This window comes from Micromesistius poutassou, assembly GCF_964030765.1.
Source record: "Micromesistius poutassou genome assembly, chromosome: 2".
In the NCBI taxonomy this organism is placed as follows: domain Eukaryota; kingdom Metazoa; phylum Chordata; class Actinopteri; order Gadiformes; family Gadidae; genus Micromesistius; species Micromesistius poutassou.
In genome coordinates, this window is record NC_140272.1 from 10,894,193 (window position 1) to 10,959,668 (window position 65,476).

At 44.7% G+C, this 65,476-nt stretch overlaps 1 protein-coding gene and 1 long non-coding RNA gene across 2 annotated transcripts; both read right to left on the reverse strand.

Annotated features, from left to right (window-relative positions):
* Positions 1-49,895: 49,895 nt before the first annotated feature.
* Positions 49,896-52,448, reverse strand: LOC311338545. The gene is made up of 3 exons (XR_014633162.1): positions 52,379-52,448; positions 51,178-51,254; positions 49,896-50,073 (listed from the first exon to the last, which is right to left on the reverse strand). It is a non-coding gene; the product is annotated as an uncharacterized lncRNA (long non-coding RNA).
* A 4,101-nt stretch (positions 52,449-56,549) lies between these two features.
* lsm3 (LSM3 homolog, U6 small nuclear RNA and mRNA degradation associated) lies at positions 56,550-60,567 on the reverse strand. The gene is made up of 4 exons (XM_084464887.1): positions 60,530-60,567; positions 59,597-59,707; positions 59,089-59,184; positions 56,550-57,164 (listed from the first exon to the last, which is right to left on the reverse strand). The coding sequence occupies exons 1-4, from the start codon at positions 60,548-60,550 to the stop codon at positions 57,084-57,086; spliced, it is 309 nt and encodes a 102-aa protein (XP_084321013.1). The 5' UTR covers positions 60,551-60,567; the 3' UTR covers positions 56,550-57,083.
* Between the last annotated feature and the right edge of the window lie 4,909 nt (positions 60,568-65,476).

Below are 65,476 nucleotides of genomic sequence, written 5' to 3' on the forward strand. Positions count from 1 at the left end.
CTCACCCACTGGCTGATTCCTCCCTCTCATATCTACCATCTCTTACAGCTTAAACAACTCAACGCTCTGGAGAACAGATACGGCCCACTACAGACGACCAGACATGGATGTATAGACAAACAGACGGAGATGGGTGGATGAATGGATGGGTGGAGATGGAAATGGCTGGATGGATAGATGGCTGAATGATTGGATGGACAGACAGTCAGACAGACAGAGATGGATGGATGGATGGATGGAGAGACAGACAGACAGAGATGGGTGGATGGACAGGCAGACAGACAGACAGACAGACAGACGGACAGACAGACAGAGATGGGTGGATGGACAGACAGACAGACAGACAGACAGACGGACGGACAGACAGACAGAGATGGGTGGATGGACAGACAGACAGACAGACAGATGGCTAGATAGATGGATGAATAGATAGACAGAGATGGGTGGATGGACAGATGGAAGGACAGACCTTAGACAGGTCGTGTTTGACAGGCATATCTTGAGATTGAGTTGAGAGACAAGCTACCACGACAACAGCAGTGTCCAGGTATGACTACAGGTGACAGGCCGGCTGGGTGTGCAAAACTGGCGAGCGATCCTGAACATGTGACATGGTTAATAGCATGTACCTGACACAATGGAAAGGGTGTTGTACTTACATTCACCTCTTCTGGGCTCAGACATAAGTCAAACCCCCCGTCGGCACGTGGGCCCCACATTTTCCATAGAAACTGTAGCTTAGTTTTGATTAGCAAAGCTCTAGACACAATTCCTGAAGGTAACAACCTGGCATCCAAAACCACCAGAGGATAAACTCAGCGGCTGCCCCCCTGCTTATGAGAAGTTATTTGACGCTACAAATGTTTATATATATATATTCATATCAAGGGTCACGGCCACACATTTCTGTTGCTGGGAATTCCAACCGACAATGACACGTGTGAATTTAGATGACTTTGTCTTGCCGGGTAAACGTCCATGCATTGGGCTCGGAATGAGCCTCATGCTACCCAACAATGAGACTGTTTATCGTTAAGCCTTGGGGTGGGGTTGGGGGGGGGGGATGGGGGCGTTCAAGAAGCAGGGCCAATCAGCCTCTCCTTAACGAAGTATTAGCTGTCCCGTTGAAAGTATTAGCTGTCCCGTTGAACTCCTGCTTGGCTTGTTAAACTGCTTAACTCACATATTTCTTTTCTCCTTAGAAAAACTAAAATGTCCTTTTGCTTCAATTGACGGATAATCACATTCTCTCTCGCTCTCTCTCTCTCTCTCTCACTCCCCCCTCTCTCTCCATCTCTCGCAGAGAAAAACACATTCCTGCATGGTCAGAAGGTTGAGTCACTCTGCTTGACTGCCCAATTTCTCTCTTCCCTTTCGCCTCCCTCCATTCCTCTGACCTCTCCTCCTTGTTTCCTCCCCCCAACACCTCAACACCTCTTTATCCTGTGCGCTCTCTCTCACTCTCTTCCTCATTCTCCCTCTTTCTCTCTCCACTCCAATCACCTCTTGCCTTTTTCCTTAGATAAAACTCAATCATGTTATCATTCTAAAAGTAATCAGACGATATGAGCAGAGACACTAGCTCCCTTGAGTTCAATGAAGGAATGCAGGTGTTGTTCTACTGACTGCGAGGTTGAGTCTTTATAAACCCTATTAGGGAAATTATTCATAAAAATTCATGACAATTGCCAACTCATATTCATACACTACCAGTAAAATGTGAATCAATTATTGCTCACCAACTCTTCTCATCCAGATATCACGTTAGTTAGTAACAATTATAGTTCATCCTCATTGAATTCCCAATCTTAACACGCAATATGGAAAGACCCAAAAGCAAAGGCAAGTTTTCATACTGGTATGTGGGCCGGGTCCAGAAATGAATCATTAAACCATTTGCAAGAAACGTTTTTTGTGATGCCCATTTATTATACCCTGGTAGGATAAAAGACCATCTAAGGATAATATTCATGCTTTGATCATGCAATGATTTGTCACTGGACTCATCCCGCAGGAGGATAAAATCTTATATATTTTTATGTTATTTTTATGTTGCTTCATGACCTCATGTATAATTGTTGGGAGCTTGTACTGCAAGAAAATTTTCTGTGCAAACGGACAATAAAGTATTATCTTATCTTATCTTATCTTATATAACGGGACTTTCAAGAACTGACAGGTCTTGCAAGAACTGACAGCTTGAAATGCAAAATACGGTCTGTTCTATAGGGAGCTAGGGTTTATAGGGTTTACAACAGAATCACAAAACTAGGCACCAAAGTTTGGCTTGTTTGGTGCCTCTCTGTCTGTAACCTTAGGGTATCTCTAGTCTGATAGAACTAGCACCCTTTTAATTTTAATTATTTACATTTTCTAGTACTATAAATACTATATTTAGTCAACGTATTTCCGTTCTGCTTGAATTCTAGTTGTCGCTGCTACTCCATCATGCTATGCTACCATCTTTACCATCAGTCTAGCACCTTACTTCTAGCACCCTGCTCCTAGCACGCTGCTCCTATACCACAATTACCAACAATGATTACGGAGCTGATTGCAATGTTTCAACCATCACCATGGCTACTTGCCTAGAAATGTGGGCTTCTCTGGGAGGAAAGCAGGGCTGGTCCTGGTCCGTCCTTGGATGGGAGACCAGTTGGTGCTGGTAGAGGTGTTGGAGGGCTAGTAGGGGGGGCTCATTCCTCTGAGACTATGTAAAGCCACAATACCACAGGATGGAGACGGGGACTCTGTCCTGTCGAAGATTCTCATTGATCTATGCCTGGGTTCTATATTACCATGCTGCCATTGCAGGTCTCTCCACCAATCGGGATGATCCATGTATTAAACAGGAGTACAATTGTGCACCAACACGCAGTGTTTATGTACAGCTCTCGTTCATGATCATCTCTGTTGTATTCATTGTGAGTGGTAACATATAATTCAATCCAAACGACATTCCTAACAAACAGAGAAGCCTACTGTACATCTCATACGCAAACCCAACATGTGTCAGCCTTTGTGGCACGTGTTGTAGCATTTGAAATTTATGTGTTAATTATGTTCAGAATGAAGACTGAAGAATTTGCTGATTTAAAAGCATTTCACAGCCTATGCGAACACTGCAATTCCAATCTTGGTTTTAAGTATATCCTGGCCTTTTTTGCCCTCCTGGCTACGTAGCGAAGCGGGTAGCCTCAATGTCAAGACTCTCTTGGCTAGACACTTTCGTTGTACAACAGAGCCCTGAGGAAGACCATAACAATGAGTGCAGGCCAATAGGGTGGTGCTTGAGTTGTGATGCGGCGGATTGGTCTTGAAAAGAGTCGGGCTGTAGAGGGCTACACGAGCAGCTCAATGGACCAATGGCTGGCTGATGGCAAACGGAAGGGAGGGACACATTAGGACAAATGACCAAGTGGGTGACCAATAGCCGTGCACTCACAGGGCCAAGCCAGGCACTCACATTAGGCAATGGTGCAGCTGAATAAGGCAACAATGTTTCAGACTTTGTGGAAGTACAAGCTATACAAAACAGCAAGGGAAGGTGGGGGGGTGGATTCAGAACACGCTCCTACAATCATTACTATCTTGAGAACTTTAAGTATATTGTGGCCTTCAGGGTGTATTGCTTAAGAGCTATTTACCAGCAGAAAACCTCCATCTCTGATGCCACCACCTCCAGGCTACTGTAAGTTGAACAGTGTGTGAGGGAGAAAAAGATAGAGACAGATGAAAAATGATGTCAATGTACTTTTTTCCATGTCAATGAAGTCCTTTGAATCTTGAGTAAGATATAGTTTATGTCAACAACATAAAGTATCTCTTGCTCAAGTGATACTTTGTCAACCGCCATAAAGTATCTCTTGACCAAAAGAAACGTTTTGTGGTTGACACACATGCTCACGCACGCACGCACGCACACACACACACACACACACACACACACACACACACACACACACACACACACACACACACACACACACACACACACACACACACACACACACACACACACACACACACACTCACACTCACACAAACACATGCCCACACACACATATACACACACAATACCTCCAAAATCATGTGACCAGCGAAGATGACATAACTTCCTCAGCAGCTGATTGCAGTTAAACTTGCAGACACAAACACAGACCCAAACACGCACATCACACATGGATTCAGATACACTCACTCTCACACACATCTGAACCCCTATAGACATTTGAACTCCACACATGACACACACATGACATACACATACACTTACATGTGAAGTTAAAATGTGCTGTGCTGCACTCTAGTTATCATGCAAACATATATCCATATACATACACACAAAACACACATATATACATATATTTATACTGATAGCTATTCGTGAGTGATGTATTTTCTATTGATGTACATGTGACGATAAACAAGAGCTGAGATGACATTGAGGCACGTGACATTGTGAAGGATGTCTAAAGGCGGTTATTCATTTGAATAACATTCACATGATGGAATGCAGGGCAGCTCTTTGACAACCACAGTGAAATGTAAGAAGCCTATTTCTCATTATGACTATGACTTATGAACATATAATCCATGCATGTTTGACCCCACACATACACACACAGATTACAAATCACCTACACACACACACACAGAAATGCTGCTAATCATCGTATATAAAAACCATTTCCATGTGGTACAAGTGTTTGTTTTCACCACCACTTCGACCAAGAGCTGGTCACAACGACCTTGGGTGAAGCGGAAGGCCACTGAGAATGGGTCTATTCCGCATAGCAACAACCAGTCACTTAATTATTGCATGAATGCCTGGTCCAATCAGCTATTAGCATACCAACGTTAAACGTTAAGAGATATTCCGATCAAAAATAATATTGTGCTCTAAACGAGGCTAGCGCTCCACACTAATTAAGAATCCAAGATGATTCTACCTCAAAAAATAATCTAGCCTCGAAAATAATCAGGCGCCGCAAAAAACCTGTCTGACACAAACCCAGCATACAGTGGAGCCAGGAGAGGAAGCGAGTTGTTCTTATAAAAGAGGAAACAGTTGATAGAGTGCCCTGTAACTTGTTTTTCTTGCTGCAGATCGAATGTATGTCAATAACTATATGTCTGTAGACTAAAAGCATCCATCCACGACTGCTTCGACCCAGGGAATCCAGCTCGACAACTTAATTTGGTTTGTGACAAACAATAGAGGTAAAATACAATGAGATGTAGAATACAAGGTAGAATACAAAGTGATGGCAGAATTCCACTCCCATTTAGTCAAGCGAAAAACCTCTACGCCCTCAACGTCTTTTTGTTTTTCTTAGTGAGAAAGCAAACAAAAGAGATGCGATTGTAGAGGGATGCCAGTTAGCTAGCCACGCCCCCCTTACAGACGATATCACTTTGGGAGATTGAACCCTCGTAACCGTCTCTCCCAGCTCCAAAAAAAGCTACCAATATAATTGGGGGTCAAGCAGCGAAGCTGCGAGACAACCATTGTTTTCCTACTGTTTCCTATTATTATTATTATCCTGTCATTGGAGTCTATGGCAGCCCATAGAACCCCATGGTAAAAAGTTGTGAAATTTGGCACACTGATTCAGGACAGTCCCATAAGCCCTCACAGCAAATTTGAGGTTGCTAGCCCATAAGCTCTAGCGCCACCAACAGGTCAAACATTATTTTCATTCAATGGGAGTCTATGGCAGCCCATAGAACCCAATGGCAAAAGGTTGTGAAATTTGGCACACTGATTCAGGACAGTCCCATAAGCCCTCACAGCAAATTTGAGGTCGCTATCCCATGAGCTCTAGCGCCACCAACAGGTCAAAGTTGGACATGCATTCATGTTTATAACTTTTGACCCATTCATCCAATATTCACAACCAAGGTATCATTGGAATCCTTGGGCCAAGCCGAGTTCAACGCACCCTATGACGTCATATTGCGTCATGATAAATTGTCCGCCATCTTGGTTTATGTCAAAAACCTTCAAAATGTTTCACACATCACATATTTTGTCCAATCATCTCGAAACTTGGCACATATGTTGATCAGACTATGCCTCACAAAAGTTATCGAACAGATTGTTCAAATTCAAAACCGTTTGGCCGCAACAGCCAATCAAATTTGACCACGAAGCCGCCAAACAGGAAGTAAGCCTGTTTCTCAGCAGCCCTTTGACATATCATAACCAAACTTGGTACATAGACCCATGACATCATCATGGGGACGCTCATTAGGTTTGGTGACCTTTGACCTCTAGGGGGCGCTATAATTAATAACAATGTGTTTTAACTCCTCTCTCTTCACATGAGTATATTTCAAACACATTACCAATGTCTGGTGATACTATGAGACCTCCCCATATATCTAGTAAATGATTTCTCACGGAAATATCTGCGACAGCCAATCAAATTCGACCTCAAAACCGCCAAACAGGAAATAAGCCAATTTCTCAGCAACCCTATGACATATCATAACCAAACTTGGTACATAGACCCATGACATCATCATGGAGATACTCAATGAATTTGGTGACCTTTGACCTATAAGGGGGTGAGTGTTATCATATCTCAGTCGATCCTTTATTTTTTGACGTGCAACTTGTCGAAAGTGCTGAAGGCCGTGTGTCTGACATAGATCTATCTTGTTCATGTGGCTACTCTGGTCTATTCTGCTAATTTGTTTATAGAGTCCCATTCAGCTTGACCCCCACATTACTGCATGCAGTTATATTTTGTCTTGTAATTTGTTTCAAAAGCATAAAGCATATAGCGTGCACACGCCAGCCACAATTGTTAACAACATTAATGCAGCACTTTGGGATTGATAAGACAATGGTCGAAATTACTTAATTTACCGAATTTCTCAAGAATGATGGTTGTCCTTTAACTCACCCCATTAACGTGTGCTTTTGTGCTGTGAGGGGCCGTTGTCCACGCAGACCCTGACTGCTTGTCGAGATGAGATAACCTGGCCAGTGAGAGGGCAGGTGGGCAAGGCTAGTCAGGCTCCTTTGTTTTGCTATTTGTCACACAGTCAGTATTTAACTAATTTACTCAGTGGAGAAGGAGTCTTGCTCAAGGATGCCTACAGGAACACGGCGGGCGAACCTGTACAGTTTGTAAACCGTACCCAGTGAATACTGAGCCCCATCTTACCACGACTCGCGTCATTAAAAAAGGTTACAATATTGTACCCTATCTAAACTGCAGTGTTTGACAGCAGTTGACCCGGCTGTTCAATATTTGTTTTGATTAACATGGCCTTGAGGCGGCATATCTTGAGAGCTATGTATGACATATATCAGTAGATAAATGCCATCTCTCTAATCCCTTCATTAAATGTAACTACTTTTATTTCACTTCATTTAAATTGCATGTGTGTATACTTGTATACAAAAAGTGTACATGTACAGACTAATTGAATGTGTATTCTCTCACTGACTCACACACTGTCTCACACACACACACACACACACACACACACACACACACACACACACTATCTTTCTCATGCATGTGCGCACACACACACACACACACACACACACAGTCACTATCTCTCTCATGCATGCGCGCACACACACACCACCGGCATAACATGCATACATTGCATGCATGAGAGAGGGAGCGACAGAGAGAGAGAGAGCCAGAGAGAGGACCAGGGAGAGATAGATAGAGACAGAGGGAGAGTCATATGACCCTTTCCAACAGAGCCAGAATGTGGACCTAGCCCTACGGAATGCGGAACCGACCCCTCTCTCGGACTTCAGCGGTTCCCTTGGCGGTAGCGCTTGATGTTTCACTCCTGAGAGGAACAGGATACCAGGTTGAGGGCAAGCGGTCCAATCCTCGGGTCAAACTAACAAACTGGTGGTGACGTTGTCTAGGGATGTCCACGTAGAGGCCTCGGTGGTTCAGCGAGCGCACAGGAAGCCTTTCTGCCTGAACCTCTCTTTGGGTGTCCATGAAGAGCTATATCCTGTCTAAACATCATCTTATCGTCCCTTATCTTCTAGGGTACGTTAAGATAAGATAGCAAAAAAGTAGGAACAGGACTGTAGTTGAATTTTTGCATTTTCCTTTTTCTTCACTTCTATACCACATGTGAGAGGATAATCCTTCCAGAGGTTCACTTTCTCTTAATTTATTATATATTCTCTTATAAATGAATGTATGGCTATATTCTTTTGTTTTGAGCATGCACGGCAAACTTAGACATAAGACTGACAGACATTACTTGAATCTAGAACTACGTCTTGCATTTGGAAGACTAATCTGTGTCTTTATCAAATCACATACCAGTTACAATCAGAGATATAAGGCACATGATGAGATGACCACTATCTTATCTTGGGCGGATGGGAGCTTGCCAGTGTGCGAAATACAATTCAATATTCGGGGGGGTCCCCATCTCCCGATTGTTGCGCAATATCGATCTAAATTTTTCTCATGCAGTAAGCCTATAGCATACTTAGCAGACGTCAAGGCGCAAAGTCAAAGTACTTTGTGGGCGGTTCTATGGCGCTGTTGCTATTATGACGGCGAGATAAATGAGCTTTGCGCCTGGCGCAAATCTAAAATGGGTTGGGCTGTGTTTTGGGTGTAACATGCAATAAACCAATGAGAGTGGCATCTCCCATCCCCTTTAAGAGCCAGCGCATTTTGACTTGACGAGTTGATTTTTGACAGCGCGTTTGCAGTCTCAGCTGAGACAGATGCGTGACCACATGAATTTCAAACTTCAAATGGCTCAGTTTATGACCAAATAATAGGAATAATTAACACATGGAATAGCGTTTTCTTCTCCAACTTCAGAAACACTGATTCTTCATGTAAATTGCGGCAAAGACAACTTAAAACATATGCGGACGCGGTCCTCGATGGCCGCAACTGTGGGTCTATTTAATGATATGCGGCAATACATTAACAAACATCGTTTGTTACCAGTATTGAACACATTATCGTTGTCGACTTGTGTTCATAATATGCATGTGTCCCCCTGTTAATATACATCTCCATGGACTGCATTATGCGCCCCCACCTAATTTGCATACGTGCACAGGACTGGCTGGCTCCGCTTGGCAAAAAATAGAACATATTCGTGAATAAATGTTTAAAATTCTGAATACTGGACATGGTGAGCTTAAACACATTTAAATGACTATTAGTGACAATAAAATATATATATAGGCCTATATACGAAATTTGAGACCCCCTTCAAATTTTGCTTTTGAGGCTTTCAGGGGGTCTCATGGGTTAATCGGGGGGGCCCAGCCCCTCAGGTGGATCCACCCGTGTATATTTGGGGGTCAAGCAGCGAAGCTGCTGGACAACCTATTGTTTTCGTAAGTATTCCTATTATTATTATGCTGCCATTGGAGTCTATGGCAGCCCATAGAACCCCATGGTAAAAAGTTGTGAAATTTGGCACACTGATTCAGGACAGTCCCATAAGCCCTCACAGCAAATCTGAGGCCGCTAGCCCATGAGCTCTAGCGCCACCAACAGGTCAAAGTTGGACATGCATTCAAGTTCATAACTTTTGACCCATTCATCCAATATTCACAAACAAGGCATCATTGGAATCCTTGGGCCAAGCCGAGTTCAACGCACCCTATGACGTCATTTTGCGTCAGGATCGATTTTCCGCCATCTTGGTTTATGTCAAAAACCTTCAAAATGTTTCACACATCACAAATTTTGTCCAATCATCTCGAAACTTGGCACAGATCATGTTCAGACCATGCTTCACAAAAGTTATCCAACAGATTTTTGAATTTCAAAACCGTTTGGCCGTGACAGCCAATCAAATTCGACCGCAAAGCCACCAAACAGGAAGTAAGCCAATTTCTCAGCAGCCCTTTGACATATCATAACCAAACTTGGTAAATAGACCCATGACATCATCACGGAGACGCTCATTAGGTTTGGTGACCTTTGACATCTAGGGGGCGCTATAATTAATGAATATGTGTTTTAACTCCTCTCTCTTCACATGAGTATATTTCAAACAAATTTCCCATGTCTGGTGATACTATCAGACCTCCCCATAGAGCTGGTAAATAAATTGTCACGAAAATATCCACGACAGCCAATCAACCACGACCACGAAGCTGCCAAACAGGAAATAAGCCAATTTCTCAGCAGCCCTTTGACATATCATAACCAATCTTGGTACATAGATCCATGACATCATCATGGGTACACTCAATGAATTTGGTGACATTTGACCTCTAGGGGGCGCTGTTATTAATGAATATGTGTTTTAACTCTTCTCTCTTCACATGAGTATATTTCAAACAAATGTTCAATGTCTGGTGATACTGTCAGACCTTCCCATATAGCTCATGAAGTATTTTTCATGGAAACATCAGAATTTGGCCACCGTGTTGAAAGTTGTCAAAATCAATAGTACATATCCACGGGCCACAAATTCTGTCGAATCTTCATGAAACTTGCCATACATGATCTTCAGACCAAGCTGAACACTTGTGTCAAACAGCTTTTTCAAATTCAAAACCGTTTGGCCGCGACAGCCAATCAAATTTGACCACGAAGCCGCCAAACAGGAAGTAAGCTTGTTTCTCAGCAGCCCTTTGACATATCATAACCAAACTTGGTATTTTATGTTTTAATTTTGTTTAATTAGTTTATCAGCTTGACTCCCTCAACACTGCTCGCAGTTTTAATCATAAAGAAACTTGGAGAAACGTTGCTATGGTCCATAAATCTGTATGACATCATCTGTAATAAGCTAATTCCATATTCAAAAGCAAATAAAAATGCTAATGGCAGTATAATTCGCCTTTTCATTCGTTTTTTTCACCACTTTTTCTATATTCACTGGTAACCCATGGGGAGTATGTGTTAGTGTGTCACCAAACTGCAGCACGTTAGAAATGGGTGAACAAACGTCTATACCAGAGTCACCCACCAGGAAGTGTTTGGCATAGCCAGGAGGAGTGTAGGGTCCTGGCTCTGAGCCCTTAAACGTGCTGGGGTCTCTCAAACCCATGATCAGCAGGGGTCTTGGGGGGCAGCAAGGGGTTCAGATTATCTTCTAATGAGTATATCTTCAGAAGCCATGGGATATTTGGCATTGTGGAGAAAGAGGCGGAGGTAGGAGTATTTTCCCTGGAACCTGGTCTGGACGTTGGCTTTTTGACAATGTCGTTTTGTTTCTTAATTTCTATTGTAGGCACGGCATGTGGTATATCGTTCTGTCCATGGTGAAAACACATGATGACTACTCAGTGTAGGTTTTGCCAAAGTTTTCTAATGGAGTATTAAAGCCCACCCTCTGGAAGCGGAGCCAATGAGATTACAGCTTTCTCTGACATTCTCAATCCAAACCGCAACGGCTTTCGTAATTTCTAAACCTAAATACATGTTTTATGAGTTGTAAGAGCTGACCTATCGTCTGTTGACTGGCTACATTCTGAACGTCCAACCTCGCATCCAAGGCTTTGCTGTTTTCTGGTTGAAATGAGTTTGAGTTTGAATGTGAACTAAGTTCCAAGTTCTGAGTTCCCGATTGGAGCACCAGAGTGTTGGGAGGAAGGAGGGAGGACCCGGTGGCCCGCTCATCGCGCTCATCCATGATGGACCTGACCTCTGACCCCGGCGCAGGTGGAGCAGCAAACGGAGAAGAGATTCCAGACAACCCATGTTGTGTTTGGATGTTGTTGGAATTCACATGCAGAAACAGATTAGATTGGGATCAAATAAAGAACACAAATATGAACTTGCACACAACTTGTGTTGTTGGGCCAAAGTGTGTTCTTGTGTGTGTGTTGGTCTGTGTCTCAGTCCGCTGTCTACCAGTGTGGGTGCTGGAGACAGAATCCGATCATTTAGATGTTCACGTGCACAAAGGAGACACACAGAGATCTGACAGCAATTGGAAGGTGATCTCTCTCCAGTCTTTAAGTACATGAATAAGAGAAGACAGCAGAGAGAGTGAGACCAGTGTTCACCTTACATTCACACAAACACACAGACACAAACACACACGTTCACACAGACATACAAACACACACACACACACACACACACACACACACACACACACACACACACACACACACACACACTAACAAACACACAAATCTGGAGGATAAGTTTGTTCTAACCATTTTGCACGTAAAAGTATAATTTAGAGAGGGGGGGGGGCAGAGAGGCAGTGGGAGATAGAGAGAGAGAGAGAGAGAGAGAGGGAATAGAGATACAGCGAGAGAGAGGATAAGCAAGCAAAATACCTGTGTTCAGAATGTATGCTATGATTGTAACAGGAGTTGCGTCTCTGTGTGTTTCTGTGGTGTTCCAGCTGAGAATAGAGTCCATGAAAACACCAGCGGCCTGGGTCGGAATAACGGGATGTTTGGTTAAATATTAAAGATACCTGCAGCAGGGTTTATGTCCACACACAGCTCTACAGGGAAGTTATGTTTCACTGGCTATTTCACTCTATTGCATGTGTGTGTTTTTGTGTGTGTGTGTGTGTGTGTGTGTGTGTGTGTGTGTGTGTGTCTGTGTGTGTGTGTGTGTCTGTGTGTGTGAGAGAGAGAGCAAGAGAGGAATAGCGAAGCTAACTCCCATTATTACAATGAACAATGAATGTACTCATATAGAATTATTTGTACATGCCAGTTGTGTAATAATTTATAGTCATAAGTCATAATGAAAAATAGGCTATTTACATTTCATTGTTGTTGTCAAAGAGCTGCCATGCATTCCAACGTGTGAATGTTATTCAGATGAATAACATCACTTCATAATGTCACATGCCTAAATGTCATCTCAGCTCATGTTGATGAACACGTGACTCATTGTCACGTGTTCATCAATAGAAAACCCATCACTCACGAATGGCAATTCAATGCTTTAATGCAGGTTTCCTGAAGTAAAACATTGAATAAAAAACAATTACTATTTACAAGGAAAATATATATGTTTATATATATATATAGGCTTACACGTGTGTGTGTGTGTGTGTGTGTGTGTGTGTGTGTGTGTGTGTGTGTGTGTTAAATGCTATTTAAACGTTGGCCCATACATTTGTAGAATAACTCCCTTGAGTCCAGACTCTTCTGATGTGTGCTACCCCAAAGGTGAAACAAGCTACATAGCTACCTAGCTCCCTAGAAAAAATATAATGGTGGCGCCCAAGGAAAGTGTAGACAGCCACTTAGCAATCATGAATGTGGTTATCCAAAATAGACTGAATAACAAGGTTAGAAGATTAACAGAAATCTGAATGGAAGGATTTCCTCAGATCATGATATTATTTGCTTTACTTCCAAACGGATTTAGCGAGAGCAAAGAGAGGCCAACCAAGGCCAGACTGATATTGAGCCTGATATTCACCATTGCTGAATGAAAAGGTTATATAAATATAATATCTAGATTCTAAATGGTCCTTGGGGAAACATCCAGCACATGTTGTAAACTGCCTCTGCTGTACTTTGTATCTGTCTTGTGTTGTGCTAAAAAACATGTGCTTTTGCTCATGTTTTTTTAGCTTTTGTAATTTGTTTTTAATTTCAAAGTTAGAACACATCTCGTTGAGCTGTACGATCTCTGTGTCTCCCCGCTGTATCTCGGACCCTAGATTGAGATCCAAGCTGAGCTTGAATGGGCTCCACGGATTACATTCACTCCCCGCGTGAACTCGAGATGGGGACAACGACTGTGTCATTTGTGTCCTGTCACTGTGTACCCTTACATCACTCACTAAGTCCTTGTACGCTTGCAATCACTCACTAATCCTCAGCTCAATCGTTGCACTTGCACAATGTCTATTGATGTGCATCTCTTTAACAACATTCAGTGATGCTCGTTATTCTATATCAGTCCTGCTTGTTCCGTTATGAATAAAAAGCCAATGTGTCTGTTATATGTGCATCCAAACACAGCAAATCCTCTTTTAAGGGCCACACGGAGAGCACAGATCATCGTCGCCGGGGGAATACAAGCCCTAGATCTGAGCCTGATGTCTTTCCACAGCCCATAATGATCTTGTCCTGGAATTCTGTACTAGCACCATGATGAAAACTAGGAGGACAACATTCCTTCAGCCTCTGGGGAGATGATGAGTCCAAGTCTGTCTCTCTGGGAGCTTATCTGAAGTATTTTCAGAGAGAGTGAGACTGAATTCACAAATACATCACATATACCGGCTATAAACCAACACATCCCATTACGAAAACATAAGCTACTAATCCCTAAAAGGGAAACAAGATTCCACCACCTACACCTGTGACAGGGAGATAAACAGGCACACACCACACACAGGTGCAGAATACATAAAGGGAGTAATCAGCCCTATACAAAACGGTGGTTGTGCTGACTGCGAAAAATATTTACAGGATTTTTTTCTAAATAACTCACCCAACCCCTAATTTTACATACATCAGTTATTAGTTAATTCGAATACAAAGCATCATCAACAGTCAACAGTCAACCGTAGTGCTTGTTGAATTACAGAACATACTGTCGCTAGAACATACTGTATAACCCTTATTGGTTAAATGCAGAGATTTCTAAATTATATACACAGTGCGATACTAATTCTACTTACTCTAGGAATCTGTATTTTCAAAACAATTTATTTAATAATAATTATTAGCTGGGCTAGTATCAAATCATGAAAATACTCATGAAAAAAGGTAGTGAACACCATACAGCATTATTGATGTACGACCACAAAGTGGGAGTAAGAGCTGAAATGTGTGGCCTTGGAATGCCATGACATGACATGAAGACGTAAAACCAAACAGCCACTAACTTGCTAACCTCCAACGTCTGCATGGGACAGCATCCCCGAGCCCACTGATGCTGGGAAACAAATGGGGCCAATCACAACCTCACCGCCCGTTACCGGGCAGAATCTGCTCTTGTCTGTGTGTGAACGATCCTTTGTTTATTGGAGATTATGAAGTGAGATGTTGAGCACATCCTCCTGTCAACTCGCTCTGCCTTTGGTATGATTGGAGCTGTGCACAGAGGTCTCCAATCCTACCCCTCTGGTAGGGTCATACATGGTGGCATTGGGTTGGGAGGTTTCCAACACTGGAGGAAACCGGTGTGGCTCTTATGGCTTCTGTATTCCCTCTTCTCCCTGAGGTCCATGATTGAGGCCCATGGATTCTGTCATGCCGATGATACCCAGAATCTAGCATTCTTTTTCCCCAGACGACACACAATATTTCAGCATGCGGCTCGGAATATCACTGTCTGGGAGAAGGCGTGCCCCCTGAACTACTTCAAATCATCTCAGCACGGGGCGCCCCGGTGGCTCACTGGGTTGAGCGGGAACCATTAAGGCTCAGTACTTACCGTTAGCTAACCCTAACCCTGGACTACTGCAACACTCTACTGGCTAACCCTAACCCTGGACTACTGCAACGCTCTACTGGCTAACCCTAACCCTGGATCACTGCAATGGCCTACGGTGTCCCAGCATGCACTGCCACACAGGATTCCAGAATGCAGCGGCAGCCTTGTGTTCAGTCAACCAAAGTGAGCCCATGTCACGCCACGCTACATCTCCCTGTCGCATCTCCGCATGACCAATCGTCGCTGCCCTCCACTTCCCAAAAAAACATGTTTTCCACGCGGGGATTGCTCACCCATCAGTAATCATGTCAGTTCAATCATCATGGGGACATTGTCCTCATGGGCCTGGGACACAAAGCTTTAAAGGGGACGGTTGGATGGGGCAGGGTAGGTGGAGGACCCAACTTGTGATTCTCATTTCTGGTAGACAATGGGAGCAACGCCCCCCTGTCAGGGGTCACAACTGGGGGGGTCAACAGTATGCTCTTCAGACATGTTTGAGGCAGTGCACGATTCATTGGAATTTTCTTGATGTGTTATTTTTACTTCTTCATTAGGGTTAGCAACTCAACCTTCTCTTTCAGGAGATTAATTTGTTCTGGTGGATGGGGGGGAGGGGGGTCGTTCCTTGTGCAAAGCAAGCAAAGTAATAGTTATAGTTATAGTAATTACATTTATATATATAGTAGTTTTATTTAGTTTTTTTAACTGTGGTTCACAACAATTGGGAATCTGAAATTGACGTTACACCGTGTTGAACGCTAGGGGGCATTAAAGGGGCCCGTTTAAGGGACCCACACACAGCCCAGACTCAAACCAACAGCCAACTGCCTTTATCCGACCACTCTGTTGCCTCTCTTCTGACCCGTTTGGCAGAAAAGTTGCATCGAAACATACATCGAAGACTGCCAACGCTCTCAGACACCGTCCGTGCGGTTCTCAAAGCTTCGAACACAGCTGAACACACCGAACAGATTTATTCGCAAACTCGTCTGAGTCTCCCCAAACCTTTCAGATGCCTAACGGTTGGGCCAGTGTGTTCCGCGCTATAGGTCTTACTGGTTGTCTGTTGGTTCCGTCTCACAAGATGCAACCAGTGTGACGTAACGTCCCTTCTCTGAGACATCACCATAGCAAACTCCTTGTAAGTGAAAGCTAACATGGCAATCAAACTCAGATCGTGATTGCAGGCTTCAGGATGTCCTGTAGAACAGGCTGAAGGTCCTAATAGAGATTGCCAAGACACGTGACCAACTGGGCGGCAACGTCATCAGAAACGCAAAGGATTGTGGGTATCTTTGGCCAATTTCCCCCGATCTACAGCGCGCTAGACATGGACAATGTAAATAATAACAAAAGTACAATGAAAAACAGAATTAACTGGCACAATGCAGCGGGCAAAGGAAAACAACAAAGAACCATACCGCCTAAAACTAAATCCAGCCGCAAAGAAACGATACGAGGACAAAATAAAGACAATCAAAGGGCTGGATCCCTATGAACATAAGGTGTGGTCCGCTGACATTAACCTGCTTCCCAACTTCCAGCACCCATATATATATAATTATATGGTACTAAATGTAAGTGCATACACTCACGAAGTGTACAGTAACTTCAAGTCTGTGCAGCAGGGCCAGGTCTTTTTTACCGATGGATGGGTCCAGGATCTGGAGATAGTGAAAGTTGGCCAGAAAACGGTCATCAGCTCAAAGGTATGCTAATGTTTTTAGCACCATACTCTTTCTTATTTATCTGGTTACAGTATGAAAACAACAAAACAACGTAATTTAGCAAGACAAACACATCATGCCTAAGATAGATTGTAAATTCAGGAAATTGCGACTTGTTTACTGCTCTTACTAAATGCTAGTAAAACACTGTTGTTGGAGCTACTGCTGCACAAGCCTTTTGGCAGTCAGACTGTATGGAATTGAAAGGATGGGTGGGCTAAGGGCTGCATTAGGGGAGGGGGGAGGAGGTGGCAGCATTAAGGGGTGGGGGTGATGTAAAGACGTGGAGTGGGGGTGGTTGAGGGCTGCATTAAAATGGGGGGGGGGGGGGGGGTAATGTAAAGGATGTGGAATGGGGATGGCAAAAGGGGGGGGGCATGACGGGTCAGGTGGCTTAGGGCTGTCTTAGGGGGGGGGTGGGGGGGTGTGATGTAAAGGTGAGGAATGGAGGTACAGTAAGCCCACCCATCCCCCGCCCACTTCCAACCACACTGTACCCTGGATCGGCTACATACATCAAATAGCTCAATGTGTCCTGCTTGTACTGTTTTGTATGTCTCTGCAAGCTATTAATAATGTTTTTATTGTCTTAGGTGAATCACTCCATGCGACTCAGCCAGAAGCCCCTACAGCCATGGGTCATACTCTCAGCATGTGGCGAAGTGGAGAGCGCGCATTGCACTTGCATGGCTGGCGTGGCAGAGAAGTGCTCTCATGTGGCGGCCCTCTTGTACAAGATAGATACAGCTGTGCGTCTGCGGGGACATGTGACTCCAACTGATGTTGAGGCATACTGGGTGATGCCCTCTAATATAACTAAAGTGCAGGGTGTGCCTGGCCATGCTATTGACTTCACAACAAGTTCAGCCCGAAAAAAGGCACTTGAACGATCAATTTGTGGAGACACCAGCACAGCACCCAAGATCAGGACCCGCTTAGGTGGCACATGTTTACCACAGAAGACACTAGAAGATTTAAAACCCCTCACAGACCTCATGCATGCACACAGGTCCGGACTGTGTTCTGTAATGGAGGAATTCTGCCACCACTATGCTGACCCCATTCAGCCGTCTGTCACACCTAAGTCTCTGCTGCGGCTTCGCAACCCTGAAATGGATGGCTGTGACTTGATGGCCTTGCTTAAATACTGTGAGGGCCTGAAACACCTGGTGGCAGTGACAGGCACAGAAGCAGCTGCACTGGAAAAAAACACAAAACAGCAGCACAAGTCTGACCTATGGCACAGCACACGAGCAGGAAGGATAACCGCCTCCATCATACACGCTGTTGTCTCCACTTCCATAACTACACCAGCTAAGTCAACTGTGGAGAAGGTGTGTTATCCACAAAAACCCTCACTGAGACAGACTGACAGTGGCCCAGAGGCCATTCAATGGGGGAGAGAAAAAGAGGATACGGCAAGGGTCTCCTATATCACAGAGACAGAGCTGCGGCACAGGGACATGAAAGTGGAACAATGTGGATTCATAGTCAACCCTTCGTTCCCAGAAATAGGCGCGACTCCTGATGCACTTGTGTACTGTGCATGTTGCGGGAAAGGATGTTTGGAGATTAAATGCCCTTTTAAGCACCGGGACCATAACATTCTGCAAGCATGTACTGACAAGGACTTTTGTGTGCAGTTCACAGAAGGCAGGATGCTGTTGAAGAAGACCCACAAGTACTACAAACAGGTACAAACTCAGATATTTGTCACCGAGTCACAGTTCTGTGACTTTGTTGTTTGGACAACCAAAAGCCTTACAACTGTGCGTGTCATGCCTGATGTAGGACTTTGGGAGACACTTTTGCCAGCTGCACAGGATTTTTTTTACAAGGTTGTCCTACCTGAACTTGTAGCCCATCACTACACTAATCCCCCACTACCTGTGTCTTCAGCTGAGTTACCTGTTCCATCACATGATCCCCATCCCACAGACAAACCAAAAAAGCGAGCACAGAAGAGCACCATCAGAAAAACACCCAAGCACAAGGTTATCCCACCAGCCTCTACCAGCACCCCACCTTCAGATGACCTACCTGTGCCTCCAGCTGACCTACCTGTGCCATTAGTGGACTCACAGGCCAGAGACAAAAACAAAAAAAGAGCACGAAAAAGCACAATCAAAACACCATTGGCCACAGTACAGCCAGGTAACACCGCCCATCCCAAAAGAAGGGCACCTGAAAAGGCTGTGTTGTGGTGCTTTTGCAGACAGCCTGAAGAGCTTGATGACATGGTCGCTTGCGATAACCAGAACTGTCCTATTGAGTGGTTCCATTTAGGTTGCGTGGGACTCAGCAGCGCACCGGCCAGAGAAGAGACATGGCAATGTGATGCTTGCTTGTCGGTGACTTATCAAATCCAGCCTACCTCATACACTTCCAGTGATCTTTTATGTTGATTCCTTATAAAGTGTGAATGTGTTCATCTAAATGTATTTACATGTTAAACATGTAAAGAAACGGAAATTACGTTGGCTGTTATTAGTATGTACTACAAAGTTATGTTATTCTGTTAGCAACCAAAGAAATCTGATTTTGCACTATTTAGGTTGCATGGGACACAGCAGCACACCGGCCAGAGAACGAAGTGTATTGGCAATGTGATGCTTGCTTGTCGGTGACTTATCAACTCCAGCCTACCTCATACACTTCCTGTGATCTTTTATGTTGATTCTTTATAAAGCACTTTTTATAATGTAAATGCATTCATCCAAAGTTATTTACATGTTAAATATGTAAGGAAATTAAGTTGGCTGTTAGTTCTGCTGACTAAGTTATGTACTAGTGACTTATGTAATTGTGTTTGCAACAAAAAAAATGATTTTGCACAATCATTCCTTAATACAGATAAAGGATGCAGAATTTCTTTCAGTCTGTGTGTATTTCATTTACAGGGATGGCAAAAAATCATTACATGTGATATGTGACATTGCATTTGAAAACTATTACCACATTTACAATATTTACAACATTTACATATTTGCTTCTAACACGAGGGCTTCACAACTATACTTGGACACATATTGGTCAACGCACAGCACACAACAACAATTTTGTCCAGCAGAGTCTTTTCCTCTCCCTCACAAGGCACCACAAATCCCAGGCGTATGGTGTCATTTAAGATGTTGAACTTTGACCGCATACACCCTATCACTCGCTCCACGTGGATCCTGACATGTGCCAACTTCCTAGTTTCCTCCACATCTTGTGCATTCAGTTGGCTGTGACCTCTGGTGAAGGCAGGTGTTTTCAGGGTAGCACCCACAAGAGCTACACTTTCTTTGATGTCGAAGCCACGGTCTGCCAACACTACGTCTCCAGGGGACAGCATCTGAATAAAGCCACTGTTCTCAGTGACTTGCTTGTCACTGGCACGTCCCCCCCAACCTTTGGAAATGAAAGAGATAGTACCTTGAGGTGTTATGCCTATGAGATATTTCATTGTGTACCTGCTTTTGTAGTTAGAATATGTCTGTGCCTTTGCACGTAGATTTTGTGCCCTTTCAATGAAAAGCTCAAAACAGTCAATAATAACAGTAACACGATTCCCAAACATCTCTACATACTGATGTGGCATGCTTGCCTGTATACAAAGTCGCTTTGGCCAGTACACCAAAGGGCTGAGGTGTGCATGCAGTACATTGATAGTCTCAATGAAGACATTGGATGCTGTTTGTCGGCTAATGTCAAAGAGGTGTGCAACATGCTCAACAGGAAGATCAAGTCTTAAACGCATGAGGGTCAGGAGGAGCATTTGAAAATGGGAGAGTTTTCTTTCTTTAGATGTTGGTAGACTGGGAATGATTTGCATCAAAACTCCCATCAATAGACTGAAAGATGGGAGGCCAGTGTAGTACTTCACTTTTGAGTCATTGTCTTTGAGAGAATTCTCATCCAAGGCCCTTTTGGAGAGCTCTTCCTTCAGTTTTTGATTCTCCTCCTGCAAACGCATTATTTCTTGGAGTTTGAGGCCACACATGGTGCACTGTTCATCTGCATTCCCCATTACAGCACCCTCCCCTGATGTTTCACTTTCCATATATTCCTCTGTCCCAGGATTGTCTGGAGCTGGTGGTAGGGGATGAGTCGCTTGTCTTTCCTTCTCAGCCATAGGTGCAGAGTAATCTGAAAGTATTAACAAGAAGAAGCATAAACTGTTAATCTTTGTACTTGCCTGATGTTCAGGACACACTTTTTTCTAAATGAGATTTATCAATCTGAATTACTTTGATCGCAATGACACTTTTCAGGAACTGGTCCCAGGGATGAGACTTTCACACCGTTCTTTTGTTACTGATAGCTGCTCCAAGTATTTCAAGACGGTTACATCTGCATTCCAAATGCCTAATGACCTCTATTCCTACGGAATACAGACTAAGTATACACAGGGGGCAACATATATTATATTCTTTTACTAAGATATATAGGTAAATATACTTAATTAATCCTAAAGGAAATGAAGGTGTCCAGTAGCACACATCACGGTGCAAACAAGTGACATCTATACAAATAAGCATAGGCTACACATACTACCCTAAAATACCTTATGACATTCATACAACATACATACATACTACCCTAAAGCAAAGGAAAATTTAGATAATAGATTATGTATCATTGTGATATGTTACATGACGAGTAGTGTGGACATTAAGCAGCCAGGTGGAAGGGAATCATAGTGGAATGGTGTACTGAAAAAAACATAGCCAGTGCAAACTTACCCGGGAATAAGGGGGCTGCATTATCCAGCTCAGCCTCAGGACTAGTGTGGTCCGGTTCTGGTGCTTGTTGTGGTTGTGGTTGTGTTTGTTGTTGTTGTTGTTGTTGTTGTTGTTGTTGTTGTCTTCTCCTAAGCCGCTTGAAACGGTCTGTCGTGGTAGCTTTCACCTCAGTATGGCCGAGGTGGAGAGAAGGGGCCCAGTCAGGATCACACTGCAGCATTTCATAGGCAGGTTTGCCTGCAAACATAGTCACCAAATAAATTGCTATGTAGCCTAGATGTACAACATTTAAAACTGATTAATGTACCCTTCGTACATTGGTAACACTCATGTTAACAGTTAACATTGGCATAACGCCGCCAAACCTAAGTCTGGTTAAGTCCAACAAAATAGGCGGGTTATTAGCAAAGTACATAACATTTACAGAGTTACTTACCTTTGTGAAAGTGCTTCGAACACACCATCATGTGTGGTGGAGTGTAATCAAAGGTGAGCTTTGACCTCCTCACTGCCGCTATCCATGCCATTCTTCTTCTTTTCGTAACCTCAGAGACATGGCTACAACTATTTTTTTTCCATGCTGGTAAACAAAAAAACGAAAGTCCATTGCGGATCTTTTTGCCCTGTCTATCGTGCAAACGACTATTGCAATTCACAACACAGCAGGTTGACGGCATCTTCAAAGTCTGGCGCGTTTGTTTGTGCCATAGATTCCCACAATGCTTTGCGTTCCCCGCCGGGAATACGTCATGATGACGACACGCTGGCAATCTCTATATCCGCTCACCCAGAGCTGAAGACCAGATAGCAGCATCATCCAGGTAGATCAGATGAAAGCCATATGACCGACCCGATCGCAGCGTGCCTCATTTCCTCTTAAGCCCAGTTCAGACCAAAGATTCGCGACGCAACTGCTTGCAACTGCTTGCAACTCGCAACTCCTTGCGACTCCTTGCGACGAGACGGGCTGAGACGTTCTAAAAACGGGGCAGTTCACACTGCTGCACCGGGCGGCGACGGCAGGTGGTCTTCCTAGCAACTGTGAACGCTCTGGCACAGCTGAGAGCCGCATCAGCATCACTTCCATCCTGCTAAAAAGTAGCCTAACTTAGGTTTGCGATTAGTTTTATTTTGGTTGAGAGTAGGCTAGAGTTGCTGTGTTTCGCCATTCTCCACTACGTCTGCATTGTAGTAATTCGCTGGAGCTTAGTTTGTTTAGATCCCGCTAGTTGGATACATTGCATTCTTTCGTAGTGGCGACTTCTCGACTGCAAGGGAAGCTCGGCTTCACCTAAAATTTCGAAAATGAAATGGTCAGATATATACTGTTGTGTTAACATTTCATTGATTAAAAATGCGTTAGAACACGTCCATCTCGAAGACGAGTTCGTTCAGAATCAGCTGCTTATCGCAGGTCGACTGACTCGATTTCCTTCTCATACACTTACGTGTTTAATTTGCGTGTGTTTAGACAGATGGGCGCGCACACACACGCGCACACCAAGCATCACCCGCATTCATTCATTCATTTAAACACTCACTCGCGGTAAAACTATGTTTTCTCACGATCAAATACTCATCAATCCTAAAAGTAATGGGCTTGTACACGATGTCTTTGTCAAGAACATATGTGTTTGCTGTACGGTGTTTGCAGATGCATTGTTTTAAAAGTAGGCCTACAATTTACCGCTGTATCAGCTGTTCTTTCCCCAATCATTTACCCTAAAACTAGATTTTGTTTTGGAAGCCTGGAATATACTTATACTTAATATATATTAATATACTTAATATACTTAATATACTTTCTCGAATGTATTATTGTTATTATTATTATTTCATGGCATAGCCTGCTATACTTCATTTATGTTCATTCATGCAGCCCTATGGAAAAAAATGTTTCCACAATCCACACGCTATATCGGTGTTGTTGTTTTTTTGGTGAAACACAACACTGCTAATGTGGCAGTTCCATGCGCAACGGGGATTTATAAAGGTTACTGTAGGCCTACAGTGGAGGAGAATGCGTCAGGAGCTGAATCACCACTACGGTAGAGCTAAGAAGTTTCTACGAGCGCTTCAGACCAACCTTACCAACAAACGATACAAACAAAACCAACAAAATACATAAAAATGCCAAATAGTGATAACACGTCCATTAAGTCGCCGCCGGTCCAGATGTGTCAGGTGTGCGCGAGAGACAGAACGTTCGCTTACCACTTTTGGAAATGCCATGTATACAGTACGTTCGGATCGCATGACAGGAATAGATCTATTCCGATTAGAAATCTATTCGGAACAGAAGTGTCCATGTAAACGCGGTGTTCACTGTTGTTTATCCATGATTTCAAATAAGAATTCTCCAATGGCTTTTTAGTGCAAACTATTGGCCCATAGGCTATTACGAAAGTAACTAGGCCTACTTGAGCGCTAGTTAAAGCCCAAATTACACAAAAATAACTTATTGAGTTGAAATTATTTGCTGACAGCTTGGTCCCCCCCAGTTCAAAAATCCAATCTGTGCCCCTGGTGGCCTATATGGGTGCGGCTTATTCTGCTTTTTTAAATACATAAATGAAAGGCTTGCGGTGTATCCATGATGCAGCCTGTATGCGGGAAATTACGGTAGGCCCCGACAGGGCGAACCGGACCCCGACTTGAAGCGGCGGTGTCTTCTCCCTTAAGGGTCTTATTTTAGATAATAACCGGCGACGTTCTATAGGCTACATTATTACACGGCTACTTGCCGAAACGAAAAAATAACTTCACACGGTGTGTGAAGTTGTGTGAACCACGTGACTCCTCATTCTCAATTTGAGAATGAGGAGTCACGTGTTTTTTGAGGAGGGGAGGGGTTTGAGCCCATCCGCCATGCTGGTAGCACGGTTGCCAGGAGAAACGTTGTCAGAGCGGCATACAGACAGATGAGGAAACATAGACGCAGAGACGCAGGATAAATTACGATAGAAATAAATGGAGAAGAATAAAGCGAAGGAAAAGGGTCCTTACAGGAACAAACTCACTACCAGCGCCAAGCAGAGGTATGAGGAGAAGCTGTCAGACTTAAACAACGTCGACCCATACGAGCTACCTGCAGCAGAATGGGACAGAGACCTGGACCTTTAACCACCTTGCACATATATGGACATAGTGAACTACTTGGTTTTTGGCATCAGTCAATATACGATGCAAGAATTTAAAAGCCATAAATCGCTAGAAAGCTATGAGACATTCTGCTGTGGTTGGGTGCAAGACCTGGCCATCTACAAGCCTCCAAACGCTCAAAACACTGTTGTACTAGCAAAGGTAAGTTGCTTCACCTTTTGAGTTTTATGCTAATACTAATGTGTTGTGAATACATTGCGTTGACCAAAGTGACAAAGTAATTTACCGCGATTGTTTCGTAAACACTAGATTGTAACGAGGTGTTCCATGCACACAAACGTTAGATTAACTTCCCACATGTTTTGCAGCTTGTTATGCTAATTTGATTTTAGCCCAATGAAACATACTAGGCATTGTGTGTTGGGGGCTTCGAAGTAGACAAACCAGTTCTGGTTAGGCTAGGGTAGTTAATGGTCGTTAACTGGTCGTTAAGGGTAGTTAAAGCAAGCCATTAACGGTGTGAATGAAAGGTCTGTGAGATTCAGGCTGCAGACAAATGTAAATCTGGAAAGCTGCATACAAATGGAAATGGGGGTCTAGACTAGGCTGTAACTTGAAATAAAATGTGTCCCTTGTCTTCAAGGCTTTTTACTGTTTCTCTAATTTATTTACCTCTTGTATCTAACAGGTCATGCATTCACGACGGCTCTGCGAGCCTCCACTCACCCCATGGGTCATCCTCACACCATCGGGGCAAGTGTGTTCGGCCCACTGTACATGCATGGCTGGTGTAGCGGAGTCGTGCACCCATGTCAGAGCCCTGCTGTTTATGGTCGATGCCTGTGTACAGTTAAAGGAGAAGGCCACAGTCACAGACGAACCGGCCTACTGGAAGCTGCCAAGCAGCATCAACAAGGTCCTGCCAGAGGTTGGCCAACGCATCAATTTCATATCTGCTGCAGCTACACGGAGGTCTCTAAACAGACGAATAGACGGTGAGACCCACAATAGTCCTGCGCTGAGAACACGTCCAGCCAAAACAGCCAATGACACACCGACACCAACACCGGAAGAGCTAGCAGTATTCTACCGGGAAATCAGCACGACAGGGACAAGATCAGCAATTTTGAGTGTGCTACCCGAATACTGCGATGAGTTCAGAGACCCTATTCGGCCCATCCGCAGCTTACAGTCTCTGGCTAATGGAAGCGGCCTTGATAGGAGTGACTTGCCTGCGCTGCAGAAGCACTGCCAGACCATAGGGAGCATTGCTGATGTGTCTGAGGAACAGGCAGTGCAGATAGAGAGAAGGACGCGGGGACAGCACAACTCATCACTTTGGTTTGCTGCACGGGCTGGAAGAATCACAGCCTCCTCAATGCATTGTGTTTATGCAACAGACATTAGTTCACCAGCACCCTCCACCATAAAGAGGGTTTGTTATCCTACACGTGGGCCGGGAACAGCAGCCACCAGTTGGGGCATCAAACATGAGGAGACAGCGAGGCAGGCATACACTGCCCAAACAAAGGATCAGCACACCGATCAACAAGTGGAAACTTGTGGGTTTTTTGTCAACCCGGCCTTCCCACAGGTAGGAGCAATGCCAGATGCCATTGTTACTTGCGGGAAAGGCTGCATAGAAGTGAAATGCCCCGCGAAGTACAAGGACAGCACAATCCTTGGTGCGTACTCATCAGATGACCGCAACTTCTGTCTGCATGCTGTTGATGGTCAGGTGCACCTCAAGAAGAACCACCAGTACTACACCCAGGTCCAGACCCAACTGTTTGTAACAGAGAGTGCCTACTGTGACTTTGTAGTGTGGACATTGAAGGACTGTGTGATTCTGCGCATAGCTCCAGACAAAACATTTTGGAATGCACGGCTTCAGAAGGCACAGGACTTCTTTGTGAAGGTGGCTCTCCCTGAACTTGCGGTGCAATATTTCTCGATACCACCTACCTCCCAAGCATCACCTGGCCCCAGTGTGCTTCGTGAACTACAGCCACAGACCGTGGTGAAGAGGCCAAGGAAGCAGTCTGCCCAAAAAGCACCAAAGCGAACAAACGCAGTGTGGTGTCTCTGTGCTGGACCAGAGGAAGGTCAAATGGTGGCCTGTGACAACCAGCACTGTACAATTCAGTGGTATCACTTCCATTGCGTGGGGCTTGTGGACACCCCTTCTGCTGACACTGCATGGTTTTGCCCTTCTTGTGCTGAATAGTGTTGATTGAGTGAGATTGTACATCCATGCACATTTCTTTTTGATTTCTTTATTGCTATTTTTAAATGTTTATTTTTAAATGCACATTGTTCTTTTGCACTGTTTACTGTTTCAACCTTTTGAAATGTTGCACTGACTGGAAGGGTGAGAGTTTCTTCATCCTACCTTGAGGCAGATATGGGGTGAGACTGCATAGAAGTGTCTGAAACATTACATAGCTTGCAAGTCCTGTGTAATACTTCACTATGTTATCATCACCACTCAGAAAGTTCTCATTCATCCGGTACTCATCAAGCTCCTCCTTCAGCTTTCTGTTTTCATCCAAAAGACTGTTGATTACATCTCCTCTAGATGCGCAGAGTCCACATTCCAGGTCCTGTGCTGGGGATGGCGGTCGCTGGTCCTGTGCTGGGGATGGCGGCCGCTGCTACCTCTGTCTGGGATGGAGGCCGCTGCTCCTCTGTCGGGGATGGCGGCCGCTGCTCCTGTGCTGGGGATGGCGGCCGCTGCTCCTCTGTCGGGGATGGAGGCCGCAGCTCCTCTGTCGGGGATGGTGGCCGCTGCTCCTCTGTCGGGGATGGCGGCCGCTGCTCCTGTGCTGGGGATGGAGGCCGCTGCTCCTCTGTCGGGGATGGAGGCCGCTGCTCCTCTGTCGGGGATGGAGGCCGCTGCTCCTCTGTCGGGGATGGAGGCCGCTGCTCCTCTGTCGGGGATGGAGGCCGCTGCTCCTCTGTCGGGGATGGAGGCCGCTGCTCCTCTGTCGGGGATGGAGGCCGCTGCTCCTCTGTCGGGGATGGAGGCTGCTGCTCCTATGCTCTGCCAGCGGTGGCACTTGCTCCTGGCGCTGGGTCCTGCTGCGCATTACATGCCGCTGATATCTCGCTCCATCTGTTGGCTTGACATCACTGTGGCCTAACCGCAAAGATGGTGTCCAGTCAGGGTGGTTCTCCACCATCTCATATGATGGTTTACCTAGAACAAAATAATTAGATTATGAAAACTCAATGTAATCAATGCTTTAATTACAATCAATGCTTTAATGCAATGTACAATGTACAATCAATGCTTCAATCAATGCTTTAATGCAATGTAATCAATGCTTTAAGCTTTTACAGAAAATGTGTTAGTTAAGCTCAAAACAATCATGGGAAACACTAATGTCATGAACTGAATCTCAACTAGTTTTGTTTAAAACAACATTAATGGTTGGGCCATCGAGCATTTTCTAAGAAGCAACAGTTTGTTAGGTAGCTAGCTAGCTGCTAGAAAACAACTTCAGATGCACTTCAGGGTTCGCACCAACATACGGTACACTTCGTGGCTTTAAGAGACGACAACATAAACAAATTTAAAGACATTTTTAGAGAACGTACCTGAGTGAAAATGCAGAGAACACACTCTTATCGACTGGGGAATGTTATCGAAAGTAAGGTCCTTTCTTCTGATTGCAGCCACCCAATAAATCGAAAGTTACGTATGTAACTACGGTTCTATGAATCCCGGATGACCGCCAGAGGCGGTGCTTCAGCACTGGATGTCTCCATCTCGCGCATGCGCAGGTCGAGTGTTTATACCAACAGAGTCACCTGTGACCCCTGATGACACCTGCGAGTCTATATCTTCCGGTGACATCAGAGGATCGGTTCCTGCAGAATCTTCTCGCGAGCCCACAAGGATTCTGAGTGACAGGACGCTCTGGCGGTCATCCGGGATTCATAGAACCGTAGTTACATACGTAACTTTCGTTCTATTTCATCCCTACTGACCGCCAGAGGCGGTGCTTCAGCACTGGATGACCCATAACAGCAAAGTCACGAGGAATGCCAATACATACCTCAGTGAGAGGAAGCAGTAGAGGTAGGCAGCAGGGCCACACCCAGTGGATGGGGAGTGGCCACATTCACCCGGTAGAACCTGGAGAAGGTAGTCGGTGATGCCCACGATGCCGCATCACAGATGTCCTGCAGGGGCACGCCACGCAGGGCCGCCCATGACGTAGCGACAGCTCTAGTAGAGTGGCACCTCACCCCGGATGGCAGGGGGCGACCACTGTGTCTATATGCCTGGGTGATGGCATCCACAACCCAGTGCGACAGTCGCTGTTTGGAGAGAGCACAGCCTTTCTTGGGACCACCGTAGCAGAGGAACAGCTGTTCTGACCGTCTCATGCTTGTGGTCAGACTTACATAGACCCTTAAAAAATCCTCCCCTGCAGGGGGGGTAAACTGAGCCAGGTGGATAGGCCGGTTAAGGTTCGATGGTGAGAGAACCTTAGGAAGGAAAGCCGCATTCGGCCAGAGCCGTCTGAGTTCCACCTCAGGCATGATTCGCTCACAGAGAGAGCATGCAGCTCCCCGACGCGCCTTGCTGAGGTGATGGCGAGGAGAAAGGCAGTCTTAGCAGACACCCACTTCAACTCCGCCTGTGCCAGGGGCTCAAAAGGCGGCAGACACAGGGCATCCAGCACCAGGGGCAGATCCCACACTGGAGCTCGCTGTGCCTGTGGGGGTCGCAACCTCAAGGCTCCCTTAAGGAAAAGGGACACGAGTCTGTGGCCCCCCACGGTGTTGCCATCGACACAAGCATGTCGGGAGGAGATGGCTGCCACGTACACCCTCAGGGTAGCCGGGGATCGTCCTCCCTCCAGAAGGGACTGTAGGAACTCCAGAACCTTTGGAATTGCACAGTGCACGGGGTCCTCACCCCTGTCTGAACACCATACGGCAAACAGCTGCCACCTGTTCGCATACTGCATTCGGGTCGAAGGCGCCCTGGCGTTCAGTATGGTATCCTGGACGGCGTCTGAACACCCTGTCAGCAGCGGGTCGGGCCCTGCAGTGGCCAAACCCAAAGCTGCAGGTGCTGAGGGTCGGGGTGCCAAATCTGGCCCCCCAGTTGGGACAGGAGATCGACCCTGTCGGGGAGACGCCACGGTGCGCTGCGGCAGAGTCTGTGCAGCAGAGGAAACCATGTCCTCCCCGGCCAGAAGGGGGCTACCAGCAGCAGGCTGTGGCCCTGTTGGAGGACCCTCTGCAGTACCTGATGAATGAGAGGGATCGGTGAAAAGGCATAGAGGAGACTCTCTGGCCAATCGTGGGCGAGAGCATCCTGGCCCAGAGGGCTGGTCTCCTCTGCCAAGGAGAACCAGAGGGGGCAATGGGTCGACTCCTCTGTGGCAAAGAGGTCTACCTCTGCCCTGCCGAGGACCTCCCAGATGTTGAGCACCACCTCTGGATGGAGCCGCCACTCCCCCGGTGGAGGCTTGCCACGGGACAGGAAGTCTGCAGCCTGGTTCCGTCCCCCCGGCAAATATATTGCCCTCATGCTGGCTAGGCGGGGGGCCGCCCACAACAGGAGGTCCCGGGACACCTGCAGCAACCGCGCGGACCTGGTTCCCCCCTGGTGGTTTATGTAAGAGACGGCTGAGACATTGTCCGTCCGTACCAACACGTGCTTTTCTCTTAGGAATGGGAGAAAGGACTGCAGCGCCATATGCACTGCCCGTAGCTCCAGCACGTTGATATGTTCTGAGCGGTCCGGTACGGGCCACAGCCCTTGAGCTGTCCGGTTCTGCCACACAGCGCCCCACCCTGAGAGGGAGGCATCTGTTGTGACAGCCTCCCGACGGGATGCAATGGAGCCCATGGGCATGCCCTGAAGGAGGAAAGACCTCTCCCTCCATGGAGCCAGGGCAAGGAGGCAACGCCGTGACGCCCTGAGTCTCCTGTGCCGGTGCCGCCTGGCATCCAGGTGGAAGCTGTTCAGCCACCTCTGAAGGGGACGCAGTGACAGCAACCCTAAGGGGACCACCGTGGCAGCAGCCGTCAGCTTGCCTAAAAGGCGCATATACAGGACATAGCGCAGACAGCGGTCCTCCCGAAAGAGGAGAAGGAGGCGGAGGATGTCATCCACACGCCTGGGTGATGGGCAGGCCTTCATGGTAATGGCATCCAGAGTCATTCCCAGAAAGAGAGTACTCTGTGAGGGAACCAGGCAGCTCTTCTGGAAATTGACCCTGAGACCGAGCTGGGCCACCTGTGAGAGAAGGGTTGCAGTGTCCCGGGTCACCTGAGACCGGGATGGTGCACAGACCAGCCAGTCGTCCAGGTAAGGCAGAATCTTTACGCCCCGCGACTGCAGGGGTGAAAGTGCTGCCGCCACACACCTGGTGAACACCCGTGGAGAGAGGGAGAGGCCGAACGGGAGCACCCTGAACTGGTAATGGTGGCCCTGAAAAGCGAACCGCAGAAATTGCCTGTGGTGTGGCGCTATGGGGACATGGAAATATGCATCCTTCAGGTCTATTGAGGTAAACCACTCCCCCTCGGCGACAGTACGTAGCACCTCTGCAGTGCTGAGCATGTGAAATCTCAGGACCTTGAGGAATCTGTTGAGTCCCCTCAAGTCGAGGACTGGGCGGAGTCCGCCATCTTTCTTTCTGACAAGAAAGTAAGTCGAATAGAACCCCCCGGGTGGTAACAGGGGGTCTACCGGCTCAATGGCACCCTTGTCCAGGAGGGCAGACAGCTCCTGGTTGAGGGCATGAGCTTTTGCCGGGTCTTGAATGATGGTCATCTTGACCCGACCGAAGGCTGGGGGCCGGCGTCGGAACTGAATGTTGTACCCGTGGGTCAAGGTGGAAATCACCCACGGGTCCCTGGTGGAAGCAGCCCAGTAACTGAGCTGCTGCTGGGAAAAACCGCCGACGGCCGGCCCCGGGCTCTCAGCGCCTGGTCCCCCGGCCTCTGGAGGCCCTGGGGGGACGACGGGCAGCATCCGAGGTCTGAGGCTGCCTAAAGGGCGGCCGTTGAGGGGCTCGAAAGCCACTGGGGGAGGTCTGTGGCCGCGAGCGGCGCTGGGGGGGAGCTGCAAAGCCCCCTGGCCTGCTGGGAGGAGGCATACTCCTGTGAAGCCCAGAGAGCTGCTGTCGAGTCTGTCTGGCCTGTACTGTGCGCTCAAGCGCCTCCAGAGCAGCCGACCCAAAAACCTCCCCAGGTTCCACGGGGACACTGCGGAGGGTTCTCCGGCATGTCTCAGTGAGAGGGGACTGTGCCAGCCACACCTGGCGGCGAGCCTGGACAAGAGTGGACATTAGTCGCCCCAGTTCCCTGGACATCAAGGCGAAGGCCTGCAGAGACGCGTCACCAAAGCTGTGGACGGACGCGTCCACCGTAGCCTCCTGCAGCGATGCTGAGAGAGCAAGCATCAGATGGGACAAGGAGTTGCCGATGCGTCCCATGCGTGCTGCCGCATCATAGGCCTTAGTGAGCAGGTCATCCGTAACCCTACACTGAGGGCGAGGACACCTAGCGTCTGGCCTCAGAGCCTCCTCTGGCGAGACGACGAGAGCCGCTATAGCCGGCTCAACCGCTGGCATGCGGGCCAAGCCAAACTTGGCTGCATCCTGCATGGCGGCTAGGGTCCGGCCATCCGATGTTGCATGAGAGAGGGCTCTAGTATCCCTCCAGCACGCGTGCAGCTCCCTAAGGTATTCCTCCGACGGAGGCACCGTAAAGGTGGCCGGGGCTGGGCCACGCCTGAAGAAAGCGCTGGCGGGAGCCGGCTGAACTTGCGGGACGTCCAGCTGCAGGCGGGCCAGGGCCATACGAATGATGGCACCCATCGAATTATCCTCGGACCCAGTACCACCACTGTGGGCCGAGGAGCGGGAGCTCACTCCAGAGCCGTGCCCGGAGGCGGTGTCCTGGGGAACCGTGTCCGCCCCATAGTCAGCGAACTCGGTGGCTGATGCCACCAGGGAGAGCGCATCATCCTCCGGCTCGAACACAACCGTAGGAGGAGCAGGAGCACCCGTATCGCCTGCACCAGTTCCAGACCGGATGGCCAGGACGAGGGACTTCATCTGGTTCAGCTCCTCAGTCAACTGGTCCACCTTGGAGGCCAGTTTAGACTCCTTGGCCCTCCTCCCGGAGGAGGCACCCGCAGTCTCAGCCGCTCGCCGTTTGGGTCGGCTAGGCTGAGCCGGCGACTGCTGAGCTGGGGTCAACTGTCCCGGCTCCGGCGCCTGGCCCAGCAGGTGCTCAACCTCAGCCAGTCTGGAAGCCCGCACTGCCCGAGGCATGAAGCTGCAGTTCATGCACGAATCCTCCGAGAGCCCCTCTCTCAGGTGCTCAGGGCCGAGGCACGCAGGACACCTGTCATGGCCATCTGCAGGCTGCAGAGAAGCCAGACAGGCCGAGCAGGAGTGTTCACCAAACATGGCCGGCAAACACACACAAACTAAGGACCTAACAGATGCTGGGAGAGGGAGCGAGCGCACTGCCTTCAACGGTGCTGCACAAATGAGGAGAAGCAAAAATCAAACTGGCGCAACCGCAGGTGCCAGCGAAATACGCACTGAGTGGGCCGGGAAAACGCCGGTAAAACCAGCAAAACGAAGTAGCGGTAGTACAAATGTCGGGAGAGGGAGCGAGTACACTGGCTTCACCAACAAACGACGCTACAACAAAAGGCGGTACAACCAACGGTGTACGGTAAATCAAATGGGCAGCGCAACCGCTAATGCCCGTACTAATGACGCTGATGCCGGGAGAGGGAGCGAGTACACTGGCTTCACCAACAAGCGAACTATAACGAAAGGCGATACAACCAACGGTGTACGATAAATCAAATGGGCAGCGCGACCGCTAATGCCCGTAATAATGACGCTGATGTCGGGAGAGGGAGCGAGTACACTGGCTTCACCAACAAGCGAACTATAACGAAAGGCGATACAACCAACAGTGTACGATAAGTCAAATGGGCAGCGCGACCGCTAATGCCCGTAATAATGACGCTGATGTCGGGAGAGGGAGCGAGTACGACGCCTTCACCAACCTTACGAAAAGAGAATACTCGAAAGGAAACTTATACACTATGCCCGGTACTCGGGCAGTTGTAGAGACCAACCGGTTCAGAAGAGTGTCCGCGGCAAACCGCACCAAACCTTCCGTTTCAGCCCGTCGCAGCCTTTGGAGGGCGCAGCCCGCAGCTCCGACAAGTTGTCGCAAGGCTACCGGCGACGAGCAGCAGTTCCGTAGAATTTGTCCTAGTTGAGCTAAAGCTCACTGACATACCTCTACCTGCGAGCGAGAAGATGAGAAGGAACCGATCCTCTGATGTCACCGGAAGATATAGACTCGCAGGTGTCATCAGGGGTCACAGGTGACTCTGTTGGTATAAACACTCGACCTGCGCATGCGCGAGATGGAGACATCCAGTGCTGAAGCACCGCCTCTGGCGGTCAGTAGGGATGAAATAGAACCGACGTCTCCTCGTGATGTCGGATACTTGCTCTCCTAAGTGCGTTCTCCATTTAGGGAACCTAAAAAACTGTAGCCCACTGTTCTTACGGTTTCCTCGGCGATCGTGTGAGGCATAGGAGCAGTTTTTAACGCAGCAGTTGCTTCCAGGCATTGTTAAAACAGTAAAGAATTTCAATAACCTCCTCTGCTAGCAGCTACCGTGTCAACAATAACGCAAAGCTCAGCTGCACTCGGAGGGGCGTACCTACCAACATGGCGGAAAGGGGGGGGGCTTACACGGCTTACTGTGCCGTGACGTCAACTCCTCATTCCTAAATGAGAACACAATTCGGTGTTTAGCTAGGCTAGTTGCACACGTCTTTTTTATGTAGACTAGCCTAGTCAAGGCCTGCGGTTCGATGAATACTTTTCTATTAGATGTAGGTACCCAATGTGTTCGCGTTATCCATACAGCATGGCCTTTTCATGCATTTTAATTGCCCATAGATAGGCTACACCAGCGGTCCCCAACCACCCGGGCCATTCAGCTCTTAGCAGATCTTAGCTAGATTCCTGACCGGGCCTATGGCCGGCGGCGGAACCCCGACCGCGGAGCCCCCCGGCGGCGGAGCTAAGATCTGAATATTAGCCGAATATGATTCGGATCTTAGATTATGGTAGGTGAAAAGTTTGGACCCCTGGGCTACACTATCCATTGGAAATTGACACAGTTTCTCGTCGGTGAGTTCGCCTTAGCACTACAGGCATCATGCACTTAGCACGTGATCAGACCACCAGAGTTGTTGGTCGTAGCACATTGAGACTAGTGCCGCGGTCAGTCGACCGCCTATTTATTTTTGTTCTCCCGTCAAACGGCTCACTGTAAGTTCACCTCCGCACAAGTCTGTGCGCTGTGCGCGCCCTGCTGGTTAATCTGCTATCCTCTTTCTTCCCCCTCCCCCCGCCTTCACTGCTTTGATATGAAAAATGGCTGAGGCAGGTGAGTCCTCCGAATTAAGTCGAGTATTTCAGGCCAACTGGTAAAGGAGTGTCACGGCTTTCAAACACACAAACCATAAAGCCTATGGACGCCTCAGAACGGACTAGTCAACGCGCTGCGGCATCACTCGTGTGTGTGTGTGTGTGTGTGTGTGTGATTTCAAAGTAACAAACTCAAAGCCGATGCATGCGTCCAAAACTATATAAACAACAAAAACAGCGTCCCTTATTCGCTTTACATACTTTATTTACCGCGCCGTATTAATTCCCAAGTTTTGAAAAGAAAAGAAAGTATTTGAAGCGAATAAGCGACGACACACACGCACGAACACACATGCACGCACGTTCATTCACGCAAGCAGGCACCCACTACAACCTGGAGAGGCTGTAAATGCTTTTAAAAATGATAATGGCTATATACAATTTTTGACAGGTTACAAATTCTCCCAATTTACTTACTATTCCTCTGTACATATTTGTTTTTTCCTGCATTTTACAGATTTGTGAGGAGTTTTTCTGTATTACAAACAAAGATCTACTCGAAACATTCAGAGCTGCTGTAGAAGCGCCCCTACTGCTGAGTTTGTACCGCGCCCGAAAAACAGAGTTTGATGAGGTGTGTGCACAGTACAGTACCAAACAATACTTTTGCCCAGATGAAATTCAATCTGTTGAATTACAATTAGTCTTGCTATTATTAGAGCTATCTTTCTGTTTTTTCTTTGAGACCACCAACATCGTCAGACACGGCAAGGAAGCAGCCATGAAAGGACTTCCTGTGTTCCTACGTCAAGATCCTAATCTACTTTTCAAGCAGTGTCTTGTAAGTATTAATGGTCATTAATATACATTTTACAAGCATAGAGATACAATTGTAAAATGAAGATACTGTAATTGAAAATACTAGAAAATCTGAAAGTTTATTTCTGTTTTGCCCTCAGACTGCTTGAGAGAGGGAAGGGAAGTTAATTGCCTGTCTTATATAAAAGCTTATTGGTTGTGAAGTGAGTCCCTCTAGCACATTTGACAGGGGTTTCAGATTATACCATGAGGAAGATGCTGCTTTGATATACAGGTTGTTGTCGGCAGATGTTAGACCGAGGCTACCTGCTTTGGCTAGAACTAGGGGGCTAGATCACAGCCATATCACTCACCACCTGTCGGGTCATTCTTTTGATACTAGTGATTAGGTCTAGGCCTCTACAGGCTACAAGCTATTATTTTTCTTACAGTCCGAGTCAAATGTTCTGGGCCACATAACTACAAGGGTGATATACTCTTCTACATTGGGTTGGAACCATTTCCTTGGTTTTGTGGACATTGCAGGTTATGCTGGTGAGCTGGCACGCATCTCACAGGGGTGAATAATACCATCGATTATAGATAGATAGATTATACCATGAGGGAAGATGCTTTTATTGAGCTGGCTCCTCTTTGCTCTTTTATCTGTTTAAATGTGCGCTATGCATGATGGTGGAAGTTCAGTTTGTATTATTTGTTTAAATTTCTTGGTTGATGCTTTTGCCCAACAGAACGTAGGTTTAAAGTTTAGGATCACTTTGAATGTTCTTGTTTTCAATGGAAACACACATGAGTTATCCTGCATAGGAAATATAGGAGACCAAATCCTGTCTTTATTCATTTTTTCCAGATTCATATGGCGGTCTTATCATGGTAAACTAGCTCATTGTCAGGTGTTTAACAGCGAGACACACTCGGAGACAGTAAAGAAAGACGGGTCCTAGCTGCTACGCGCGTTTGATGTGCTCTCACCGTTCTCATGCACACAATTGTTTTTTTAATACATAAATTAAAGGCTTGCGGTTTGTCCACGATGCGGCCTATATGCGGGAAATTACGGTAGTGTAGTTTACATAGTTTTCATAGTTATCAGCCTACGTGCTGCTGAGAAGACCAGAGTTTTTTTACAACACCCTCAGGGGTCGCATAGCTATTGGATCATGAGGAGATATTAGCTGAATGCTAGGAAATGTTATTTGTTTAAAGGTCCCATGGCATGCTATTTTATGGATGCTTTAATAAAGGTGTTAGTGGGCCCCTAATACAGTACTTGACGTTTAAGAAATTCAGCCTTGGTGCAGAGTTACAGCCACTACGAGCCAGTCCCACAATGAGCTCTCCACAAACGTGCCGTTTTTAGAGGCGGGTCAAGGTGGAGGGTGGGAGTGTGGCCCTGAGCAGCTCGCAGCCACGGTACCATGCGCTAGTGTTTACAGTGGAACACTGAACACTCCGGGTGCTCCGGCGGGAGTCCTGGAGCTCTATATCTAAATAATATCATATTATTTAGATATCTATATCATATATATTATCATGGTCAAAAGCTGTTTGAGCCTCCGTATGATATTATGAATCTCAAACGACTGCGACGGGTTCTCAGACGCCTCTGGTTCTTCCACTTCCACGTCAATATTAAGTAGGCTACAGACTCAACGGAGAAATGAAATGGAGGAGAAGGGGATTGTTGCCCGGGGTTGTCTGCGTCGGGTTGGTTGAGAAGGAATTGGGAACCGCGACATGGAGGAGAAAAGGATTGTTGCCCAGGATTGTCCGTCGGAGCCCCGCGGAACGCTGGCCGCCCCCGGGGCTGCCCGCCCAGCCCTGCTGCCACGGCAGCGGTCCGTCTGAGCCCCGCTGCCCGCTGGCCACCCCCGGGGCTACCTGCTGAACGCTCGCCAACCCCGGGGCTGCCCGCCCAGCCCCACTGCCCGCTACAGCGGGGCTCCGACGGACAATCCTAGGAAACAATCCTTTTTTCCTCCATGTCGCAGTTCCCAATTCCTTCTCAACCAACCCGACGCAGTCTAGTCTTTTCACCAAATGGGAGCTACATGCAAGCTTGCGTTATTGTGTTGCATGTTATGCGCCATGCGCCATGAAGGCCGCCTCATACCTCCGGATCCGGACGAAATTTGTCCGTCCGTACTAAACGTTGTCTCCGAGACTACCCTTCATACCTCCGTCCGGTTTCAGTGTTATGGATGTTACGCAAAACAACCTCTAGAGGGCAGTGACTGTCATGTATAAAATGACCGGCATCGACAATCGCAAACATGGTATCTGTAGAGGAGATGATTATGCTCTGTGTCATCCGGCACAAAGTGTACGTGGAGGTGGAATGTGGCACCCCTCACCAACCTGCAGATTCTCTGCTCAAAATTTAAATTCAAAAAAGTTTTATTGGCATAAAAAATATACATTTGCATTGCCAAAGCAGGTGTACAATAAAATTATAAGGTCAAGTATATAGTATAATATAAGTATAAAACGTTAAATACAAAATATATATACATATCAGTTATTATAGGCCTACTACTCTCGTGGTTGGGACTTCTGCCTCTACTGCAGCCTCGATCTCCGGTGGTAGTGCTCCGGTTTGTCCGGAGCACTCCGGATTCGTAAGCTCAGAGGCGACGGACCCACTGACGGACGACCTCCGGGACCAGACAAAAGCGTCCGTATCCGTATTTACCGTAGGGTGTGAATGGGCCTTTACACCAACAGCGGAACAGTTATCCAAATAACAAAGAACACTTGCGTTACAGTGTGTATTCACACACACACATGTGGCACTCGCACGGTCCTAGCTCATTGTCTCATTGGCGGGCCAAATTCTCTTGGAAGCAAGCAGAGAAAGGGGAGGTAACATGGCCCCATATGACGTCATATGGGGCCGGAAGCCAAATCGAATCGTTCAGCGATCCTTTTTTCAAAGACGGCGCAAGATAGCTACTTCTCGGTTTACACCTAACGCAATTTTTAGCTACTGGGGGACCATAGGGAGGCTAGGGGAACTCGACTTAATGTTAGAAAACCTCAAAGTGAAAATTTCATGCTATGGGGCCTTTTTAAATGGCCCCATAGCATGGGCCATTTCATAGGGCTCCATTTTAGGTATAGGCCCATTTGATTGTTGTTTCTGCTGATCAGGTGCACCAACCCATTGCAGCAGCAAATTTGATGATGGAGGTGTGATTGCTGCTCTGCAGCGGGTGCATCACATAGCCCTGGGCAGAGCCGTATATAGAGAGAGTTCTGCCAACTGAAATCATGGGTGCCATCTTGTAGACCCAAGTCAGCTCACTGTACAACGTCTGCCAATGGAACGAAGATGGGATGTTGCAATAAATCGCTCATTATCATCATAAACTGTTTGTGAATGTTAAAAGGTTTCTCATACTTTGCTAAAATATAAACGCTTTTACAAATATATCACGTTGAACGTCTCGAGAAGACAATTATGCCTACATCACCTACAGGGCTCCAGACTTAACTTTTTGACAGGTAGCACTGGTGCCACCTAGCTTTTCATTTAGTAGCACCAAAACAAATTAGGTAGCACCATATAAAGCGTGTTATTAATACATGACCTTATATTTATGAAAGATTGACAAATAAATAGTTAAAGAATAAAAATAAAGATAGATAAACGCCTTAAATTAAGCACATAACATGGAATATTTATATTTGCACACACACACACACACAATTCTGTGTGTTTTTATAAGATACCTGGGCATGATGGCATTAAATAATAATTTAATTCTAACGGAAATTATAATTAACCTATAGAGCATTTTTCCATATAGTTATTATCATTTGGCTATATGAGACACACTCCTTACCTTTTGCATGGCCATGTTCAACCACAATATGGCCAATAAGAATATTGGTTTTCCATCTTCAACGATACGGGCATATATAATCTCGCACTCTTTGGTGGATTTGTCAGCGGTCTTTCCCTTGAGTGTGTCTGCTATAACTCCCACAAATTGTGCACACGCAGTGTCGTTGGAATATGTGGGGTTGACGTTCAGTCCGTTATTCTTCATCATTTTGTGAACGGGAGTTCCTCTTTAGCGATGTTGTAGGCGGTGTTAAACTTGATCATTTGTTCATTCTCCGCCGAGCGATTGGTCTCATCTATCCGATTAAATGAGGTGGGGAGAGACTGGGAGCTTCATGTGATGCAGCGGTCCCTGCACGTCTTGTGCTTTTGGCTTTCATTGTGTAATTTTAATGACTGAACTTTGAATTGTGTAGACCCATTTACAAAATGTGTTTTGCCTGCAACGGACGGGCCACATGTCCTGCAGTACACACACCATGGTTTGTCCCTCATAACGCAACCACGGGAACTGCGCCAGCCTTTTTTGTTAAACAATACTTTTTTTTTTCTCCCCACTGCCCCCCGCCTCTTTCGCCAACCTGTCACTGTCCTCTTCAGAATAAGAATCTGAGATTCTTCTTGCTTCCTCTGCTAACCCTTCTCCAGCACCAACAACAGCCTCATTTGTTTCCTCCTCCGAGACATTTTTCTTCTTAAAATAATCTACTATCGACCGCTTCATATCTGCTCGTTCTCCTGCAAGTAGCACCGAAGCGACCTCATTAAATTTTAACTCACACCTTAAGAAATTAGGTCGCACTCTGGAACCCTGATCGCCTATCAGTGGAGCCGCGTTCACCTTCTCCGATAGCCGTCGCTGTGTAGCCTACGATTGAGACATTGGCTAAAAATTACAACTTCTTGGTTATTTATTTTAATCTAGACTATAAATATTTCCCCTAAACATCAAATTAACCCTTCTCGTAGCCTACTTAGGTGTCATGATCAGACTGTGTCTATTGTTAAAAGTCTGACTGATGACTAATGCCCAAGGGAAAAAAGACCATACACGTATGATTTTGTTTATCAATTAAAGAGTTTTCTCTTTCATAAAAAATGAATCAGACGTTAGCAATATAAAAATAACTTTGGTTACTTCTTAGACTATAACTTATAATACATTCTGAATGTTTGCATTCAAATCCTAGCAGTACGCAATAATTTGTACAACATTTAAACAACAGACTCTCAGGAAGATCCTCCAACAGGAAAATTCATATTCAAATAATTAATTAATTAATTAATTAAAATATCAACAGTGAAATCAGGGAAGAGCCATTAAAACATCTCAAATATCACGGTAAAAGTATACATTTTGTTTTAGACAATCTTTAATATCTTTACTTCTTACACTATATAGCGTATAATACATTCTGAATGTTTGCATTCAGAGATGGTTCATCTTCAGTCCGTTTCGTTTGGTGGGTCTGCTGGGCGGTGTCGGTGGGGTGAAGACGAACAGTGTTGGGATGGAATTTGGCTTGAGCTTCCTAACACCATCAGCTCTGTGACTCTAACTGTGTCTCATCGAAGTGGTCCTACAAACGGAGTCAGACATTTTAATGCAATTTCAAAGAGAAAGTAAATGATGGTAATGGATTTTCACAGAATGTCATCTAACCAATGCATAGTTATTGCATGGATTACATAAGCGCTTTGGCACCATGCTGTTTGCACTAGACTCTAGACAAGAGTAACATAAATCTCTCCAGCAAACATGAACTGACCATGTATTATCTGTAACTCGAGAAATAGCTGACCAAGCAATGCTGCAAAAGGGCATTTGTTTGCAATATATCCACATGATTTCCGTGCAAAGTTAATCACAATCTTTCTGACATGCATGAACATAAACAAAGACAATGCAGCCGGTGTTTTGAAAGAATGCAGGGTAAAATGCAGCAGTGCAGAAAGATAGCACGTCAAGTAGGCTAGCCTTGCAATGATGTAGTATTAATAGTTGTCATTATTCTAAAAATTGCATCGATTTTCACAGAATGGCATCTAACCAGTCCATACTTATGCATAAAAGAGCCTGGTGGAAAAATACAGACGGCAGATGCAGGTTGTTTGTCCCGGAGTTCAGTGCTAGCATTAGCATAATAAGGGGCAAAGAGCTAGCGAGCATCGTGTAGCTTAACACTACTAGGCTAAGTTCAAATCAAATTCACTTTGGTTAGTACTTTTTTCGAAGCATGCCATGAATTGATGGGGTACAATAATATTTTCCAAATGTGTTTTCTTTACAAAGTCGATGATAGAAATGTTCATACCTCACACAACAAGGAAAAATTATTCGGCTTCCAGTTCATCCTTCTGACCCTCTGCTCCCACAATTTCCTCCTAGTAGGGTCCTGAGGGAAATGATGCAGACGTCTACCACGTCCGGGCCTTAGAGAGCAACCATAGGCTACACAACACAACATTTTCTTTCGAATAGTAATGATATTACAGATATATATTCCTCTCTTGTAAGTTGTCGCACTTGCCTTGATAGCATGGTAATGACGATTGATTAATGTTTGGTCTGTAAGATGGCGTACACAAAACACGTGACTACCTTTGAACCAATCCACGACAGAATTGTCCTGAACGTTCTAAACAGAGTTGGCGGAACTCTCTATATACGGCTCTGGCCCTGGGAAGAACTTGTGCTGAGGGATAGTGGATGTCACATATTCTACTCTGGCCACCTGTGATCGGTTCTTTTAAGCAATCTTACACAAGATGGCGTTCTTGAATGTCATTGGTACGCAAAGCACAGCCGTAGGAACAAGGCGCTTGCGCCGAGTTCCGAAGTCCTGTGCTTCAAGTACCAATAATGACATTCAAGAACACCATCGAGTGTAAGATTGCAAATCAATAACACAAACCATCTTCATTATCAACAATATTGTAAAATGTTTTCATATTGTGGGTTAATTTGCCCTCAAATTCAAGCTTTCTGCCCAAGTTCATCTCCATCAGAAAATAGTTCCTATAGTAAAAGCGCCTCGTTCTTACTGCGCAAGTGAAACAATGTAACAGTTGAACGTTGTTATGGAAACTAGGCCCATGAAAGTAGTTTCAGCTAGTTAGCGTAGCGATACTTTCTGTAATTAGGCACATTATTTTTGTCCGTTCTTTCACCAGGCATTTAAACACACTCTAGAATGGGAATTGACCAATCAGAGTGCTTGCTTAAACTTGTGTGTTATTGAATACCACATTAAGTCAGCTTTACAAATTTTCTCATTTTTCCCATGGACAGCACCAGATTGGCTTGAATGACGGGGATATGGATCAGTATTTTTTTTTACATGCGCATGCGCATCTTTTTTTGGATCTGCGCGCGCATCTTTTTTTTGGACATGCGCGCAGGTCCAAAAAAAGATGCGCGTGCGCATGTCCAAAAAAAAGATGCGCGCGCAGATCCAAAAAAAGATGCGCCTGCGCATGTCCAAAAAAAAGATGCGCGCGCAGGTCCAAAAAAAAACATTTGTGCGCAGGTCCAATTTTTTTTATTATAATTTTTTTAATTTATAATTTTTTTTTCTATAATTTTTTTCTATAATTTTTTTATTTTAAATAATTTTTTTTTGATAAAAAAAGTTTTTGATACATTTTTTTTCATAATTTTTTTTTATATAACTTTTTTTTATATAATTTTTTTTTTCATAATTTTTTTTTTATATAATTTTTTTTTCATTTTTTTTATATCTTTTTTTAAATCTGTTTATATATATATATATATTTTTTTTTATAATTCTTATTTTTTAATTATTATTTAATAATAGGTAAGACCGCACGGGGATGGATAATGAGCGTTGTTTAAGATGAAATTACAATGCCAAATATGGCAGACACCTTCAGATATATGAGAGACCCCCTCCGTTTTTTTACTTTGTTGCCTATTTGGGAGCTTGTACGGAAGAGCATTAGGGCCACGGAGTAATATATTAATTCTAAATCTCTGAGAAAAAAAGTCAAAATTTTCGAGAAAAAAGTCAAAATTTTCGAGAAAAAAAGTCGAAATTTTAAAAAGTCGAAATTTTCGAGAAATAAAGTCAAAAGTTTTGAGAAAAAAAGTCGAAATTTTCGAGAAAATTAGACGGGCACATCGTCTGAGGCGGCGTGAGTACACAACCCCGGGGCCTAACGCACTGTGGCACATGGATTCATACGATAAGTTGAAGCCATTTGGAATTTGCATTAACGGATGCATTGATGGCTACAGTCGGTACGTATTGTGGATGGAGGCGTATACCACCAACAATGACCCTAAAGTCATTGCCTCATATTACACCAAGTGCATCGAACGTGTGGGGGGCTGTCCGGAGCGGCTGCGAGCAGATAGGGGGACTGAGAATGGCCACGTCGAGGGCATGCAAGTCTTCCTTAGAAGAGAGCACTCCGATGCATTTGCAGGCATCAAAAGTTTCTTGTATGGCCACAGCACTGCAAACCAGCGCATTGAGTCATGGTGGGGTATCCTTCGCAAACAGAGCGTGCAGTTTTGGATGAACCTCTTCAAATCATTGCAAGATGCTGGCCACTTCTCCGGCGATGCCTTGGATAAGAGCCTAATGCAATTCTGCTTCCTCGAACTAGTTCAGGTAGGCTATGCTACTGTTTGCATCATCACCCAATGTGAGAATCGATTTAATCAAAATGCCATTTAAAATGAAACATACAATATGGTGTACCGCAATTAGGCAAGTGCGAACCCCGATGTGACATGGCTAAGTGAGTCCTATCGTGGGTATGCTAAAACTCATTATTCAGGGATGTATTACTTCTGTTAGGCCTACATGCAATACACATTAAGGGTGACTTCAATTCTCTGCAAAGGACCTGGGGAAACGAAGTAGTTTAGTAGGCTAGTTACAGGTACATAATAAAAAACACACGACTATAGGATCCATTACATGTGAAAACATAAAAAAAAAATGTATTAATAGTCATCAGGCCAGTGTAATCTAATATTACTGCATTACCATTAACTCGCATGGAATTATGGGATCACTCAATGTGCTGAAACTTCTACAACCCTCTGCTGAAACTGCAGGCGTAGATTGTTTGCTTATAAACTCGCACTGCGCAGAAACGAAACTTAATTTAGCCTAATTCATTCAACCGTGCAGAAACCAAATGTGTGTATTATATCATTTTAATTTCATTTGCATTGTCTTGCAGAAAGAGCTGGATGAAGTTGTGCAGACATGGAATACTCATAGAATCAGACCAGCTACATCCAGGGGTCAGTCTGGAGGTCGTCCAATCCTACTTTACACAGCCCCGCAGATTTCTGGTGGGGAGGACAGACTGAAGTTATTTAATCAAGAGGAGGTTGACCTTTGTAAGGAGGAGTGCACACCCAAGGGTCAATTGCCTTGTGATGAAACAGTCTACGATCTGTCCACATTGCTGGTACAAGAAAATGGATGGAACACTCCTAAAGATGCGTTTGAAGCTGCTGAACTGTACACACTGTTACGAGAGGAGATACAAAATAATCTTTGAGGATTTCACCTACTCGTCTGTGCCCACAGTTTGGGTGCATCAGCACTTGCTGTGTACTTGGAGAGACTTTTGATTGCCATTGCCACTGAGCAAGCCTCCACTTTACCCATCCACTCGTACACACACACACACACACACACACACACACACACACACACACACACACACACACACACACACACACACACACACACACACACAGTGGTACTTGGAGAGACTTTTGATTGCAATTGCCACTGAGCAAGCCTCCACTTAACCTGCCCACTCGTATTGTTTCTAACCTGCGGGAAGGGACACCTCACCTGTTTAGCTGGGGTTGGGATAGTCTTGGGGTGGTGACTAGTTGGGTCGTACACATTTACACACCAGTTAAACACCCTTCAGGCACCCTGACAATCTGCAGATCCTGAAGCTCACTCTAGCAAGTGACTGCTAAATAGGAATGTCCCTTGAATATCCCCTTGGGGATTAATAAAGTATCTATCTATCTATCTATCTATCTAGGAAACCACCTGCTGCCACACGACAGCACTAATCCTACTAGGCATTGGGCAAGGGGGAGTCAGATCCTGTCCTGCTCAGTCCTCCCTAGGTTAGCGTAGAGGTTTAATCCCTACAAGACTGTGGCAATACCCCATCTGCTACACTTTAATAGGTTAACACAGTAGAGATGACTGTGTAGTGTGACATCCCAAGAGGCCAATGAGCCAGGGCAGGGGTGTATAACAGGGATGTATAAAATAACGATAATAGTTGTAATGTTAGGTGCAATAGATTAATATAATGCAGTTCTTAACTAATGGGAATATTATTTAGCTTGTTTTTCTTCATTTTGGTATACATTAGTTATTCAATGATTTATTTTGTTCTACTGTATACTTTTCCTGACAACCTGCTGCCGCCCCCCCTATCATGTCGTGGCCCCCCAGGGGCCCCCGGCCCCTTCTTTGAAAACAGCTGAGCTAGAGGGCTTTTTGAGAGGCAGAAACTCTCAGTATGAGGGTGGAGTTTGGGGAGACACATACACTCAGCTTCATGCACTCTTGTTCTTGACTGGACTCTGCTGTGTGGAGCATTCACTGAAAACGTACCTGTGATTCTGGCCTTGGGAATTGTACTGAAACTTACTTACCTGTGGATTGAGTTTCTCTGTTACTGGGCTGAAGATCATATGTATTGTTGAATTAACTGAAAGTAAGATTTTGTTTGTTCTGTGAAAATGATATTGTTGGACTGAAGGAAACCTACCTTTAAGTTTGTTGTTCAAGAGCCAGAGACATTGTTTGAGTTTGACTTTTCAAATTCAACCCTCATTAAATGAATTTTGAACATTTACAGTTTTTCATACGGTACAGTACAGCTCAATGAGCACAGTAGTACAGTATTGCCTGTGGGCTATTCTGTAGGGCTGTGAAAATAAAGTATGTTTCAAGTATTTGGTGAAAGTATTCCTACTTTGTATTCATACACAAATCTTAGTTCCATGGAGAAGGGTGTACTAGTATAATGTAGTGTTTATGCTATCCCTTATTCTTTGTACATATTCCATAATTACCCCAAAGTAGCTCTGTACATTCCTGCAACTAGAGTCTGATACAATACAAAATTAACACTAGGGATTTGTACATTAAGGGGAAAATGGCACTCCCTGCCTTTGAGGGCAAAATAGCAGTGCAGTTCCTCACATCCTCGAATCATCCACAAAATGGCACTGTAATGCCATGAAAGTTTATTTACATTTTATGAAATACGTGTATTGTCACATTTTTGTTTGACACATTGAATTGCTTTTTCAAAAAAGACCCCTTGTATGTTGTTTTCTTACTTTTCAAAGATCCCATGACTGCAGACCGCAGTATCTATTACCATTTTAATAAAGACAACTATGTAAACTATTTATAAAGCATTTAATGGAAATGATTTTTGCATAAAACAGCACAAGTACAGTATAATGGTGCAATGTGCAATCAATACATATGCCTACAAAAACCATTCAAGGCAGTACACCTGTAAAATTGGCTGTGCGTTAAGATAGTAGAGAATACTTCAGTATTTTGATATTCAAACAGAACTGTTTCCAAAGACCTATAAAACCATCCCTGAGCAATAATGCATTCAAAAACCATTCAAGACAGTCATGCTGAAATGCACAGACGTTAACTAGAGTTCATTGAACATTGCTTGAAATATATTGAACTAAACATAGCTTGAGCTATGTTATAAGTACACCTGTAAAATTGGCTGTAAAAATACATAAGTATTGCGATATTCACACAGAACTGTTTCCTAAGACCTATAAAATCATCTCTGAGCAATAATGCATGCAACAGGGCAAGCATTCTGCAAACATCAGAAAACTAAACAATGTCCATTACCCAGATGTTGCTGTCTAAGACTTTATTGAATTCTGACCTAAACTCTGGGAACTTGTCAAAACTATCTGACAGTTCCAACACACATCCACATGTGTGACCAATGGGTCTTCTGGAGAAGTCTGACATTTTTGTAAAGACAACCTGGATTTTGCTACAAATTATTACATCGCTGCCTGTAGTAAAACGCAGAAATTTTCCAAGACGTTCGTCATCTGATTCTCTTAGGTACCGTCTCAGGTGGTTTACCACCACCTCCTGCTGCTTTGCGGTGGTGACCTGTTCAAATTCCAGGAGGCCTTGGACTCTCCTGGGAGTGGGTTTGATTGCCTCATAGTGTGCCCGCAGCTCATCAATGCCGATCATTCCCTTTGTCACCTCTTTCCAGCAGTCCATAACGTATCTTGGTTTTTGAATGAGATCTTTATGGGCGATTTCCTCCAAGATCTGTGGCAGTGTGTGGGCGTTGACAGCCTTTCTGCACTCGTATGCCTCCAGCACATCCATGAGGTCATTGTAATCCACCTTTGAGAAATCCTCAAGTGCTGCTTTGAGGATGACCTTGTCCTGAGAACTGACATAGTTCAGGAAACTATCCAGGATGTCACAGCACACACATCCATGAAAGAAGTCCTCCATCAGAGGAAGAGCTAATTTTATAGGCAAGTACTGACAGGTGTAAAAACCTGACAGCAAAATTCTGCCAATGGCCTGCCAGGTCTCGCGGTTAAAGTCGTGCCTAATAAACGGAACTTTTACTGTTGTTCCAACAGTACAGCGATCATAGAATTCTTCCCAAAAGGCGCAGTAAACATCTCTGACAACCCCTTCACCAATCCCCTTTTCCACACTGTTGTCTGGAAGAATTCTCCTAAAAACGAATTGTTGCGTGAGCACAGCAGGATCCATGAACTCCTTAATCAACTCGTTCAGGCAATTACCATGGTGTATTTCTATTATTCTGGTAGCACTGGCTTGTGATGTGGTGGCAGGTGGTTGTGCATCGTGGGATACAGGCGATGGTTGTGCTGAAGAGGCATCGTGGGATACAGGCGACGGTTGTGCTGAAGAGGCATCGTGGGATACAGGCGATGGTTGTGCTGAAGAGGCATCGTGGGATACAGGCGACGGTTGTGCTGAAGAGGCATCGTGGGATACAGGCGATGGTTGTGCTGAAGAGGCATCGTGGGATACAGGCGATGGTTGTGCTGAAGAGGCATCGTGGGATACAGGCGACGGTTGTGCTGAAGAGGCATCGTGGGATACAGGCGATGGTTGTGCTGAAGAGGCATCGTGGGATACAGGCGATGGTTGTGCTGAAGAGGCATCGTGGGATACAGGCGACGGTTGTGCTGAAGAGGCATCGTGGGATACTGTGGAGAGCAGTTCGTCAGGTGGAGCGTCCATCACTAGAAATGAGGAGGAAGAACCCGGTGATGGCTGCAGCTCAAACACAAACTCAAAGGGCTCTGTGTCATCATCATCACCATCAATGTCACCACCCGGACTTCCTGGACCAAAGGTCACTTCCTCATCCTCATCCTCATCCTCATCCTCAATTGCAATTACCTTAGCGGTAGTTGCAATGTAAAATCGCAAACGAGCCATGCACAAAGTGTCGTAGATAAACCCAACAGTAAGATCCTTTTGCACAGGGTTTTGTTTGTAGTCCCTGAGTTCAAAGTTAAACCCCGATTCATGTCCTTTTGATGACATTCCATCTGGAAAGAAGAGCTTCTTTCCTCTTTGTAGAACCTCATTCATGCCACATTCCACTCCAATAGGTACCATTCTGGTCCCGCCTCCCTGCCTTGCTCTGATTTGCTTCATTTTTCCTCCCTCACAGTGCAACCATCCAATTTCAATTTTTCGGTGGCTTGCCATACGCCTCTTATTTGAAGTAGGTGCTGATGTACCACCTGGTTCTGCATTTTGTTTTCTGTTTTCCTCAGCTTTTCTTTCATTTTGCTTGTTCCTGAGTTTTTCAAAAAGACCAATTTTGTGCTTCTGAAGAGCAGTCCCAGTTCTGCAAAAATTCCTCAGAGCTAGACGATCCCCGAATGATGAAAGGTACTTTGCCAGGTCATCGTCTTCCATCAACGGGATTATGTCTTTGTCAATCTGTAAAATCACAAACAAAATCGAATGTAAGTTGTTTTTCTCTTACAATAAAATATGGTGTGTGTGTGTGTGTGTGTGTGTGTGTGTGTGTGCGTGTGTGCGTGTGTGTGTGTGTGTGTGTGTGTGTGTGTGTGTGTGTGTGTGTGTGTGTGTGTGTGTGTGTGTAATTGAATTGATAGGTTCCAATTTCTATAACTCCTGGAAGCTGAAAATTTGACAACACCAGAAAAATGAGACTGTTTCAATTTCAAGTAGTTAGTGTGTAGCATGTGTAATGTAATACCAGTATAGATGTATTTTCCTGTCGACAACTCATTAAAGCCATTAATGTATAAAAAGTTGGCAACAAAAGTGAGGACACCTCAGAGTGAAAAGGTTCTTATCAAACTGTGCATAAAATATATACACTACACCCATGGACTTGACATTCAAAGGTGATGATTGCCCAAACACATCCCTACTTTTTGTTTTGACATGATAGATCTCTGACATTGGTAACTTAGTGGTTATCAACTTGTTCATAACGCAGCCCATAAAATGAATACTATTTACCCATACCCATTTTCTAATGGAATCCCCCACCAACTCCCTGATGTTGACATCACTGGGCTGTTGAAAAGTTACACATCTGCTCTCCTCCTCCTTCCACATACAATGGATGCACCACACATGCTCAAATTAGTATCAAATACCTATACACACTTGCTCAGTCCAACAAGGCAGTGGTGGTCAACATAATGGTGTTAACTTTAGTCTTCATCAAGATGTATAACTGGGCAAATTATATTTTAGTAGTAGCACATGTCAGGGATGTGCAACCACAGCTAATGCCACTATTGTATGGATTAAATGTTGTTTTTAGTGGATTGTCTATGAACCATATTAATTGCTTTACATTAATTGCCAATTACTAATTAATTTATGAGCATTAGCTGTGGTTGTACCACCTGACGTCTGAGCCAAAAAAAACATCATTGACCAAACTACACGTGTAATAAAAAGTGTTCTAAGGCATCAACCCCCATTTAGTGTTTACATTACCGTACATGTACACATTCATATCCAGAAAAGCACAACCTGACATTTGTCATCTGAACACTTTACCTTGTCCTCTTCCAAGTGTTGTATTTCATGTTCTGGGGCTCTTCTCTGACGTAAGAAATCTGACACACTGAGACAGCCTAGAAAAGAGATGGCATATGCTGTAATTAACAAGGACAGAATGAAATTTCATTGTCAAAAAGTGCAGTGATATTCTGTTGAACTCAAACCCTTCACCTGGAGTACACTCGTCCTATGTGTAGTGTCCCCCCCCCCCTCTACGGTTTTGTGCAACATAACTTTAGGAATTGCATTAAGGCAACACATTTATGTTTACTACAGGGGATCTAGTAGGCGCATTTCCTTGCACTGCTGCTATAACTCTTATATTATTACAATGTTAGGTCTATTTTAATTGTCCATATATTTATACTAGTACTGTTATTATTATCACTATGCTTACTTTTTGTACTGTAGCCTACATATTTATTGCTGGTGACTAGAAAGTAATCTTGCACTGTTGCACTGTGGAGTTTTTTTTATTTACTATGCTTACATTTTACATTTTGTACTGTACATATTTATTTCACTAGAATTTAATCTTGCACTGTTGCACTGTTGGACTTATTTGCACTACCAACTTGACACACACCTCATACTGGATCACAGTACCAATCCTCAGTAGCCTACATTCATGCACATCTTATCCATAGTAGGCTATTTTACTGCTCCCTTAGTCATGTTGATTTGTTGATTTGCTTTGTATTTCCTGTTTACATTGTATTGTATGTCCATTCATGCTCAACGTGTGGCAATTTACGTCCGTATTTTGTACGTACGTTCTATCCGGTGGTGTCTTCAGCTGCTGGGACCTTGAATTTCCCCTTGGGGATCAATAAAGTATCTATCTATCTATCTATCTATCTATCTAGTGAGAAGTGTTAGGCGCTAGCCAGGCTAGTGCTGTGTAGCACTATGTAAATGTCTGGCGTGCGGTAGGCTACCTTGCATTATATTATTAAACGCATTTCCAAAGCCAAGTAGTTTTACATGTCCAAACGACGTAGGCTACTGCGGCCAAGTTGTCTGGTTGAACTCCACGAAGCAGTCACAGGCTAAGTTAGCCACACGGCACAAACTAGCCGAATAGTTGTGGCTAGCCAAACAACACCCGCGGCATCATCTAACCGCACTCCCACTCGCCTCATATAGGGTACTGCTTGAGTATCACAGAATGCAGCATAAACATGTATTATCTACCCACCTGCCGCAGCCATGGCTCCCCGGTTCCTCCAGTCGAACCACCAAGCGGAATGCGTGTGTCTCTCTGCCACTCCGTCTCAGCCATTGACATCTACTGGCCGCCAGTGTGTTACTGCCGTGGAGGGTTGCATTCTACAGATTTCTGACTTTTTTTCTCGAAAGTTTTGACTTTTTTCTCGAAAATTTCGACTTTTTTTCTCGAAAATTTTGACTTTTTTCCTCAAAACTTTTGACTTTTTTTCTCGAAAATTTCGACTTTTTAAAATTTCGACTTTTTTTCTCGAAAATTTTGACTTTTTTCTCGAAAATTTTGACTTTTTTTCTCAGAGATTTAGAATTAATATATTACTCCGGCCCTAATGCTCTTCCGTAGCTTGGTTCCCTCCCGCGTCGGTGTAGAAAGTAAATTGCGCCGGGCGCAAGATAGGGCCCTTCTTCTGTTTGGCGCACATGGCTAATTTGCATACGCGCACAGGACTGTCGGAATGGGAACGCGTCGGACTGGCAGCATGTAACCATAACAACGGCTAACGTGTAACGGTAACGGTGGTCCCGTTAAAATAATGTCTATGAATCAGCTCAAGCCTAACATTATCTACAATCGTTGTTCTGGAACCAAAGATATGGATCTACAACTTGTAGGCCTATTTAATAAGCCTAAATTGTTCTGTGCTGTGTCCTGATTGGCTGAAGAGAAATAGCCACATCGTCGCGTTCTAAAACTGGACCTGGCGATTTGACATGTTCAATCTTTGGCGACTCCTTTAATCGTCTTTTAATCTTTAATCGTCCTCAGGGCTGCCAACTTTTGGGTTTTGGCCGGAGTGAGATTCTGTAGAATCTTGTAATGCATACCTTTATAGCAGGGTCTATAGGCTTTATAGCAGGGTCCCCGATCGGGGTTGTTGACGGTGGCGGGGAGTGTTGGATTGCGGGCGATCGGGATTGTTGAGGAGGGGGGGGGTACTATACTATAGGCCTACTATAACACAGACTCATACACGCAGATTCATGCCCACGCAGGTGAGGGGATGCAGTAGGCCTATTAATGCTGTCGCATACATGTCGCATGTTCACAAACACAAGTCCATGTGAGTCACTCATATCCTTCGGCTCAATGAACATACATGTTACATAACTTACATATGTAAGCAGGCACACACACACACACACACATATAAATACATACAGTTAATACCCACAGATAGGCAGGAAAGTACACATGCACACACAAACACACACAGGCATGCATGCAAAACCGACCCATTAATATATATACACACACACACACACACACACACACACACTTTAGTTGTACTGGGCATGTCCCAGTGTCCACCAGCAGATAACTCAAGTTCAAGTTTATTATAGCCATTTCAACAATATAAAAAATACAGTTGATAGGAATGTGTTTTGGTATGCTCACATGTATCAGACAGCAACAATAACAACACAACATAACAAGACAAAAAGCCAAATGGCACATACAATAACAAGGAGTACAACACTTAACGCACATAAAAAACACACAATGCATGATTCACAGAGAATTGCAGCAGTAAAGTACAGTAGTGCAAAAAGTGCAAAGTGAGGTAGACCATAAGTGCTTAGTGCATGTTCAGGTGGCGTATAGCTTGTAGGTACTATCCCTAAAGCGTGATGTTCTACTTGTGATGCTTCTGTACCTCTTCTTTGCTGGTAAGAGTGTGAATAAGTGGTGTGCTGGATGAGAGGGGTCAGAGATGATGTTTCCAGCTTTCCTAGAAATTCTGGTCTCATAGTGTGAGGCTATGGTAGGCAGACTACAGCCAATATAATAATCCAATCCACCCGATATAATATATTAGTAATACTATGATTCATAATTAGAGACGTCAATTTAAGGAGATATACAGTACATTGAGAGGACCCTGATTCAGCATTCATGCCATATTGGCTCAATATGGATGGTAATCGTAGAGTGAATACAAATTGTAGTTTTCTTGTTAATCGTAGTTTGGAAAGCACAAAATGCACTCAATACCTTTGTAGGATGTGTGTAATGATTTGGGTTGGGATGTTTAATAAAAGCATACACAAATGCATGGAATTATGCAAAAACACGCAGACAGGTGCAGGATAAACGTGCACACAAAGGACAGAATGTCAGAGTCTGTTGTTTGGTAGTTATAGCAGCAGAGTAGTCAGTGTGTATACGCATCACAAAATGTTCTTATTATATCCGAAAAATCGAAGGAAACTGCTGATATCGTTATTCTGAGAAATTACCGACATCAAACCCACAATAAGACAAGACCTGTATGTAAATCCAAATAAATGGTGGGAGCTGCACTATAATAATTTCTAAACCAAACAAATCTGAAATCTGAAAGGCCAGTGCAGAATCTTTGTGTATATACAGCCGTTTCCACTGCAGGAACGTTACACTGGGAACTGGGAACCTTTGGAGGAACGTTTCCGCAGCAGGAACCAGGTTCTGAATTAAGTTCCGGGGACTTTATTATTATTTGCCCACCAAAAAAGTCCCAGCTCAAGGGGTAGGACTTTCCATGAAAAATCACCTGAATTTGCAGGTCTTCACACCACAATGGAAACTTACAAGGGACTGAATGAACCTTTAAGTGCATTAAAATGTAGTTCCTGCGACTAAAATCTCAGGGTCAAAACCTTGGCTCCCATCTTTGGTAGTGTGGAGCTAACACACTCACGTTCAACTCACTTGTGTGTGTAGTGCCGTATTGCTTTTTTACGCCATTAGGTGCCGCCAAAGAGAATGACACGAAGATCTTCAAGATCACCACTAGAAGTTGTCAATACAATTGATTTAATTTGTTTCCAAGCTTCGATAAACATTGTTATATCATATGGAGTCTTCTACTGGTGGACACTGGTAGCTGACCAGCAGAACACGAATGTTGTGCAGCCCTGAGCTGTCCAACTGGAGGAATTGGAACAGCTGAATCCACTGAGATAACAGAGTCTCAGAGGGAGGTGTGAACGACCTCATATTCACATCTCCTAGAAGAGGGTGACAGGTGTGCATTAAACATGACATAATGCAGGAGCAACAGAACTTTGTGATTGGCTGAAAGCGGTTCTGTCGACCGCGAGACCACATACTTGCTGCATTCTCGGGGAATACAAGTGCATGGTAGAGGTGTGAAATAAGACCCATGTTTATCATGAGGCTGAGAGAGAAATGTTTGAACGACACCTGCCATGTGAGGTGTATATTCGGGTTGCTGAAATAAAGACACATAGCATATTAAGACATGTAAGGAATAAGTCCTACATATGTAGCTGCACCGAGACTATTGTTATATGTTGTTACCATACATCTTAGCACAATGCTGACTAGTGACAAACCTCTTTATATTTTAAGTTTCTACAAAAACAGACACAATATGTACATTATTAATGCTGGGCTAGAGCCTCAAAAACGGCCAGACCAGAGTCTGGTGGTTGGTTTCACTGGCTGAAATCGACACTAACTTTCATGCAAAACAGTCAAATTAACCACATGGGTTTATGCAGCGGCCTCTTGACTCTGAACCAGACGGTGCGTGCTCTTAATATAAGGTTCACACTGCCATCTGGTGGTGATCTGGCAGAGGTCAGATGGAGATTTTAAAAGGTGTGAAAGCCCTCTGGCTGTCTTTGTGTGGTGTTGTGGAGCTGCACAATTGTTGTTTGCTCCTCCCTGTCGTTCTCTACTCTCAGGTTGTTCCTGGTGGTGTGGAGCTGCACCATCAGCTGGCGGTAGATATAAGGCTCAGCAGTCTGCCCATGGCTCTCCCCCTCTCCAGACACAATTTGACTTGTTACACCATTATTTTTGGTTAACCTCTGTTTATCCATAAATGATGATTACTTTTGCATTTAGACCTTGGTGTGTCTCCATATTTGTTGTGGCCAAGAGCCGGGCAGTGTTGAGTGAATCAGCTGGCCAGTTGATGCATTCTATGATTAGGTTGGTAGGTTGATCCATCATACATCATGTTACTAGAGGGTAGATTTAGAAAAAATGCCTTGTAATGGCTAATCAACATCACACCTGGCAATAAGATGCGGTCAACCTTAACATTTATTTACATGCTACCAAGGTAACCAAGTTTTGGAAGTCAGTTTGGTTGAAGGAGGAGACAAACTGGAAACAGGCAATTCAATTTTTTCAAAATTATTTGTTTACTCAAGTGCAAAATCAGAAAATGGCATAACATAAAAACGTTACATCAACATTTTTACTCAACTAAATTGTTTAATCTTGAAATAACTTCTCAAAGGAATATTCAGAAATCATGCACTTTTGGTTAACAGAGTCAATATGGGAATCCCTCATGTAATTAAGATCTTAACATTGTTTGCTACAGGCTAACGAAGGCTTACCAAGCCTAACTGAGGATAACTAAAGGCATCGGTCAGCACTACGCTTGGTTCGTTGTGACAGATGACGGCAGCAGAAACTGGAAATTAATTAACGAGTTAACGAGTGATTTGGCATCACTGACTAATAAAAAAACACATTAAGAATACCTATTCTTCGGAACGCAAGACATGATTTAAACTGCCCTAAAATTTTAAAAAACATAACAAAACCAAGTTGACATGTTTTGCTTCCTCTCCCCCGTGGTAGAGATAACCCTGCCTCAACAGTCTTCTACTGGTTAGGTTAGCAAGGTCACGACCCCCCAGCCAGGAAGTGGCTGTTAGCCCACCCTGAGGGGCGGAGCTACAAGAACCACACCGTCTCCTCTGACAAACAGCATGGGGATGTTCCTCTTGGTGGACTACAGCAGAGACGGGAGCAGAAGGAAAACCACATCAATAACCTATGTCATGTTAGTCAGGAGAACATCACACTATGTTTTATGTTTTTATAAATAAATGTAATCACTCACTTACACTCAGTGGGCATTTCAGATGAAACTCTGCTTTTACAGGGCTAATAAACCTACGAACCATCCCAGTGGACTTACCAACCAGTAGTTTGATCTATCCATTGATCATACATCTGAGTGGATTCAGACACTTTTGAAATACAGTAGCTTGTGATGCCTCATTGAATGAGGCATCCCCCCCCCCCACACCCCTCACTTATATATATATATTGTACGTTTTTATATATATATATATATATATATATATATATATATACACACACAGTTGTTAGTGACTGCACTTGTTTCTATGAACATCCTTACTGTACCGACAGCGATACTGTACCAACAGCGATATATTGTTTCTCTTTCTTCTGACAAATGTACTTATTGTAAGTCGCTTTGAATAAAAGCGTCTGCTAAATGCCCTAAATGTAAATATGCCCTAAATGTAGAATGGGAACCCATTAAAGGGGTAGTTCAGGATTTTGGACATCGGGTCTCATTTCCAAGTGAGCCAGTGTGTTATTTATCATTGGAGACCGTTTAACACTTTTCATTCAGTCCTTCTAGTTGCAGAAATCGCTGGTGCTAGGCTAGCGCAACTCAAGGGGAACTGCTAGCCTGCCAATAAAACAGTTTTACCCACTCCAAAGTACACCCGATGCAAACCAATTATAATGCCCGACTATCAATGTAAATGTCTGTGTTGATAGAATAATATTAGAAATGAAACAATGTCTGGGTCAAGAACATGTGTTTGCTGTACGGTGTTTGCAGATTAATTGATTTAAAAGTACAACTTATCACTGTATCAGCTGTTCTTTCCCAAATCATTTAACCAATCATTTACCCTAAAACTAGATTTTGTTTTGGAAGCCTGGAATATACTTTGCTCGAATGTATTATTGTTATTATTTTAATGCATGGCATAGCTTACTATACTTCATTCATGTTCATTCATGCAGCCCTATGGAAAAAAAAATGTTTCCACAATCCACACGTTATTTCTATGCAGTTTCACACGTATGAATAATTTTTGACATAATATTTAACATGCAAGTGTAGTGGTGCCTGGTTGCTGCGGGGGAAGATCAGCTTTGCGCCGGGTGCAAACTAGCAACGACACATGCGTCGGTGTAGAAAGTCAATTGCGCCGGGCGCAAGATAGGGCCCTTCTTCTGTTTGGCGCACATGGCTAATTTGCATACGTGCACAGGACTGTCGGAATGGGAACATGTCGGACTGGCAGCATTACGGGGGAGCGATTACAGGCTGGCGGAGTTACATTTAAAAATCGCGTTCAAGTAAAAATAAATAAGAAAAGCTGAATCAATTTGTGGCGCTCGTTGTTCAATCTGTGGCGCAGCGCCACACATTGGACTATGTGTGGGAAATACTGACAGGGATTATAAACTAAATGCAATGCAAGGGTAAGTTTATTTCTAACACTATTCTATCAACACAGACATTTACATCGATAGTCGGGCATTATAATTGGTTTGCCTCGGGAGTGGGTAAAACTGTTTTTATTGGCAGGCTAGCAGTTCCCCCTCGACTTGCGCTAGCCTAGCACCAGCGATTTCTGCAACTAGAAGGACTGAATGAAAAGTGTTGAAAACGGTCTCCAATGATAAATAACACACTGGCTCACTTGGAAATGAGACCCGAAATCCTGAACTATCCCTTTAAGCAGGATAAATAGTAAACCACACTGGCCCTATCCATCCACCAACCCCTATTGGAAAACTACACGTTTCTGTACGTTGTTACTTGTATGTCCTTTGTACAGGCCCTCTTATGTCCCTTACCAGGAATAAACCAGCGCTAGTACCTTGTACAGCTCCTCGTACGTCTCCTCGTCTATCTCCACCGTGGTCACCGTCTCCTCTACGGCCCCCAGGATCATGTTCAGGTGCTGGTCGTATGCCTAGAACCGCAACACACACACACACACACACACACACACACACACACACACACACACACACACACACACACACACACACACACACACACACACACACACACACACACACACACACACACACACACACACTTGAGCTGGGAGAATGGGAGCTCAGGCATAGACCACACTAGGCCCAGTTAGGAGTGGGCTCGTGGTCAGGGAATTGGGGTGGAGTAAGCAATTTGGTGTGAAAATATGTATATGTATTATAATATTGTAACCCTAAACCTTATTTTCCAAACTGGGCTCTGGCACATAAATGTAGCAAATGCACAGGTTGGGCTTGTTCTTTTGGGCACGATCTAAGCTCTTCAATGGATTAATGAGTAAACAATGGGTCAATAACAAAGAAAATATTTTTGTGCACGCTCACATGCAGTCTGCCGCGGAGCTCCCGATCGTTCCTCATCTTGACGTAGATCCTCTCGTCCAGACTGAGCCTGATCAGATCAAGGGGCTCCTCCACCGTGTTGGTGGTCTGTTGCTGTGACACACACACACACACACACACACACACGTTGTGATACTTGGCTTAAAGTAAAAGTAGCTTGATATTAGAAGTGACAGTATGTTCTTGTATTATACACTATAAACACTACAATTGCATAGTGTATTTTATACTGTATTGCATGCAGTCAGTAGTCAGTATATTAAAAAAATGAAACTAGCTCCATATGTGCCTCATGTACTCATGCGGTCACCGTTACCACGGAGGATGGCTGGCGTAGAAACTGGTATTTGTAACCACCTTCCAATATCGAATAGTTTGAAAGTGCATGCATCCTCTGCATTGTTAAGTGTTTCAACTAAAGTAGTTCGGTCCCTAGTCCACCGCGGAGGTGAGACTGTGACCACATAACGTGTATTCTATGTCCACATTTTGGGCTCGGTAGAACCAGGAGATCACTACTATTACAGGGAAACGGACAACAAGCACAGCGCTAGTAATATATAGCGCTGTGCTTGGCGCAGGCCCCCTCTCCCTCGCATTTGCTTGGCGCGATATACATACATTTAGACAAGTTTATAACATTGATAAAGTTTGCCTTAGCATAATGCTAAGAAGATGCACCACAACAAAACGAATCACGAGCGGTGTCACTACTACATGCTACATCGGTTGCTACATAATGCTAACGGAGGAAGTCCTGTTATTCGCGTTAGAAGACTACAAATGGGAAGTAGTCCAACCGACCAGTGTGTCTCACTTCAGTTCATATTAATAGTATGTTAATTGAGAATTATTAACTTTGAATATGCTGTAAAATGTTTGCGATATAAAGTGTGTAAAGGTGCAAACACTCACAGGTTCGACTTCATCCGCCATTTCTACCACGTGACTCGAGAGACAGCAGGTTGCCAGAACCGTCAGATATACGTATTCTAATGTACCTTGAAGCCCACACACTCGTTTTATTCAGCAATGGTTTTTTCGATTTAGGTTTTCTCCTAACGCATTAATCTATTAACATTTTTGTAATTTAGCTTTATATGACCTATTAAATTGCAAACTATTATAAATAAATCGAACTGTTCATATATGGACAATGATATACCTACTTAATGAATCAACTTCGATCACCAAAGAAAGTGTATTAAACGATTGTTGATAATTAAATATGAAATTTATTCATTTGAGAGATGTTTTGGTATAAATCTGACTGCACGGGATGATGCAGCCTATAGAGCGGAGGATCTGGCCCTTACCTGGCAACTTGGATTGAAAGATCGAGTACCACTCTCCTCTTCATTCCATCTCCTCTAGTTCAACCAACTGGACGGTCGCTATTGTTTCACAACGTAAGTTATACCGAAGCTCACATTGTTATTCTTATAAGTTACTTTAGAAATTTAAAACCATTTTTATTGTAATAATATTAGGTTATCTTCAAAGATATGTGCATGCATCATTTTGTAAAGGGTTGCAATTATTCTAGAACCGCAAAACTTGTTTTTCCCTAAACATATATTTAGCTGATGATTTGGTTATCGAAACAGCAAACGACGTAGGCATAGTCTACCGTTTAATGTGTTTTAAGTGTTAAAAAACTAAACATGAAAAGTGAAGCTTCAAAGTTTCCCCGTGCGTTGTGCCACGTCGACTGGACTCTAGTGTGTGTGTGTGTGTGTGTGTGTGTGTGTGTGTGTGTGTGTGTGTGTGTGTGTGTGTGTGTGTGTGTGTGTGTGTGGTCCACCTCGGAGCGACCTCTGTGTTTGGCGAGGTGACCCAGTATATCTGCTTCTTTAATATATTAGGCTATAGTATATTTCATTGTATCATTATCGAGAGCATCTCGGTTTTGCCTCCACTCCATGTTCCAGCCCAGTGCCCCATACTGGGTCTGTCCGGTAAGGAGGGACATTAGGGCAGCGGTGTTACCCATTCCACTCTCAGCTCTCGCCGTAGCTCTGCGGTGGAAGAGATCCCTGCCACATGCCCCCGTACACGGCCCTGCCGTGTTGAATGAGATCTATGGTTGTAATATGATATTGCATTGTGTTCTGGGAAGCAGGGGATAGTCTATTTATAGCCATGTGTCGGATAACAGCCGTTGTAGGCCCTCACAAGGTTTTTGATAAGCTTTAAAGAAGGATATATTATGGTAAACCACCGGGCTAAATATTGTATTCTATGACATTAATCACATTTTTTTTCGTGTGCTTTGCACTTTTAGTGTGATTTCTACCAAAAAAGTTGTGTTGGTTAAATGTGTTCACGTTTTGTAATTGTATTGACCTTTGGCACATTTGGGAATTTGCTGTCCCTCATAGCCCAGGAGTAACACGGAGGTCGGCCACAAGGTGTCGCTCCTGGAAAGGAAATTGGTCGCCGATCGATCACCAGCCAAGATCAGAGAGGATAGAGAGGACATGCGGTTTCATCTATCAAAATCCACGTTTCAATCATCAGGAATAAACATAAAAATATTGAAGCACGTTAGACATTGGTAAGAATTGTCGGTCATTAGTCTCTCACAAAAAATATTATTTTACATACTGCTGATTTTGAAATTAATTTTTAATGTATTACATAATACACGTAGACCTACATGTTATAAACCTGTTTCACTTGTCTTTTTTTTATTCTGTCGTTTGCTGGCTACCGAATTGAAAAGAGAACATAATTAGAAATCTATCTCATTGCCACTAGAGGGCGAAGTTGCACTTTAGGCGTATTAATCGCAACCAGTGCAGCATATTGACATATCGGTATGGCAATAATAAAAATAGACAATGAATTCAGAGGAATGTTTTAAGTTTTGCCTTAAATTAATGCTCAATACAGAAGTTAAATATAATGATTGGAGATATTTCTAGTATAACCCAAAATTATCCTGCCCAAACTTTGATTTGAAAGGATTTTAAGTTTCCAGTTGCAAATTCAACTCGCCAGCAGCGCTGTTCAGCTGCAATAAAGACAGTTCCTCCCTCAGGATGGGCTCAGTGAAAGCGGGCGTCCCTGGAGACCAGGTATGGTTGAAGACCTCTGCTGGCGGCAAAGTGAAACTGCAAGAGTTCACAAGGTTCTCATCAGTTTTCAGGGGTTGATTATCGGTTTAGAAATGGCTTGTAATTGCAAATCAACATCACACCTTATGGCAAAATATAGGCATTTTAATACCCTTTGTTGTACGTCACACTATTATAGTCCCTCAAACTCTCCCAGAGACTCACCAGGGTAGCTCCACCCAGTAACATGCTAACCATCCAGGCAACATTGGAGTGACTGCAGGTTAGATTCCCGCCTGCAGTCCTCTGCTGAATGTCATTCCTTCTCTCTTCTTCAACCTACTTTCATTACACTCTTCACTCTTCTTCCCATAAAAAAAACATTAAAAAAAAACCTAATTATATATTTAAGTATAACAGGGACAGACGGCCCACCGTCTGTTCCTGAAATACACACGGTCAACAGAGAGGAAGGAGGAGAAAGGAATGTTGGAGAGGAGCAGAAGGAGAATAAGCTAGCGTTCTATATCGGTCGTTACAGTGCAGGGCCACTGAAATAGACCCCGCTCAGACGACCACTCACACATTCATCTGGCTAATGAGTGACAGCTGAATCATGGGCTTTTAATTATGAATGACCACCCGGTCATTGGACACACACACACACACACACACACACACACACACACACACACACACACACACACACACACACACACTCTCTCTCTGTCTTATCCACACACATAGTCAAACACACACACACACACACACACACACACACACACACACACACACACACACACACGCGCGCGCGTGTACACACACACACACACACACACACACACACACACACACACTGATGAAAATAGGATATAGCTTTACAGCCCCACTCACATCTAATCCACAAAGCAAGCCAAAAATGAAATGTTCTTTTTTGAAGAAGAAGCTCAGGGCAACACAATGTCAATATTTGTCCAACAAAATCTTAAAACCATACTTTTCAGTTTTATCATCACTTTTCATCTTCACTTCCATCTCCCAAATCTATGGGACTCTGATTCTTCGTCATATTAACATCATTTTGTTTCTTGTTCTTGGGTAGAAGTCCACATTCAGCAGAAGACACAGACATAACTATCAGTTTACCCTGCAGGATGAACAGAATTAATAAGATCAAACATACTGTTTTAATCCCAGGCAGGAACGTTGGGTGTCACAGAGGAGATTACAGGAAAGAATAAATGCTACTGCTTCTGCTGCTAAAGACATCACAAGTGCACCATTATAGATGAGGTCACACATTAACCAGGACAATCTATCTCCCTCTCTACCTCTCCTTAAGGGTACCTGAGATGTGGGCCACCACGACAGAGCTGATGGGAGACTATTAGAATTAGAATCGGAGCAACAGGATATGTCACCAGTCTAGACAGAAGTCTGGAATACCACCTGCATGACCTAAGAGGAGAGGAGAGTGGATGGGAAGAAGAAAAGGAAGGAGGACAGAGAGTAGAGGAGAACGTAGAGGAAGGGAGAGGGGAGGAGGAGAGAGATGAGGAGGAGGGATAAGAGAAGGGGAGACGAGGATGGATATGAGGAGAAAGCAGAGTGGAGAAAAATGGGAGGAGGGGGGACAAAGGTATTTGTTATGAAGAACGAGATCAGGAGGTTTAAGAGGAGAAGAAGGAGAGAGGGGGGATTTGGAGAAATTAGGAAAGACGGACTGAAGACAAGAAAACCAAAGTGTGACATGGAAAGGTGTCAAAAGATAGAGAGATGGAGGGGCCGTAGAGGTGAACTCAATGTGTTGGATGTCAAATTACTCATGTCTCATATAAATGGTAAATGCCTTCTATTAATATTGACCTCACCATGAGTTGAGGTCAGTAAACAGACATGTTCATTCACAATGGGACAGGTAGGGTCAGGTGTCCAAATCATCCAAATGGAAAATCAAATGACTATTTTAAGACCTGTCCAGTGGATCCATTCCAGCTGGTCCGGTCCAGTTGATAAATTCTTATTGATCCGGTCCAGTTTGTACAGTCGAGGTGATCTGGTCCAGTTCAGCCGGTCCAGTGGATCCAGGAATCCTGCATGACATTAGAGACAATGGAGATAATTCGAAAGCTGATGAATTGAAGCACACACGGGCACACGCGTGCGCACGCACACACGCACACACAGAGCCACTGAAGGTGTCTGTTCATAATGAATGGCTCATTATCCAGACTAATGGATCAACTAAGGCATCGACAGCGTGCTGTACGTCTTCCTCTTATGAACAATGAAGCAGCTTGTAACATGTATTACAATCCTAATGTACACAGACTGCTTAACATCCCTCTCTCCAACTCTGACTTCTCTCTCTGAATACACTCAATAACAGTGTGGCTATTGCTATTCAGCGGACACTTAAGTCCCTCACAGTTCTATATCGGGGGTTGGAACCCAGTACTATTGGGCTGGCAGTCGAACACCCTAACGAGCATCCAGCCTCCTGCATAATAAGCACAACTTCTGAGATCTATGGTCTGTCTCGCACGGCATGGATTTATGAGCACACACTTGACAGGGGCCATCAGTCTTCCTGGGCCGTGAGGCCGCAGGGTTTCTTTGGAGGAGATGCAGGGGTTCTGAGGCAAGGCAGACCACAAGACCCACACTGTTCCTGAGCACCTCCATCACTCACCAGAAGGGGGGAGTGGTTACCGGGTACGTTCCCCCAATGTCTACTACGGTCTACCTGTAGGTATCCTTGAGCAAAATGCCCCCTAAACCCTAACTGCTTCATAAAGACGTA

Bases quoted from the DNA above. Each gene is read 5' to 3' on its own strand.
- lsm3 (XM_084464887.1), bottom strand. From the start codon at position 60,550: ATGGCGGATGAAGTCGAACCT. The intron at 59,708-60,529 runs GTGAGTGTTTGC...TGTGTGTCACAG, and splicing joins TGGCGGATGAAGTCGAACCT to CAACAGACCACCAACACGGT. The intron at 59,185-59,596 runs GTGAGCGTGCAC...TTGCGGTTCTAG, and splicing joins AGCTCCGCGGCAGACTGCAT to GCATACGACCAGCACCTGAA.